At 38.0% G+C, this 72,089-nt stretch overlaps 1 protein-coding gene across 3 annotated transcripts; it reads left to right on the top strand.

Moving 5' to 3' along the window:
- Window positions 1-14,285: 14,285 nt before the first annotated feature.
- IBTK (inhibitor of Bruton tyrosine kinase) lies at window positions 14,286-70,183 on the top strand. 3 transcript variants are annotated; one of them, XM_027743191.2, is made up of 29 exons: window positions 14,286-14,479; window positions 21,842-22,509; window positions 25,688-25,784; window positions 27,025-27,149; window positions 27,684-27,794; window positions 29,019-29,189; window positions 30,342-30,459; window positions 32,252-32,432; window positions 33,675-33,798; window positions 35,532-35,709; window positions 37,395-37,569; window positions 38,384-38,977; window positions 40,329-40,415; window positions 41,323-41,405; window positions 41,508-41,545; window positions 43,299-43,395; window positions 43,761-43,862; window positions 44,778-44,895; window positions 46,496-46,556; window positions 47,282-47,409; window positions 48,873-48,985; window positions 49,614-49,762; window positions 49,955-50,118; window positions 51,507-51,599; window positions 52,735-52,893; window positions 59,231-59,383; window positions 65,807-65,875; window positions 65,962-66,094; window positions 68,442-70,183. In XM_027743191.2, the coding sequence occupies exons 2-29, from the start codon at window positions 22,186-22,188 to the stop codon at window positions 68,565-68,567; spliced, it is 4,071 nt and encodes a 1,356-aa protein (XP_027598992.2). In that variant the 5' UTR covers window positions 14,286-14,479; window positions 21,842-22,185; the 3' UTR covers window positions 68,568-70,183. The 3 variants fall into 3 exon arrangements, with proteins under 3 accessions (XP_027598992.2, XP_027598993.2, XP_027598991.2); XM_027743192.2 differs by having other exon boundaries at window positions 37,392-37,569; window positions 52,738-52,893; XM_027743190.2 differs by having other exon boundaries at window positions 37,392-37,569.
- Window positions 70,184-72,089: the final 1,906 nt, after the last annotated feature.

Raw genomic sequence — 72,089 nt, 5'->3', positions numbered from 1 at the left:
GTCTCCTACATGTCTTTGAAAAAGCCAAATAAACCCTGGCTGTATGGTGCCCACTGATGGAACATTACTTATTTACATACTTGCCCTGGATGGGGTGTGATTATTTTTAAAAAGTGTTGGCTGGTGTAGAAAATAAGCCTGTGTAAAGCAGAGAGGGAAAATATATTTGAAAAACTCTCACAAAAGGCTAGGACTGGCATTTTAACCACGATGTGCACGAGACAGACGATAATGTAAAGTCTTAAAAGCCACAGGTAATGTGACACTCTGCAGATGTTTTTAATGGGAGCAGAAGCTCTATAGAAATGTTTTCATCTGGTTACACAATTACTTATGTTGCAGGCTCAGAATTAAATCGTTTCCCAATTCAGATAGGATGAAATAATTCCCAGGTTTTATAGTTGCCATTTACACTGGTAGAGATTCTGAATGTGAAAGCTAGAACAATAATTTTGCTATCTCAAATCTTTTTCAGCATTCTCAAAAGCATGTTAATTCTTCTCATTATTTCTTCCTTGGTTTAAGGCTTTGTTTATTTTCTTCAGGTTAATGCTAATAGGCTAAGGAATAATCCAACAGCATATGAATTCAGACAACCCCCACACTTTAGCAAAATAGCAAATTTAGCAAATTTAGCACACTTTAACTAACCTTGTTTTGTCTCCAGGAGTTTAATTCATTCATTGTAAGTAACTAAATTCTCAAGTCAGGGCACTTTGTAGGGCTTCTAACTATTTCCTTGTCACAGAGATGTTCTTGTGCCCAATACTCACAGTTGGTGTCTCTAGAAGGTAAATTTATACTGTTTGTACACTGTTGATGAATAGAACAGCACTTCTCAAAAAAAGGAAGGTTCTATGTATAATATCAAAATATGTCCCTTGGGAATAGGGAGAAAATGCAATTAGCATTTCTTGTTATTGACTAAATTTTGCTATTCAGTCTATAAGGCAAAAATGAGATATAAATTAGGCTATGCTTATTAAATCTCATGTCTTACCTTGCCAAATGTAATCTTAAAGAAGGTTTATTAAGTGTTCAGGCAATGTCTTTAGTAGTGAAACATGAATAGGGAAAATGTATCTCATAATTACTTTTTCATGTCACTTCTTCTTGGAAAAAAAAAGTGCTGCAATTGTTTAATCTAAAAATAAAGATAATTTGTAGAAAGCAATACTGAGTGTGTGAAAAGGTCAAATGTCGAGCTTCAGAATAAATGAGAGCTAAATTTGTCTAGGCATGTATTAATTGTGTGTACCAGAGGTCTTTAGTTGGATGGAGAAGAGAAACTACTTTTTCATTCAATTAATTAAAAAAAATAACCTTACATCAAAGCTTGGAGTAGATTTGAACAAATCATCTTTTCTTCATTTCAATTATGTATGCTAAAGGCTGGAACTTTTTTTATGCAGAAATATCAAGTGAATTTTGATAGGAGTATTTTTAGTTTGTTAAGCCTACAATTGACTTTCTGTATCTCAGTGGCTGACTTGTTTACCTGCAGTAATAAAACAATTCTGGTTCTGGAAATCTAACCTGTCTTATATACACTCAGGTTTGCTTCTATTTTTGGATTAGTATAAAACCACTTTCTTACAGATCTACGCCACTCCTCTGCAAATGAGCGTGGGACCATGTATATAACTCCATCCTATGGGGAATAGAGGTGATCCATAGGAGAAAGCCTTTGCATGTGGGTTTCTTAGGCTGTAACCTCAGCCATGACATGGATTCCTTTTTTTTTTTGTACTAACCATTTCCTCACTGGCAGCGACATGTGCCTGTCTGAAACTGGTCATGATGTGTAACATCGAAATGTTATTTCCTATCCATAAGTTATGTTGGACTGTACCATGCCCTGTCAGATAGCACTGGCAATCAATGAGGCATTCACACTCTGTAAATTTTAAGTCAACCAGAACTTTTCATTTTATTAAAAGTTCATCATTTATGTTGGCTCCTTTTGTTTCTTATACTGGTTGTTCCTTATCAACCTGCTGTAGCTATTTTCATTTCTTTTGTGTACCAGATTGCTTTGACTGTGTTAATATGCTATTTTTATAGGAGTGGAATATAATTTTTTCTTTTTTTGATATAAGCATGTTATATATAAAACAGCTGGCAGCCCGAGAATTCCAGAGATGCATTACGTGTAGCCGAAGTAAAAAGCATGCTTTTGTTGCAACGGCTAGAAATTATTTCAGGTGCAATGTTAAATGCAAATTATAGAATATATTATTTTGCTTACAAGATGGTCTTTGTATAAACACAATAATACGAAAATTATTTTGGCAGCTTACATGATTTATTTACTGTTTCTTTTTGAAAAGTTAATATCCTTGAACATTTTCTGGTTTTGATGAGGCATGTTCATTTTTGCTAAAGTGACATTTCTCCAGCCTCAGATATGGCTCCTATTACAGCGACGATAGACTTAATTATAGAAAGGGAATAACTCCGCTGGGTCAGAATGAATGTAAAATTACAGAAGCTGCTTGACTAAATTTCAATGTTAATTCTACAAACAGCTCCATATGTTACATTTCTGTTCCTAGCTGAGTCCCAGGAAGTAAGCTGCACTCCAAACTGGGCACTGTCTATACAGAAACAGAAAGGAAATCAGCCCTGTACTAGCATTGTTATCAACTGAAAGGTTTCTACTTGCCTGTTATTTAGTGTAAGAGTAACAGAAAACTAGATCCTTGGGATAATGCAGTGCTTATTTCTCATTCCATGGGAATATTTTACTTTATAAAAACAGGTAATGAATAAGGAAGGATTACAGGTACTGTTTTTTTAAAGAAACTATCCTGTGCTGTTCCTCTGGAAGGCACTGATTTCCATTCAAGCAGAGTTAGGGCTGAGCTCTTTTAACCCCTTCCTCTCCCTTACTAGTTTCTCACTTCCATTTCTGGACTTTTCTGGGAGCCCGATTAAAGCTATTCACCAGATTGCATCTTAGGGCACAGCATTTTACTACTGATGATGTTCCTTTTTGGTACTTTGGTATCCAAAATGCATCTACAACTTTCATGGCTCTCTGATACTCCCCTTCTGGATAAAGTAGCCTTTCAGCTGTTAAAAAGCTTCTGCGATAATGTGTAGAGCATCCTGGAGATGTCCCATGCTTTTCTTGGACTTACCATAAAGAGCAGCCTCTAGCCAGTATAACAGATGTATTAACTCTTAATGTTTGAAAGGAATCATCCGATTTATGAACTCAGCTGAATCAGTTTTTGTTGTTATCTGCATTTCTCACAGGATAGCTTCAAAACTTACATTTTGAACAAGCTGACTACAACTGGTTATAACCTTGTGCGATTTTTGGTTTCCTTTTTTCATTTTTGTCTAAATCCTTCATAAGGAGTATTAGGATTCACATGTTTATCTTACTTTAGAGAATTAAAATGCTGATACCATTTGGCACGGGGCATATATCTAAAGACAAACAAAAAAAGTATTCTGAGGTAAAATGGCTTGTGAAAGGGGTCATAGTTGTAAAATTACTCAAAAGTAATTTTAGAAGTACTTATTTTAAAGTAAAAGTACTCAGAGTAAGCCCTATTTGCTTAGCTGCATATATAAACTGTATATATGTATGTCTGAGTGATGCACAAACACTATAGATATACTGGTAAAAAAGACCAGTTTGACACATTACAGAGTCACTGACCTGAGCTTTTACCAGCAGCTGCAGTTTTACAAGCAGGCTGTCATGCCCCCCAGGAGGAAAAGGACACCAAAGGAATGCTTTCCTCTCTTCTTGTGCAAGTGGCACAGGCAGCTCATGATCGCCTGGCTTCCTCATTGAGAGGAATTAATCTTTTCAGTATTCCTCTTGCAGCACGAGAGATGCACTGGGAGTATTCTCTCTTGTGTTGAGAGAAGAAATTACCTCCCTACCATTTTTCAGGTGCATGAGCCAGATGCCTAGCATTTCAGCTGTATTGTTATAGGCATTGCTGTGCTTGCTGCCCATAGGTAAATACTGATAAGTGTCATGTAACTGTGCTATAGAATGAATCACTGCTGTTTGTTAGAGTGATCAAGCACTCTGTTGAAGGTAACAGGGTGACGTTGGTTCATAGGTTTTCAGGCAAAATTCCTTAAAACATTTTAATGGACTTTCTTTCATTACATACCTACATTTTAGAATCTGAGAAAAGCAATCCTAGATGAAGTGTATGAGGTCACTCCGGAATTTTTTTTCTGCTTCCTTACCTGATGGGAGAATAATGGTTTTGTTTATCTTCTGCTGTCTTAGCAGCTGGTAATTCCCGTTCTCCTTTTTTCTCTAGATTTTTACCTTCTGCAGGACAGATTGGAACAACAGACATAATCTTCTGTTACATTATATCCGATGCAGCCACTTACAGGGATGTGTGTAGTGTCACCTTACCAAAATGGCAATGTTTTAAAGAGATATAAATTAGAAGGTACAAGCAGTGCAAGCAGTATAAAGAGCATAGCTAGGAGATAATCAAGTGCCAAGGAGAGAGAGAAACCAGGTTTAAGTCTTATACCATCTGGACATGACTTTTTGTGAGTGCTTATGAGTTTAAAATATATGTAGGTGCTGAGGCATCTGAAGGTTCAGTGACATATACCATTTTTATATGATCAGCAGCTGAGTCCCAGATCAGAGATTTACTAGCTCTTAAAGGGAGATACTCCTTAAAAGACCGGAGCAGACAGATTAAGCTTCTTACTTTTCAGAAGCTGCTTTTATAAAAGAAGTTTTCTGTTATCTTCTTCCCCTCCAGCCTGTCTTTTGCATAAAGCTACACTAACTTTGGTGTTTGACTATGTGAGGACATGGAAAATGCTCTTGTGCAACGATATTGCCTGTGCTGGTAATACAGACCTCTTTGTTGGACAGAGTTGAGAAAAAGCTGGCCATAATCTGTTCAGGCTGCAAAAGACTGAATGCAAGGCTTTAAGTCATATAAAAGCAGGCTGCAAAAAGAAAAGGATGCTGAGGAGGGCTTGTAACAGCAATGTCCGACAGAGTAGAGAGTGAATCATTACACTGACTACATGATAGCATTAAACCCCATCTATTTGGACCTGTTTATTACAGAAATTGTGTTTTGTGTCTCATTCCTTTCACCACTATGCAACACCAGTCACTTAAAAATTCCTTACGGGTCTCTTATTTCAATACCACCTCTGAGTATCTGTTCCCCAGCCTTGTTTTTCCATGCTTTGGTGGGAGGATAGCATAATGCCACTTAGTATAAAATGTACCTGCACTGGTTAGAACATCATAAAGGTTTTGTTGTGCTGCCATAGAGCCGAGTCAAGGCATAAGACAATGTTGAGGTGAGACACTGCTGTGAATTCTTTACTAAGGCAACTAAAAGATAGACAAAAATAATTTCTCACAGGTCAGCTCTTTAAGGATGCTACTGAGTTACAGGGGAAAACAGGATTCTGAGTTGTTTTTTCCTTTCCTTTTCTTTTTGCTTGGGAGCTGAACCAAGTTTGCTTAATGAGCTTTGGCATGAAAAATGCTCTCTATTTCTTCCGTTCTATTATTATCTGTAAAAATAGAGCTGAGAGAGCAAGGAAGAGTACCTGGCAAACAAATGGGTATATTCAGAGAGAAATGACCACTTTCCTCAAAATAAAGCAAAGGGCATTGTGGGGCTGGAATATGGAGCGGCAGGGGCTCCCCTGGGGCAGGCAGGGTCTCAAAGCCAGGGATCCCATCACCACAGCAGAGCGGGCTCCTGGGGTTTTCTTAACCATGTCATTAGTTGGTGAACTGATGCCCAGCACTTATAGCTGAGTGTTGCCTCTTGTCCTCCTTCTTTTTAAAAAACATTTTCATCTGTGAATATTTTTTCACATAATCTTTTCTCATACTATTTTGCAAGACAAGGAGTCTGTACTCTTGGCAGTCTCTATTCCATTTACACTGTCATTATGTGAATGGCTGAAACAGAACTAGCATGGTGAGCCAACCTGGAGCTTCCTGGCTGTCACAGTGATTTCGAAGTATTTTACCACTTATCTTGAAAATGATACATGTCTCTGCTAAAACATCCATTTGCAGTCTGGGCAGTCTTATGCTAGTATTCCAGTTTTATTGCTGATAAGAAGGGTGCTGTGAGCTGTGTAACAGACTGTGGTGTATTCCACATTTTCTTTTTCTCGCATAGTTGGCCCATGAAATTCCCGCCTCTCCATCCTATCCTCTGTCCTACACATTCATTCCCATGTCTGTGCTGCAGTTGTTCTGTTGTGCTCAGGCATGTTTGTGAGGCTCTGCTGAAAACAAGATCTAGTCTGATTTGTATTAAAAAGAGGAGTATTTCTGAAATCCACATAACTTAAGGATATATTGTAGATCTAGCAATGTGGGTCTACAGTATCTTCACTGACCTGAGAAAATACTTACTGGCTTAGTAAAAACTTAATCCAATCCTGTATGTAATCTGCCTTGACAGGTTTATTCTGTTCAAAAAAAAAAAAAAAGAACCAAGAACCTTAAAAGCAGCAAGCTGATAAGGCTGTTTTTCAAGAAGTAGCAGCCACATGTTCTGCAATTTACTAGTGACCAAACTCTCAAGCTGCAACAGCTAGGGAAGACGTATGCATGGTAAAAATTACTTTTAAAAATGAAAAATGAATGAATGTCTTTGCATTTTTAACAACATTTTGAATTTCAAATACTACAGGTTTTGATTCACTTTTCAAAATACTAAACATTCACTGAATTGCCACTTATAGATTCTGAGCACAAGTCCTTTTATTTCATTTCCAAATGATGCCAAATTAAAATAGTCTCACATTTGCTCAAAACAGCATCAGAATTACAGCAGTGTGTCACTGTTTCTCAGCTGGAACTTCAGGTCAGTCTCCCTACTGTGCCAGCCTACCCGAGCCTGGAAACGGTCCCACTGCCTGCAGGTACCTTGGCAGGAGCTGAGCAATATTTAGCACAAGGATAGCTGTTCAGGTAACCAATAGACCAAAGAAATGTGGGAGCGTGCGGACACGTTCTGTGACAGAAGGAGAACTTCTCATGATTAAGGGATTATTTCAGTTTCTAGGGTCTAGAAATAGCATTGCAAATTTGCTTTAGTCCCAGTCAAATAGCTGGATGGAGTCCTCCACAATATACCTTCAGGGTAATGGGATACTTCTTATTTTCTTCACTATTGGAAAAAGGAAGTGGAAGAATGGCCCAGCTTACAGGTTCCTTTCTTTTTGTCCTGGCTGTTGGTTATCAGCTGTCTTTCATGTGAGAAAGAATAGACGTTTTGCAGCTAAGCAAGGAAGACATATATTCCCAGATAAGAGGACTTTGGCAAAACTAGGGAAGAACTAGTATTTTTTCCTGGTCTAATTAAATAGAAATCTCACAGGCCACTTTCGCTCCCTAATTTTGATTCTATAATATTTAAGTAGGATTGTGATTAGGTGAAAGAACTTTATTCTGTCTCTAAATGGTACTGTAAGTATTTAGACAACTAAATACAAAATGAACTTCAGAGTAGTCTGAAAAGATATTTCCCTGGTTCTACTTCAGGAAACTATACCATATTCGCTAGAAATTTTAGCTTCTTTGATTGTGTTTTCCTGTCATGTTTTCAGAATAAGACCACCCAAAACGCTACAAATAAACATATCTTGCCATTCTTTTAATGTGATTTTTCCTGAATAGCTTTGGAGAAGCCAGACCAAAGAACAAATGTGTCTCGACAGTGGCATCTAGTGGCGCCATATGTGTGATGTCCTTGAGAGAACCGCAGCCGCTGAGCCGGGTGGGACAACCAGCCAGCCACCTTCTTCTACATCCTGATTAATGTTTGATCCACAGATTTGTACTTCTCTGAGAGGCCTCCCTGCAGGCGATTTGAAGACTTCTTCCATCCAGAACAGACGAGAGAGTATTTCTAGCAGTTTGCACAGGAGATGATATTTTGCGGGAAGAGGTCCACGCTTTTAGTTCAGTTGCTGAGAAAGACTTGCCTTTTGCACACCTGAAAATATTTCCTGTGTAATGAAACCATAAAGGGAGACTGGTATCTTCTGACAAAGTAGTGTTCCTTAAGCTAGTCTGAAACAGCGAGTCAAACAGTGAGCATAAGGACTATGAATTTGAGTTTTGCGGGGAAATGGAGAAGAATATCTCAGTTAGTAGAGCTAATAGGAACTATTATGGATGGAGCCCTTAGCAACCTCGTCTAGTGGAAGATGTCCCTGCCCATGGCAGGGGGTTGAAACAAGATGATGTTTAAGGTCCCTTTCAACCCAAACCTATGACTCACACTCAAATTCTATGACTCTATATATTTGTTTTAAAAATTTCAGCAAATGGAGACCCTACTCACTTCTTTTATCACTTCACTTGCATCTTCATTTGTAATTTCATCACACACTAAACTAAAACTGAATCTCAAATTTTAGCTATTGAAGTATTTACCATTTCTTATTTAGCCTTTTATTCATAGGTTTCAACGCACTTTAGGTAGCCCTATTAGCCACCTCCCTCCATTTCCCTTCAGTACCTGAAGGGAGCCAACAGGAAAGAATGAGACAGATTATTTGCAAGAGCATGTAGTGACAGGACAAGAGAATGGCTTCAGACTGAAAGAGGGCATGTTTAGATTAGACAATAGGAAGAAATTATTTACTGTGAGGATGTGAGGCACTGGAATAGGTTGCCCAGAGAAGCTGTGGATGCCTCATCCCTGGAAGTGTTTAAGGCCAGGTTGGATGAAGCTCTGAGCAAAGCCGTCTAGTGAAAGGTGTCCCTGCCCATGGCAGGAGATTGGAACTAAATTATATTTAAGGTCCTTTCCAACCCAGGCCATTGTATGATTCTATTTTGCTGGGGAGTCAGTGATCAGAAACAGCCTCCTACAAGGGACAATTTAAAGCAAAATAGTTAAGTTCCTGTTTTCTACAGTTCCAGTGGAGGAGCTTATTCTTACTGTGCATGGAGACAGACTATGGTGGAAGCGAGGAAGGATGAATATTCTCCCCACTGCCTAAAGCAATATTCAGTGAGCCACTGGCAATGCTGAGACTAGATAAGAGATCTGCCTTGAGTCCTGAGCCTGCACTCAACAAGCTCGGCTTGCAAAGAAAACTGCAGTACTATAGTTTTTGTTGCAGAATTGCTCTGCTAAGCCTGCAAGCTGCTAACCAAACAATACTGTGGTGTCATCTGAGTGTCAGAAGTTTTTCAACTGTAGATGGCACTGCATGGTAAGTGCAAAGGTGTGCCTAGTAGCTGTGGAGATTTTATTTCCTTGAGGTTTTTTATCTTCCAAACACTGCCATCAAGAGGTTTTTAACACATGAGAAGACCTAGAAAGAAGTAAGGTAAGGCCAGAGGAGAATTATCTGGAGGTGATGTAAAGGGAATGTCATGCTATCTTTGCTAACATACTATTTAATGCAGGGCTATCCCATTTTGGGAACCAATACCTCCCACAACAGCGGTAAGTCACTGCAGATCAATGTGCAGGAGTGGTGACTGCAGGTGCTCCTGGCATTCCTGGTCATGCAGCTGGAGTAAGATAACCCAGTCTCCGGGCATGACTTCAGGTGGGCCGTGAACTCCTGCAGAGCTCACACTGGTACACTCAGAGATAGGGTGCGTCCCGCTGTGCCCAGTGCTGTGCAGTGCATCCTGGCCATGGCACTTTGTGTGGCACACTGTGTGGCAGTAGGTGGGCACCCTCTGCCACCCTGACTGAGCACAGTGGGACCATACTGGCAGCAGCAACCCCAAAGCCACTATATCTAGCGCTCAGGGCCAGAGAGGGTATCAGATGACTTGTTCAGGGATAGCACCAATATGGCCCAAATAGCTGCATCTGGGCACGAAATGGCCAGAAGAATATCAGCTGTACTGTAAACAGGACATTTACCTAGTCTTTAAAAAAGTTTTGAAAAATAACAATCTCTTTTTCCCAATCATTGGAACAGGGCAAGAAAGATAGTTCCTCTCTGTTCCCACCAGTTCAGAAGCTATAAACAGATTCTCCATTTCTCCTAACCACCATGATCTTGCTTCTCCCCTGTCTGTGAGACTGTCTCATGACCAGCAGTGTTATTTGCTGTGGTTAAGGAGTCCGAGATTTGCACTGGAAAGTCCTTATGAAGCCCAAGAGAATGTCTTTGATTCTCGCACATTTCCGTCTATCCTCTTGTCTCCATAGGAGGCTGATGCTCTGAAATAGTCTGCAGCTTTGCTCCTTCTATCTAGGAAGATCAGGGTGAAAGATGTGCAGTAAAGACAGACCAAAAATTGAATTTTCGTGCTGCACTCTTACAATAAACTTCCCACAGAATAAAAGCCCCACTTTGTTTAGATATCATGCTCTTCTGCAAAATATTTCACATCACAACAGAAAACATCCACTTTAAACATACTGAAGTTTCTGATTGTATTGAAGATTATATACCAATCACTGAGAGTGACTGTCCCTTTGCCAGTTTCCACAAAACTTCTTTTACTACTTACAGTATGTAAATGCAATTTTTGTTTCATGTACATTTGGCCCTTTAGCATAATTTTTTACAATTCTTTTAAATTTTTTTTATTTTTTTTTTTAAATATGGGAATTCTGAACAAATGTGGGACAATGCATTCTCATTGCACACACCTCATATCACTGGTATCTGGACTACTACAATAACAGAAAACCTACCTTGAGCATCAGAGATGCTCCCAAGGTCTAATGAGGTAAGTTGGAAATTCTGCAAGTTAAAGAAGAGACATCAGAGTATCTGCCATGACAGAGCTACGTGGAAGTGTTCCCAGTCATGCAAGATGAAGACCCTGCTCTGCTGACCATGGTTTGATGAGTGAAAGCTCCTGGGTGCTCACTGCATCTCGATTTCCTACTTCACCCTCACGGGGGAACTCTCAAGTAGATTGATCAGAATTCCGGGAGTCCTCATCCATCACCATCCTCCTTTCCACGCTGTTCGATCCCCAGACTTCTTCTCCAAACTATTCTTAAACAGTATTGTCATATGGAATTTAATAACCCTGTCTGTTTCAGTAGGAGGATAGGTTTTCTGAAAGCAAGATGCACATACTTTTAATAAATTTGGAGATACTTTTTTGCAAGTCTTCCCCGCTAGGAGGTGTTACATTGAATCTTCCTCTATTAATTCTGTAATACAAATGTTCCAGTATTTTATAATATTTTTTTCCAAGTTCATAAAAGAGAAAGATCATGAGGAACTTATTTAGTATCAGCAGAAGTTAAGCCTGGAGCTGATTATTTTTTTCTTAATCAGAGTATTACTGCTACCAATAAGAATTATTACTCAAGGTTTCAGAGGACACGGGTAATAATTAGGCCACTTATGGACCATAAATAGATATGTGAAGGGGGAAATCTGTCACTTGACATTTAGCATACCTGAAAAGAAAAAAATTAATTATTTTAATTTTTGATATATAGACTGAACTTTTTGATTATTGGCTGATAAAAATGATTACCATTTTTTTCAACATTCAGGGTCAATTTCAGATAGCACAGAGTGCAGAGTTCATTTGTTCCTTATGTCATTTACATCTTCTCCTCTAATTCCTCCAAGTAGCCTAAGTCTGGTCCAGACTACACCGGATGGATTGATAAGATTAATAGGTCACCAGAAAGCTGCCTACTGGGGTACTGTCCTCCCTATAGCCTAGATTTGTCTCCCCTAACCTTAAATGAGTATACACATTTGGAGCACAGGCAACCCATAACCCTTCAACAGTCAATGAACTGAGATGCAAAACTAAGACAAACATACCCTCTGTACGCTGGTTAAGTCACTCAAAACTGATGTTCCTCCTCAAATTCTGAAGATGGCCAAGTATACCCGTTTTCCTTTTTAAGTGCTGCTTTTTCCATTTTACCTTTTTTTGTTACGGATTATTGACTTAAAAGTCTAGAGCTGCTATAAAAAGTAACAATGGTGGTCAGAGGCTTATTATTTTCTTATAATTACATGTTTATTTGTGATAATTCAGACCTTTTCATCACAGACTGAAAAAAGCCAGATGGACAGTTCCTTATTGTCAAGCAAGTAGTACACAAATCTGGCTGTTGAACTTTAAAAAGGACTCTTCAGCGACTTGTTCCTGGCTTTTCATCTCCACAGCCTGTAATTTCTTCAGAAAGTCTTAAAATAGGATATTTTTCTGTAACAATGTTGTAGCTTTCCAGGAGTAGAAAAAGCCAAACCAAAAGACATAGTTTAAACAGAGGCTCAGGTTAACCTGTTTGAGCTACTTTTGTTTTACAATGTTACTTTATCACCTCAGCGTAGCACTAGCAAATCAAATTACAGCACCTGTGTTCTGTGAAAGGTGTTTATTAGCTTGCTGCTGCTTATGCAGAGGCAGCACAAGACAGCAGGAATTTCTGTTACTGACCTATAAGATGGGGTCGATTACAAAAACCTGAACAATAAACAACAGGCAAAAGTTGTTAGTTAATATCTTAATTTTCCATGAAAATATTAAAAGTCCTGTAAACAAGATAAAAATCTTGCATAGAAACGTATTGCTAAAAGCCTTTGGTTATGTCATGGTTTCGGCTGACTTTGACTCCATTAGGTCCTATTCATGACTTATTTTCCAACTTTTCTTTGTTCTTTGCTGTAGTTTTCTATTCCTTACAATAGTATTTTTTTTAAAGACTTGAGGGGCAGTCCAGGTTCTAGAAATTATTTTTCTCATATAGAATCTTGGGCCTTATTCTACTTAAACCCTCTTCATTTTTCCACTGAGCTCTTTACCTCTCCAAAGGATGCCTGCCCCAGCTATTCACTTGAACTTGTTATTGTGCAATAAAGCATTTTTTATGACTGACTTCAGCTGCATTTGGACTTCCTTATCTCCCCAGATGGTCATCACTCTTCTCAGGCCAATTGGCAGCATACTTGGAGCAAGGCCACCTCTGAAGTACATTTGTGACTGGAGCTCAAAGAAGCTATCACTAGGAAAATAATGCATAAATAAATTTCATGTAGTGTGTGGGGTTAGTTATAATGGTGAACGACTGCTGGCAAACTAAACTTTTATACAGAGAAAATCAGAAAGCAGACTGTACTATTCACATTTACTTCATCAGATGGCACAGATAAAAACGCTTGAGATTCACCCATATACAACTTCTACTCAATCTTTCCCAAACTGAACTTCTGTTGAAGCACACACATAACTTCTCTTTCAACTGTTTTGTGGTTAAAAAAATAGCTAAGTTCTTTTAAGGTCTTAATGCTCACACCACATGGCATAATACTGTGGCTTTAAAGAAACATGTAGAAACTTTGGCCACTGGCATTAAGGCATTATTCATGTTTTTCTTGGAAAAAATATATCATTAACGATTTTTTTAGAAAAAAAAAAAAGTGATGTGTGGTTTTTTTTTTTACTCTGTATTTTACAGTAGGTACTGTTTGTCTTGGTTCCAGCTTCCCACCCTAAAATGCGACGCCCTAATCCTGTTCCAGATTAAACCGTAATCTGTAGCACCCATTGCATCATCTGAGACGTTAATCAAGAACTGAACTGAGCCCTCAGGGAGTTTACTTGAAGCACACGTGAAGTGAACCATAGGTAATTACAAGAGCAGTTTTGCAAATCCCGCCCACAAGCCAAGTTTGCTTGTGAGACTGCCCCCAGGTGGTGTCAAAAGCCTCATAAAAAATCAAGCTATGTCTCATAAATTAGACCACTTGCTCTGTCAGAGAGACAAACTGCAGTAGCGTAACGCAGCCTGAATCAGCACAGCCTTCTCAATTATTATTTTGAGGAGACCTGCAGGTTGATTATTTGCTTTTGAGCCCTGCTGGAGGGAGGCGTTGCCTCGCCAGAAACCCATCCCCTCTCTTTGCAGACACGCTGCTTCTCCCGTGAAGTCTGCCAGCGGGAGGCACCTCAGCTCCCTGCCTTTCCTTAATCGCCTTGTTAATTCCAGCGCCCTCCCTCGCCCACCACAAGACACATATTACCCTCATCCCTCCGCAGCCGCCATTTTGATTCAACGCCTGCGCACCTCCGACACCCCGCCCACGGAACCGACCCCGCCCACCACTGTGGCTCCGCCACGCCCAGACCACGCCCACCCACCAGCCTTCTCCCTCTCGCCCCCTCCCGCCCCCGCCTGTCAGTCAATCCGGGCTCGGCCGGGAGGGGCAGGGCCGAGGCGGCAGTCGCAGCCAATCAGCGTGCGAGGTGCGGCGGCACCGCGGCCAATCGGCGGCTCGCTTGTTGGTGGGTGCGGCGGTGGTTGTCGGTGTTCCCCGCTGAGAGTTCTGGCCCCGTCTGGCGCTGCCGCCGCCGGTGTCACCGTCGGTGTCACTGGCACTGTCGCCGGCTGAGGTGTCGCGGTAGCTTCTGCAGACACAGCCACAGCCTGGCCCTGCGCCACAGTCATTGAGGATGAGCCCCCGCGCTGCCCAGCGCGCGTCCCGCCCTGCCCGCCCGAGCCCATTCATCTAGCGACTGGTGAGGGGCGGGGGTGGCCGGCGGGGGGACCGGCCGGAGAGGTCGGGGCGGGGGCGGTGGGGGGCTGTGGAGAGGGGAAGAGGGAGAGCCCTGAACAGGGTAGCCGGGCAGGGTAAAGGGCAGCCGGCCACGTAGGATGGGAGGGGAGCGGCTTCGTGGCTCGGCCGCCGGTGTGGAGGAGTCTCTTGTGTCCCTCGTCGGTCCCCGGCTATGTGAACGTGTGTAGTGGGAGTCAGAACGGCCCTCTGTCCCCCTGCTTTCCTCTGGCCTCTCTCCCGGCTCTGAAACACTTCAGACCTTCCCCCTCTTGACACTGGCTGCAGCCTCTTGCCAGATTTCCTTAGCTGGAGATTCCCGGGAAGCCTGCCGTGATCCTTGTCTGTGGCGTTTGGTAGAAGCTCACAGGGCTGCTGCTCCATTTGAGCAGCACCGTAAGCATTAGAAAGCTGAGGTCTCGTAGTTAGCTTAAAAGGATACTTTCGTCCAGTCTTCTTAGGGAAAATCAACTCTTTTTTTTTTTTTTTTTTGGTGACGTGGTTAGTGTAGTTGTCTGTCTTCGTGGAAACTGATCACAATTTGTGGTTTACAAAAAACCAGCAATCGCCCAACATCTGGTGTGGGTAGTCTATAATAATACTGTACCAAAAGTTCAGAGTTCATTCAAAAAAGTCAGCTTTTCCTAAGATGGAAAAAATCCTTGATGGATTTATCAAATATGGTTTTAAGTGTGATGAAATTCTAGAGCACACTTGTGGTTTGTTGTGCTTGACTTCACTTCAGCATTATCTGTTTCAATAAAAAATCTATAGCAAGGTCCCAGTGTATCGTGGAAATGCCTATAGCTGCACTCACTGTACTTTTGTTCGTATCACTTTCTGTATGTTTTAATTGTTTTGGACAGTATTAAGTTATTAAATGTAAGTAGTCTTGACTATTTCTAGATAAACCAAGCACAATATTTCAGTTTACTGTTTATGTACTATGATTCCTGACTAATAGATGTCCTCTGACGTGTTGTAGCTGAAATTAGCTACCAATGGTACTTTAGTCTTTTTTTGACAGACGTTTCTGCCTTTAATTGGTAGTGCTTGTTAGCTCAGTTAAGAACACCTGAATTAGAGTTGCTGGATTGCTGAACGTTTTAATTCCGATAAGGATTATGCTGCTGTCACTGTGAAGGAGGAAGTTATAGAAACTCTGGAGAGAGCCTCTAAAGGCCACTTGTGCCAGAGTGTACCTGTGCCAAGCGGTGGCACAGAGGCCCCAGCCCAGTAAATGAAGCAGCTGGGATCTGCCATGGCCCGAGGGACACAGCGGGCATGGTGGAACATGGTGTTTTTTAAAGCAACTCGGTCTTCCTCCGTAGCTTTACTTATAGGCAGGTCACATTTATTTATAACCTGAGCAGTTTGCTTGTTGTCTAGCCTGTTTTGAGAGTGTTATTTTCATTCAGTTTGTCATCTGAAAATCCTTCCTGTCTGAATCCTTTCTGGAATTTGAACAAATGACTATTTATCCCACTGTCAGGGGTAAAACAGACTGGAGTTTTGATTTTTCTTCTTTATGTAACAGATGCTGCATTCAGAGGCTCTGGGTGCTCTGCTGAAGCCACAGCTGAAGGAAAAAGAGATCCAATTTGCTCAGCCTGTACTCACGGGTTGTTTCATAAACATTCTGAATCCCAGACTCTTTCCAATGTTTTCCTCTACTGACTTGCTTCTCTTAAAACTTGATAGCTGAGCTATATTTTTACATTGAGAAGAGCAGAACACTTTTTTTAAAGGTCTCTATGTGGGAATTTCAGACTGCCAAACCACTCTGAGCTGCTGCATGGCTTAGATTTACCTGGTTTTCCTTGTATAATCAATCACTTTTCTCTCCATAAAATATACTTTGTATTCATATAATACCGTTCAAGGGGTTGAAAAGCTTAGATTTTTTCCTAGACTTCAATAATTGTACAGAGAATTTTTAAACAGATTAAACTATCTGTGGATATGTAATTTCAGTAGAAATTAATAGTCTAACTGTTCTTTTAAACCTAGGACAATATATTGCCTATACCCTAAAGGTGTGTTCGCTTTGTTTATCTAGGAATTCATCTGTGTTTCCTTAAGGATATGTTGCTTAATGCCAGTGCTAAGTTTATTATATTACTACCCAGCTTCAATTTTCTAGTCACTTTTACCAGCTTCTAAACTATTACTTTAATATGTATTAGTGAAAGTTGCCTTTAGGTAAGAATATAGTCAACAGAAAATCCTGAAAAATTAGTAGCACAATAGCAAATTCCTATGGCTTTAATTCTGTAAGCTTTAGATTTGCTTCTTTGATTAGCTTATTAGTTGAGTAGTTGGTGTGGTGAAGTTTGCTTTGGCAACAAATATTTTCCGGATTTTCATGCCATTATGGTTACAGGTCTTTTGTGATCTTATGAAACAAGTGCAAGTGGACCAACTTGGAGAACATTATGAAATGTCAGCATGTTTGTTTGAAAAACAACTCCCATTCCACAACGGAAATCTTTAGGATCTTTAGGATCCCTTATAAGGATGGACTTAGCCTTCCTGAAGTTTATGACGTTGCCAGTCATCCCTCACTTCATTTAGCAACTTATTATCAAAAGGAAAAGCAAGTGAATTTTGCACCTTCAGAAAAGCCATATTATTTTCACTATTTTTGTAAAGGAAGGGTATTATGATTGACAGGGAAAGCTCTAGGCTTCTTTTATATGGAAAATAGAAACCATTATTTAGTTCTGTTTTAGAAGAGTCAAATGCTAGGTAGGTTTTCACCAAGTGCATTTTAGATGCAACTAGTATTTAGTAAAATTAGTAACATCTTAAAAAACAAATAAAAAGTGAAGTGAACGGAATGAAGTTATGCCAATTTTAAGATCTTGAGAAATATCTTCTTAGTAAAGCAACCTGAGGATGGATTTCAAGGCCATGTCACTCATTTGACAATTGAGTTACTTTAATGCAGTGCACGTGGAAGATGCAAACCCATCAATCTGTTTTCAAGTGGCACTGAATTCTGAGTAGTTGAATCTCTTCTGTATTCTCTTTCATTTCCATGTGAAACCATTGTCTATATTAAGATGAAAAAAGCTACAACAGCTACTAGCCACTGCCTTGGTACTGATATCCACATTCATGTTAGCCAGATTTTGCTGGATCTAATACCTCAGTGTAGGCTTTCGTCAGGAAGAAGTGGAAGGACCACAGATACGAGTTCCAGTATCAAATATGTGCCTCCCAGACTGGTTGCCAGAAACATACGCTGAAGCTGCCAAGCATGAGGTGAGGGTTGGTTGTTCCCTTGTACCTTTGAGCCAAGAGCAGACAACCTCTGTGGAAATGCTTTCTAGGAAAAGAGAAAATTGGGGATGTGTTGATAGATAATGTGATACACAGATTTCTGGAACTTCACAGTAGAAAGCTTCTGCAACTCTGTTCATTTTGCTCAAATGTTGAGATTTCACGTCCGCTGTCTGCTGTTTTCAGGAAGTGAAATCTGCCACCATCATCCTTAGTCATGAAGTTATTTGTTAGCTTGGTCTTACAAATGTGTAGAATCTTTGTTCATGTCATACTCAAGAGAGGTGTGACAGCTGTGATTTTTGTAGTGACTTTTTCAAAGAAACAGCCACAATAGGTAGAGAGCTACTTTTTCAACTGCAAGTGTTCTGAATCTGTAAGGTCAGATGACACATCTGACACACACCTCCTTGGAGGGTGTCTGACATCTGTGGTGCTTTGCCTTATCTGAAGGGGAGAGCCGAGTGAGACAGCTCTACTTAATTCCAGGAGGCAACATACTACAAACACTTTCTTAGTTCTAAGGAATTTCTTCCAAGTTGGTTGTAATCTTTTAAATTTTCCTTGACTGTGAACATGTGTAATAAGTAGCTCATGTCTCTAGGGCAAAAATTTAGAAACCCACTTGCTGCAGAAATAAAACATCTTTGTTATCCTCTGAATACTGCTCCAATTCCTCCATTTTTTGATGACTTTTTTCTCTAATAAAATGTAATTAGGAATTTGTTTTTAAAAATACTTTGAATTCCAAATGATACTTATTTTATCATAAAAATGTTGAAAATGTTATAATCTTATTTATTTATGTCTTCTAATAATTACAGCGTTAGGAAGACACTGGTATTACAGCATGAATATGACTAGTGCTGAGAAGCCTACAGAAATATCTGCAAATAAAAGTAGAGACACGTAATCAAAAGGGCACTGTGTTCTAGACATTTCAATTCAGAGTTTGAAAAATGCTGTTGCTTTTCCTATTTTGTGCTTATTTTAGATGCTCATCATTCATTTGGGACTCCCTGTACTAGAAGTAAGCATTTGAACAGCAGAAAGGCTTTTACACAGACCTGAGCTTCAACTCACAATTTGAAAGTTTTAAGGTTTCACTTAAGGACTTCCTTTGTGTAACAGTCAGATCTGATTATTAACTTTTTTCAGATGCAGTATTAACGTGATAATGTCTTTTACTGGTGTGCCAGTCTATTGTGGAGGGGTGAAAACTTGATCTACATCCTTCTGTCTTGAAACTCAAGGTGTATGTATGAATATACTATTATAGTATCTAGTTTTGTAATGTTTGGAGTAAAGGAGGGATGGGTTGGAATGACTTATAAAGAAATGATTCAGCAGAGTCAGGTTTCACATAGCTGCGGTAAATGTCACCATGATGGAGTTAGTGTGACCTAGGAGAAGACTTTTTATTCTTTTAGTGTTTGATTTGTTGTTCACATTTTGGTGTTTGGTGAGGCTAGACCTCAGGTGCCTTAAATAGGTTTTTCTTTGGCCTCTCTCTTCCTTTCTTGCAATGGCACATATTTCTTTGAAACTAGGATTTGATTTCTTCTGAATCATTTTCTCATGCAATTCAGTGTCTTAAATAGGTGTGTATCTATCTGCACAAGGGGAGGTATGGCACATGGCACAGCAGAACTGCTTCCTTGCGTGGTGGTGTCATTTCATACCGGTTTACCTAAGAGATTAGTCTACTTTGTTTTATGACTCTGAGTAATTTTTCTTGATGTTGTTTTTAGTTTTATTCTTTGTAGCACTAATAATAATGTCTAAACAATGAGCTATATTTAAGATGTGCTTTAAAAGGCATATGTAAAATTCATCCTTCTTCCACAGCATAATTTTTTTGCCTAGTGGCATATTGATGAAATCTGAAAAATTGACTTGAGGATAATGGCACTTCTGATGTTCTTTCTGTAGATCTCCAGATATTTTTTTTCAATTATTAGTGTTTAGAAAGGTGTTTGCACTGACAATCTGAGTCTGCCAATAGTCACCTATCACACTTTGATTCCTTGGAGCAGCAAGTCAGGCTGCATTCTTGAAATTAGAGCTTTTTTTTTCAAGCCTGTGACAGTGATTCACTTCTCTTTATAGTCTCAGGCTTGAGAAGGTCAGAGGAGAAAAGTCGATGCACACATATGTTTAATTTTTTGTGTTACTGCAGAAGTTTGGAAGTTGGTTGGAAAATGACCTGTAGGGTGACCTGAAGCTTGCTTTGACAAATACAAATTTTGGTCAATTCTGGTCTGGTAAAGCTTTCTGGTTGTTACTCCTGGTCAGGGATGAGGGACTAAATTGTAGTAAATAAAGACTACTTTTTTTTTTTTCTTCTTCATTTACCTCTCTGTGAAATTGTTTTGAAGGTACACACTGAAACAACTTCTGATCTGTATATTTGCATTCCGAGTATTTAATCCCTTGTGAATGAGGTGGAAAAATAATTGTTGAAGGCTTTGTTGTGAAATGTTTAAAGGAATACTCTTGGATTAGACCTTTGTTTTCTTGGAAGTTTACATTCCATTACTAGTGTTTGCTCTAAACTAATTGCTTGCAGCTTTATGGAAATCTTGATGATAATTCTTGAAACAGGAGGAGGACTGGGATTTCTGTTTTCCGAACAAAATAAGTTTTTTTGTGACGTGTCTTTGCAGAGAGAGATGTTAACAAAATATGGTTATGCACTCAGTGCCTGAAAAGCAATGAAAGCTAAGCTCAACAGGCTTTTTGGACAGGGTGGGGGTCAAGGAGTAGGACCTGAACTTGCTAATGACTGCTGAGCTGGAAGTAGTAGTGTGTGTGTGGGGGGGTGTTTACTGTGTTGTGTCTTGTCCTATTTCACTCAGTTTGAAACTAAACTTATGCTTGGAAGATTGAAGCATATTGTTTTTTGGGGGCTTATTAGCAGTTCACAATTAATTCAGCAGTGTATCAGTGATGTCTGTAGTTTCTCTGTTTTCTGGGTTTGTCTGTGATTTTTATGCTGCTGTGTGCACTTGGTGAATTGCGACGCTTTTGACTTTAACTGTACATGTTTCATATGCAACGTGAGTGCTTCTGTCAGGCCTTTACTTTTGAGAAAGAGGATGCCAGAGAAAGATGGATGTGCTAAAGATAAGTATGCCAAGCTAAGCAGAAATGCTGTATGCCCCAGATTGTGAATATATTTTCATGAAGAAAAATTTGTGTCTTTGGTTCCTTTTCCTTCTTTTTACTCCCTTACCTCATCCAACCTAGACCTTCACTTTTTCCTGCCTGTTTCAGGAGCTTTAGACCGTAGCCCTGCCTGAATTCATGTCTCTTGTACAAGCTGCTTTTATTTGCTCTGATGCCATCCTTTCTCCCACCTGTGTTAGGAGCTATGGGAGTGGTGGAGAGGAACCTTCCTGTTGGTTCTGTGGAATAGAATTAGTAGGGACATGAGTATGCATTCAGGGCAGGGAAGAGAAAGTGGGGCATAATCCTATTTTTTGCAGTGGCTATGGAAACTGTGGTGGTCCCTCTCTCCCCCTGGGTGTTACTGACAAGTCTTCTGTTAACCAAAGTGTGCTCAACAGCTGGGGGGGTTTTTTGGTGCATTTGTTTTTGGTTTTGTTTGTATTTTGGTTTTTTTCTTTCTTTCTCTCCCCCCCACCTCCAGTCAACCTTCTAGTTAAGTTCTTGCTTTCTGATAACGAAGTAATGATACAGTTAGACAGTAAACAGTCACAGGATACTGAGGACCCTAAGGTTGGGAAAGCATACTTTTTTTTCTTCAGATGACTTTTTTGGATCCAGTTCACGTTGTAGGCTGCAAGATTTATGTCAAAGAAAGGTAGGAGGTGGTTGGGGTGGGGAAGGGAGTAATGTTTTTTTTAAACTGAGTGAATACCTGAATATAAGCTCGGATGGCATGGGGCAGGTCAGTTAACCCTTGCACATTGTCTTGTCCTGTACTTGAAAGTGCTAGTTTGGTGTGCGGTTAAATCAGTACAGTTGCTGGGGAAAAGAGTTTTTGATTGCTAATCTGTTCTGGTTTGTTCTCTTTCAGGTCTCCCTTGCAATTATGGAGTTTTAGAAGAATAAGGTTGTGTGGAGGGGGAATCCCCCTCTGCACACTAGAGGTAGTTCACTTTTGGAATTTTCTATGGACAAGAATATTTGTTATATAAGATGGTGAAATAAGACTTCTAAAAATATATATTTATAAATATTTATTTGAATCAAGTGCCAAACGTAATAGAACAAAGTTTTCTAATGGCAGCTCAATAAAACTGGATTTACATCCTTGGAATTACAATTTTTTTAGGGCACTGTGTTGTGTACTGAATTAGAGTGCCTTGATACACTTAAGGGTTGTTCCCCTTAAGGAGAGGAGCAGCTTTAGAAGTGAAGATGAGTTCTCACATGCCAGAGTGCACTTCAAAGTGTCGATCTCTACAGCATGCTTTGGATGTTATTTCTGTAGTAACCAGAGGAAGTGAAGGCCAGATCAAGGCCTTTCTCTCTTCTTACTGCTACAATGCTGCAACTATAAAGGACGCCTTTGGCAGAAATGTTATACATCTCGCTTCGTCTTGTGGCAAAAAAGGTGTGCTAGACTGGTTGGCTGAGACCAAAGGAGTAGATCTCTTGGCGAAAGACAAAGAGTCTGGATGGACGGCTTTGCACAGAAGTATATTTTATGGATACATTGATTGTGTTTTGTCATTACTGAAGGTGAGTAATTTGCAACTGTAGTTTTCCTCAGCATCTACAATTTTAGAGTTGTATTGGTTATGTAAAAGTGTGTTTTTAAATTTGACTGAAAGCCTCTTGAGGGTTTTCTCAATATATGTCTTAATAATGTTGTATTTAGATCGCAGAGCATTGATTTACTTGAACGTTGTCTCTATATTCATGAAAAATGACTGTCTGCCCATGCAGAAATCAACACTTTTTGTTTGTGTGGGTGATATCAGGGTCAGGATCTTAAAAGTGGAGAGTGATCAGACTAAAGATACTCTAAAAAAGGACTCTTCAGTAATTGTACCAATTGGTGTAAGAGAACATAAAATAATGAAAGATTAAATGGCATTATAATTAGAAATGAATCTTATATTTGAGAGAGAGAGGCACTTCAAGATATGGCATGTTTTATTAAGTGGCTTTTGCTCAGTCCCCCTTATTCCTTTCTTACAATTGCTGTTTCTTCCCATCCACTTAGCGAGTTGTATGTATTTTTAATTAATCTTCCTTGTGTTCCTCCTGTCCCAAGTACAGCAAAGGGAAGAGCTCCATTTGTTTGAGGTGTTCCGATATCCCTTTAACCACGTGAGAAAAGGAAATATTTGTGGTTCAGGGTTGGTTAAAAACCTCTTAAGGTAGAGAATTTTCCATTTTGAGTTCAGCCTTTTTAGATTAGAGTGGCTAGCCATTTGTAGACATAGAACTCTCTGCTTTTAACAAGACTTGAAGCAAAAAGATCCAGTGTTTTATATTTCTTGAAGGTCTGATAATTGTTAAATATGTGCTGTACCCTTACACAGTGAGGAGATTTCCGTTAAACTTCACAAAAGTAGGTGTTTTTATAAGAATTGTACATGATTCTGTTCTCTAGAAAATTAGTAACTCTGTGCTTGATATATGAAAAAGTTTTCAATCCTCTAGTGTATGTGCATATATCTGTATCTTTGATATTTGCTTACGGGAGGCCTCTACAGGTTTTCCCAGATGTATTTTACTTTTCTGTCAGTTGCATAAACAAATGAGATTTTTGTGATAGCCAGCTCTGCTGATACTCTTCTAAGAAGCAGAAAAAACCAGCTCATGGAGAGTGTTCTGTCTCCCAGTTCCTTAACTGAATCCTCTGCTGTACTGTGTTATTTAAAGGATATGTTCTTAAGGTATTATAGCAACAACAGGAACAGATTATAGAACAGAATTATGAAATAGCTGAGCTAGAAGGATATCTCTGAAGGTTGTCTAGTCCAACCCCCATATTCAGGCAAGGTCAACTAGACCAGATTGCCCAGGGCTGTGTCCAGCTGGATTTTGAACAGAGCATCAGACATCTCTGTTCCGATATTTTAATACCGGTGCGGTAAAAGTGGGGTTTAGATTTAAACAGAATTTCTTATATTTCAGTTTGTGCCTGTTGCCACTTTTTCTGTCACTGAGTATCGCTACGATCCCACCTCTAACCTCCAAGCAGTTGTTTATTATGCATATTGATAAAGCATGCTGTCTTTCTCCCCTGCCCCAAACCTTCTCTAGGCTAAGCATCCCAGCTCTCTCAGCTTCTCTTTGTATGTCAGATGCCTCAGTCATTGTTTTCATGGTCTTTTGCTGGACTTGGTCCTGTATATCCATGTCTGGGAGTCCAGACCTGAAGCCAGCACTCCAGCTGTGGCTTGCCAGTGCTGAGTAATGCTTGCTGGCAACGGTCCCACAGGCAGCCCTGGGTGCTTTCACCATTCCTAGCTGTGAGGACACACTGCTGGCTTACAGTCAACTGGTTGTCTACAAGAAGCCCCAAGTCCTTTTCTACTGAGGTGCTTTCCAGCCATTTGGCCTCCAGCTGTATCGGTACGCTGGGTTGTTCCTCTCCAGGGCCAGGATTTGCATTTCCATTTGTTGAACTTCATGAGGTTCCTCTCGGACCATTGCTCCAGCCTGTCAAGGTCCTTCCTTCTGAATGTCAGCACAATCCTCTGAATTATCAGCTGCTCCTCCTGGATCATCACCTTTGCTGAGGGAGCACTCTGGCCCATTGTCTGCTTACTACTATTAAGCAGTACCGTTTGCTTATATCTATATCTTATAAACCTATAAATCTATATCTTATATAAACCTTATATCTATAAGGTTTTCCTCTATGTTAGCAAGGTACAGCTGTTTTATCCATTAGGTTCTATTGGGAACATCTGCAGTTCTTCCCTTTAGGGAAGTGGCTGATGACACTTGACTTCCTTAAAACCAAGGCTGGTGTAGCAACACTCTTTTGTATTGAGCAAATGGTATTTACAGAGATTAATCATAGAATCATAGAATAGATTGGGTTGGAAAAGACCTCCAAGATCATCAAGTCCAACCCTTGATCCAACTCCAATTACTATATCATGGCACTAAGGGCCACGTCCAATCTCTTTTTAAAAACCTCCAGGGATGGTGAATCCACCACCTCTCTGGGTAGGCCGTTCCAATGCCTGATAACCCTCTCTGTAAAGAATTTCTTCCTAACATCTAACCTAAACCTCCCCTGGCAGAGCTTGAGCCCACGTCCCCTTGTCCTATTGTTGGTTGCCTGGGAGAAGAGACCAACCCCCACCTGTCTATGTCTCTCTGAGTTCTAAAGGAATGAACTGTTCATGTTTTCTGCCTCTGAACCTTCCCCACTGTCTCTTGTCTGGCTGTTTGTGTCCTCTTGCCCTTTCTCAGTAGCTGTGAACCACTGTTCCTTGCTTGTTTTCAAAGTCATATTAGTTTTTTTTTATTTTTTACTTCTCTAGATTGTCAAAACTGATTCTATAAACATGCCAATTTAAGAAAATATGTTCTTCGAAGCTGGTAAATGCATTTTTGATGAATACTTGTCATTCTTAGATGTCAGTGCTTTATCTTCAAATCTGTTTACTTTGTATTTCACTGATTACATCCTATTACACAGTCAGCATTCAGACAATAAAATCCCAGTTAATAAGTCAACACGATGTATATGTGGCTGAACAGAATTGCACTGTTTTTTTTTTTTTAGATTTGCTCACAGTTTATTTGAATCTGAAGAGTTTCTTTTTTTCAGTATTAAACTTCAGTTAAAGATTTGTATAGATTCTTAAATGTTTACCTGGTTTACTTCAAGCTGTGCAGTTAAAATGAACTTCACTTCTTCTCTTCCCCTTCTCTCCTTCACTTTCAGCATGGCGTTAGTCTGTATGTTCAGGATAAAGAAGGCTTATCAGCCCTGGATCTCGTGATGAAAGATAGGCCTATCCATGTGGTGTTCAAGAAAACCGGTAGGAGATTAAATAGCTTAATTCCTGTTTTCCAAGAAGATATGTGTCACCAATATATTAATGTATGTACCAATGTAGACAGTATTTTGTGTTTTTAGTTAGGACTTTGTAAATTATGAGATACCTGAAGGTATGGGGTTGCTAATATCAGAAGAAAGCAAGAACAGAATCTTGGTGGTAGGCACAAGATGCACATATGTGCACAGGAATAATGACTGGCTCAGAGGTTAAAAAAAATAAGAAAAAAGGCAAGTGATGTAATAGGTAACACAGAGAGGTTGTGCAGACTCCATCCTTGGAAATACTCAAAACATGAGAGAAAATAGTCTTGGGCAACTTGCTCTAGATGACCCAGCTTCAGCACAGGCGTTGGACTAGATGATCTCCAGAGGTGTTTTTTGACCTCAGTTATTCTACTGATTTTCTCAGTTAAAATCATCAGAGATGGTTTGGATTGGAAAGGATCTTAAAAGTCATCTAGTTCCAACCCCGCTGCTGTGCGCAGGGACACCTTCCACTACACCAAGTTGCTCAAAGTGCCATCCAACCTGGCCTTGAACACATCCAGGGATAATGCATCCGCAACTTCTCTGGGCAATCTGTTCCAGTGCCTCACCACCCTCACTGTAAATATTTTCTTCCTATTGTCTATCCTAAACGTACCCTCTTTCCATCTGAAACCATTCCCACTTGTCTTATCAATACATGCCCTTATAAAAAAATCCCTCTCCAACCTTCTTGATAGGTCCCCTTCAGGTACTGGAAGGCTGCCGTAAGGTCTCCCTGGACAGTGGTGCAGCTTGGCAAAATACACATTGATTTCAGTTTTTTACTCATCAGAAAATGGTGTTCAGATGTCACTGAAAGGTTATTTAAAAAATATAAATCTCATTTTTGGCCACCTCTGATTTGAATTTGGGAAAGGCTTTTTACTAAATTGAAGCAAAGCACATATAACTTAAGGTGGTTAATAGTTGTCTTCTGAAAACGATGTGTAAATCTGCTGCTGCAGAATGTTTGCATTTTCTGCAAATATAACTAATGTTGATCATCTGCACAATATTGTTAAAATATTTTGTTGTAGCACCTTACTTCTCATAAGATTAAATGTTTGTAAAGTTTAGTTTTAGGTAAGAAACAACTTTTCAAATTTTAGATAGAAACAGGAGTTGTTTTTTGGAGTCAGTATGCCCAAGACTGGTAAATTTACAAGCTGCAGAGAGAATGTTTTTCATTACAGATCCCACAGAAGTCTACACCTGGGGAAACAATATAAATTTCACTTTGGGTCATGGTGGTCAACAGGGTAAACATCATCCTGAGCTGGTGGATCTTTTTCCTCGGAATGGCGTGTATATCAAACAGGTATTCTTAATGTGTTACATAGGCACCTTTCTTGATGAACTTGGATGGGTGCGTGAGGGGGAAGAAGTATCAAAGAAGTTATCAATTATTGAGAACTCTAATAACTTCTTGGGACTTCAGTCTGAGAATGTTTGGAAGTTTAAAGTAGAACATGAGCAAACATTCAGGGCATACAATCTGCTGCAGTCTTAGCATGTTTTCTTCAGCTATTCTGAGACAGTATTGTGGCCCTTAAAACTCAGTCTTTGAGCTTCTGTTAGCCTGGGGACTATTAAACTGAAACTGTCAATCTCTTCAGGTACGTTAAAGCAGTACATAATATACTTAAAGCAAACATTTTGTGTTCCTTGTACCTTGATTTGGCAGTCCTATGCTTTAATACTAATATCTTACTTGTATTTTCATGAACATATCTTTATTAAAGAGGAACTTCTTCACAAAGTACTTTTGACAGATGTTCTCAGATTATCCAGGAAAATTAATTTGCCCTGTGTTGCCTCCTCTCCTCCCCTTTTTTGCCTTTGTTTTTTTCAGGTGGTACTCTGCAAATTCCACTCTGTATTCCTTTCCCACAAAGGTCAAGTTTATACATGTGGACATGGACAAGGAGGGCGCTTGGGTCATGGTGATGAACAAACGTGCCTGGTATGCTGCTTTATGTTAATGTAGTCTAGCATAATGTTTCTTTTATTTCAAACAGCAAGTTTAAAAAGTGAATTGGAGTTTCTGTCAGTGTACTTTCAAAATGAGTTTGCTGTTGATTTCAAACCAGCCCCCTTGCTCCCCACCAAATAACAAAAACCTCTCCAGTGCTAGTAGTGAGGCGGCAGAGAGTAAAGGAATGTGCATTTAAATATAGTTTAATTTAAGATAGCTAGACAGAGCAGTCAGACTTTTGTGTTATGGCTGAGTTGTTTTAAAGGTTAGCTGATGCCAGATAAGTGGAAGCAAATGTCTTTTGTGTGGGCTGGCTTCTTAAGTAGGTTTGTGATGCCTTCTGATGTTTGCAAGGCTGTCACAAAGGAAACAGCAGTACTGTGGAGCTGTAGTGGCATGAAGAGTGATGGTAGGGTTGCTTCTTACTGGACTTACACAACTATTAAGTGCAAACTCACTGATCACTTCCATTTGAATAGTACATTGTTGCAATATGAAAACTAAGATTCGACAAGACTAAGATATGGTGACAATGCAATTTTTTAGACTTATCCTAACATCTTATCCTGTGCACATTACCTCGTAGTGTGCGTCTAGCTTGCAGCACAGTCATTTTTAAAAATTTCTAATATCCAGTATCTGGTAGAACTGGATATTCTGTTGGTGAATGCTATAGTGAAGACTGGAGCTCTTTGAAGAAGAGAGCTTTTTAAAGCAATTCTATGAAATTAGAATTTTTTTTCCAAATTGCTCTTTCAAAATTAGGATGTTACCTAGTTGAATAAAGGAGAACTCATGTTAGAGGGCATGAATAGTCAAGGATACAGAACTACTTCCTTATTCTGTGGAATTTTCTTAGAATTATCCCGTATTGGAGGGAGAAATCTTTACTGTTCATGGTAATTTAAAAAGAAAAACAAAAGAGGTGATAGCTAATATCTCTTCAGCTGTTCTAAAGATATAGTTTCCAATCTAATTTTGGAACAGGTGGCTTAAAAGTCATCTCACTTCATAGCAGAGGATGCATTTCAAATGAAAGTAGTTCATCTTACTGCATTGGATGTGCTAATTATGTTAATGAGCGTATTGTGTGTCAAATGCATTTTTATCTGTATTTCAGTATTTGGTCATGACTTACTTTGGTGTCATAGATGGCCACCAGTTAATATCAAACCAGTATATTTTTATATCAGTATTTCTTTTCTTGTTCAGGTTCCAAGACTTGTGGAAGGCTTAGCTGGTCATCAGTGCTCCCAGATAGCTGCAGCTAAGGATCATACTGTTGTTTTAACAGAAGATGGATATGTTTACACATTTGGTTTGAATACTTTCCATCAATTGGGTATTCTTCCTCCTCCTCCTAACTGTAGTGTTCCTAGACAGGTAAAAATAACATCAGTCAAAGTTTAATTGTTTAGTTTTTGTTGGTTTTGGTTTTTTTAACAGAAAGTAAAATGTGAAGGTTATGGAAATAACTTTTAAACCTTTTCAGGACAACCAAGTTTAATGTGAGTTCAGATAAATTTTGTTTCTGTCTTATCATACATCTGAGATCTTAAATGCTTAACTCTGTCCTGATGAATGTCTTAGTTTGTAACCTGAACACTACTAAAGTTTGTAGTGTGAAGTATGATACAGGGTACAATTGCCAAAACCCTTTTCTTCCTCAAATTGTTATGTAGCTGAAGTGATGTAACATTAATAGGTGTGTATTATTTGACATTCTTACTCCTTTTGAATCACTGAATGATGGCTCTCAGGGTTTGATTGTTATATCCTTTGCTGGAAGCACTGTTGATTCTGGAGTCAGTGCTTTGGGAAGAACAATTACAGGGGAGAGAGGGTATAGGCATCAACAATTTAACTATATTTCTATACTTAATCTCTTAAATTTTATTTTTTTGTAAGTAAAGAAGTGTTACATTACCTTTCATTGAAAGGAAGGTTCATCTGAAGTAGAGCAACGCTGCACTACCAGTGTTATAAAAGTAGAAAAGAATTATTGGCCAAAATGCAACAGAATAGTGTTTTGGGTTACCATGGGATGCTCTTCATTAGTGTAATGACAGCTCTGTATCCACAAGATTTGTTTTGAGTTTTTCATCTTAATCTGGAAAATCAAGTTAAATTTGAAGTGTGGAATTAGTAGTGTAGTGTTCTGCAGTATGTTTAGGGCATTAGGACTTACAAGTTGAAACTTTTAGCTGACATTTTGCAGCACCTGAGTCTTCTTTGGCTGTCTTATAACATGTTCTGTGCAGTCTTGTTCAAAATCTTACATATGAAGACAGCATAAAGAGACTTGATTCCAGTTCTGATTAGATAATGAAAAAAGTTTATTTCTTTTTGTCACTAGTGCAATAGTGCCCCACCTGACGAACTTCTGAAATAATCCTGATTTATTAGACTGTATGTGGATTGATGTCAGTGCTTCATGCTTAACGACTTTAGGAGTTAAATGTTGTCAGAAGTTTGTACGTGTGAAATTCACCTGTTGCTACTTGATATTAAGATGTACTTTGGATTTGTGCTTAGGTTCAGGCAAAAAACCTGAAAGGTAGAATGGTGATTGGAGTGGCTGCAGGCAGATTCCATACAGTGCTATGGACTAAGGAAGCAGTGTATACCATGGGGCTGAATGGCGGCCAACTAGGTAAGGTAGAAGTGTTCTGAAAGTAAAACCTAAAATCCAGCCATTTAAAGATGTCGTTCATGCTTAACCTGTCATCTGCTTCTTAGAACAGAAGCCTGGTTGAAGCTTTCTTTTCCCTCTTTTTTTTTTTTTTTTTTAAACCAATCTGGCGACATCATCCCTTCACACTTCTTTTGAAGAATATTTTTCATTACTACCAGTTTCGCATTTTGAGATGATAGGAGCTAGTCAGACTTAACTGACTTATTTGAACTCTTTATAATTCTTCTGCCTTACGTGTTTCAAGTATGGTCCTGCTGCTGAATACTTTGAGGAAACAGAATGTTGCTGTTTGTGTTGGAAATTACCCCAAGGCATGCTTTTCTCCTTCCAACAGTCTGGCTTGTACTGCCCTTAATAAATTATAAACCAGCCTTCAACTCTCCTACCTATGTCCTTCTTTCATCATGCACTGTAAACATGATACTGATAACTTTTTCCATACTAACTTTTTAAAGTTAGATACTTGCCTATATCTAGATTTTTTCCAACAATGCCATTACCAGAAGCTTCACTTAACTCTTATTATTCTGAAGTCAAGAAAGAACCTACTAAAAATGTATTACCAATTGGTGAACTTCTCGATTTGTTGTATGAATGGTATATTTTAATTGCTTTTATCTTTTTTGATAAACAGGTATTGCAGTGTTGGTTTGGATTTGCATTTTTGCAGTTCTGTGTCTGTGTGCAAACAAAACTGTTTAGCTAGCTCTGGTGCTTATAGTTAATCTGCATCAGCTCTGGCCTCAGGTTCCAACACTTTTTGTGTTTCTATTTAAGGTTGAAGAGGTATGTGCAAAATCTTGTCTTTGTCAGAGAAGTATTTTACAGTGAATATCTCTTTGTTTTTGCCATTTTTTTTCATATGCACCCATCATATAAGTTGTTTTTGTGGTTGCTTGTGTTGTTGGGATTATTCTGGTTAGCACACGTCCCAGTGCAGTACCATAGAGACACGAAGTGAATTGTAAACGGTACAGTTGAGTCAGCTGGGCACCATGATAGACCTGTGGTGGTAAACCTTGCCTGTTTAAAATGTTTGAGCATGGCCCTACACTGTCATAAGGCAGCGTTGCTTCCAGCTGTAGAGGTAGCTCTGCTGCTTGTTCCTGGATATCTGTACCCTGCTCTGTTCGGTGGTGCAGACCTAAGTGCCCTGCAATTATGCCCTGCACACAAAGGAGGGTTATATTATATATGAGATTCTTGTTGTTAGGTTTCTTGTCCCAGCAGAGCAGCAATGGCCTTGTTTTATTTTTTTTTTTAATGTTTTCAGAGATCTTGCATTACAGCTGCAACCTTCTCTATTTCATTTAACTGCTCCCTTCATGCTTATGTGCACTTATGGTAGTTTTTCTGACAAACTTTTTTGGTGTCTTCCAGTGACTGAAATAAGCTGTAGTTTATGCCAGTGTTACAGTATTTTACTGTATTGAACTGTAATATGATCAAATAAATATTCTTTTTTTTTGAATCAAAGAAGTACAACCACATTAAATAGCTTCCGAGTGGAATATGCCTTACTTCATTTTTATGTATCAAATCTTGAGTGTTTTCTGGTGTTTGTGGTGAACTAACAAGTATGTGTGGTGTGTTTCTTACCTGCCTTAATTATTTTGAAGATGAATTATCCAGCTACCTAAAAAATCTTTTAGAGTTTAAGGATTGTTCAAAGTAGTGTAGCAAAGTATCCTTTAAATGTACGATGTGTAGAATAGCAAATAATGTTTTTGGGGTGTGTTGTATTTTTTAGGTTATCTGCTGGATCCTAATGGAGAAAAATGTGTAACTGCACCTCGCCAAGTTTCTGCTCTACACCATAAAGACATCTCTGTGTCCTTGGTCTCTGCAAGTGATGGTGCTACAGTATGTGTTACTGAAAGAGGAGATATTTATTTACTTGCAGACTATCAGTGCAAAAAGATAGCTTCAAAGTATGTGTTACTTTTCTAATTTGTTGTGAAAAACAATAGGTGAAGATTACACTGTAGTTGTATACTTGAAGGTCTTTAAAGATTTTCGTGCAGATAATACAATGGTCCTCCATGTTTTCTTCATTTGCAGTTCTTTTATATGAACTAGGGCTATAGTTTTTGTTTGTTTCTTTATTTGTGTTTGTTGGGACATGAGGCTAAGGTGCCACTTGCTGTTTACCAAAGATATTTAAAGAAAACACATTAAGAGGAAATATTTTGTGCTGATTTAAAAACATTGAAACTGGTGTTTTTTCTTCCTCTGTTAGCCTGGTTTTGTATAAGTGCATCTTGGTAGAGGCGTTGAAGATCTGCTATTCTATTTATTTACGTTGTTATGATTTTGAATCAGTAATTTAGGGTCTGATGTTCATAACTAATGTGTGGATAAAGTATGTTATGAAGAGTAATTTAAGTTGCAAGAGGGCCCTTGTAACATCATCTGGTCCATATGCTAAAACCTGCATGTAAAACCTGTTGAAGAAGTTGGATCCTTGACTCATAAATTTAGGAAATGATTTGATCCTGTTCTCTGTTACTTAGTTTGCAATAAGAGATTAGAATTGATTAGATTTGTTTAGATTAGATTTTGCCTAGTTGACTCCCAACTAGGTTTTCAGCTTCATTTCAAATTCTGACAGTATTTATTGACGTATTAAAGATTATTTTATACTTCATTTCTACGTGGCTGTAAGTGAAGGTGCTGGCACTTGTAGAAGCTTAATACAGCATGCTGTGCTCTTATACTAAGAAACTGAGAAGGGATAAGGAATATGGTTTTGATCAGCTAAAAGCCAAAATGTACCAAATCCCTGAGAAATAACCTACTGGATAAGATAGGTCTTTTAATACAAACAGCTAAGTGAATTTTTGTAATTCTGAAATCAAAGATGTATCATCTACTGGTTTTCACTAATGGAATTTTGTGAAGAACCTGTAGATACAATGTGCTTACTTAAAAACAAAACAAAAATTATAGTCTGCTAATAGTAGTAGTAGAATACTATTATAGTAGCAATAGAATACTACTAGCAGTTGTGCTAATAGCACCAGAGGGGCAAAATTAAACATAAGTAATTTTTCAGTGTCACTGCCTCAACTATATTTTTTTTACTGCTTCTATAAACAAAAAAATTAACTGTCATAAAAGTAACATAAATACACAATGAAGAAATACGAATTTAACCTTTTGTGTTCTTTTAGGCAGCTGAACCTTAAAAAAGTTCTTGTCAGTGGGGGATATTTGGAATATAAGGTAGATACCCAGCATCTTAAAGAAAATGGGGGTCAGAAGATTTGCATTCTGGCACTGGATGAAGCTGGAAGAGTAAGTTATTTATAGTTAAATGTATACACTGTGTTGTCTTAAAACTGGAATACTGTGGTGGATTTATTGTTTTCTTCCCATAATAAAGTCCCATTTTACAGGACCTTTCAGAATCTTGGCGTTTTCCAAGATCTGCTCATTGGGAGAGTTAAGCCTTCAGTGCCATCTAGTGGTGTTTACAAAAAATTGTTCTTACTGAAATACCTTCTTTTAAAGAATGTTAAAAACTGATCTTGTATATCAAAATAAGGGAGCTATGTGGGTATTTCCTTTTCTTTCCTTGCCCTTGACTGAATTATGTTTGTTTTGAGATGACCTTATCTGTTCATTAGGTTGGTGTAGTATTTGTGCATGTGAGTTTTAGCCTCTAGCATCTGTAGTATTGGTAGTGCCCTTTTAACATCTTTGGGACACTGCTTTAGCAGTAAGAAACTACTTTATCTTCCTGCATCAGTGGAACTATGTCGATGTACATTTCATACTGACAAGTGCTGGGATCTTTAGTGCTTCTAGGCATTATAAATTATTGAGTAAGGAAAGGGATGTGATCTTAATACTTCTCTTTCCTAAATCAGTGCTTCCTGGTCTGGCTTGGTTGTACTTCCTTTGAGGAAGTACTGTTTAACCTAGAAAAGAGAAGGCTCAAGGGGGATCTTACCAATGTGTACCTGAAGGGAGATGTAAAGAAGATAGAGACAGGCTCTTTTCAATGGTGCCCAGTGACAGAACGAGAGGCAGTGGGCACAAACTGAAATAAAGGAGGCTCTGTCTGAATATCGGGAAGCACTTTTCTCATTATGAGGGTGGTCCAGCACTATCATAGGTTGTCCATGAATGTTATGAAATCACCATCCTTGGAAATACTCAAAAGCTGTCTAGATGTGTTCCTTGACAGCTAGCTCTGGGTAGTTCTGTTTGAACTAGATAACCTCCAGAGATCTCTTTCAACCTCAGCCATTCTGTGATTCTGTAGGGCTCGAGGGATGGGAAAGGAAGTAGGTTGCTCGGGTTCTTTTGTCCTCTCCTTATGTAGATGTTAACAGACCTGTGCAAGCCCTTCAATGGGAGAAGATGAAAGTCTGACTTTTAGTGCTGTTAATGCCATGTCTGGGCTTTACCTTGCTTGCGACTATTTCTTTATGTTCGCTTCCTTGACATGTACAGTTTACCTTGTTGGGGACTTGCTGTGCATGCAGTGTTTCACATTCCTGTTGAATATTTTAAATGTGTTTGGTCATGGTCTCCATTTCAAAACCTTGACTAGGATAGAGAAATCTAAGATTTTTGTCAAACAATTAACAGGAAATGGTTTAAATTTTTGGTGTGCTAGCTTTGAATTTTGTCTGATTTATAAGCAAACCAGTTGGGCAAATCTGTAAATTAAGAACTAGATGAAACATGTTTCTTGACTTGATGACACCTTTTGCTGTCCTTGTTGACGTGTCAGTAAAACCTGTACTGTATATTACTGCCTTGAAGATATTTGAATATTCGGAGAAACTTTTCAAATGCCCTTCAAATGGATCTTGATATCATAGTAGATTTTCCCTGTTTTACTTGTAGGTTCTTTGATGCTCATAACACTTTATTCTAAAATTTTCAAGAATATCTTTCTCCTTTTCTATGCAACTTAGAGGTGATATATTCTTGTGTTTAGAAAAGTAGTGTGTGATATGTGACAGCTTTTATAGGATATGAAGATTTCCCCTTTCTCTAAAATATTTATATTGTAGGTGTTCTGCTGGAAGTCATCTAACAACTCCATGAAGCAGTGCCGTTGGGTATATGGCCGGCAAGTCTTCATGTCTGATGTTGCTTTAAATGGGAACGAAATAATGTTTGTCACACAGGATGGTGAAGCCTTTACAGGGAAGTGGCTGGAAGAAGGGAAAAAAATCTCAGAAAAGAAAGGTTAGCCATGATTTCTTAATGGCTTTTAAGTGCTTTAAATCAATATAAAAGTTTAATCGAATCTTTACAGTCTAACCATATTATGTAGTGAGTTTGTTCTTCCCTCTGTGACTGATGGTTGTTAGTATTGACTCCTACTCTACACTTTCCTCAGTAATACTAAGACTTACTTATTTTGCAGCCCTCAGTTAAACTTTAAGTGGACATTTCTGGGAGGAAAAGTACTTCTGAAGAGTAATAGGAGCACGAGGGTCTAGTGCAATGATCTTGTCACATATTAGATAATGAGTCCTAAGAGAATTGGCATTAACCCAAAGAAGGAGTATATTCTTGCTTGTGCTGCTAAGTGTGTGAAACCTTATTGTGTTTCCTAGACCCTTACCTGGGCAGAATACAGGGTCCAGAGCAATTTCCGCCTTACTAACTTGGCTCATATTGCTGAGAGTAGGTCCTGTTGGTTTGTTTTGATGCAAGGAAAATACCTGTCTACTACAGGACAAGATTTTAATTGAAACTGTCAGCTCTTTTTCAGGAATGTATTTGAACTTTATAACTGTATGTTGCAGTTCGACTTCCTTTGATACTGAGATCCGTCTTTACTTTTCAGTCCATTTTTGTATTCTTTCACAGTAAAAATCTTTCCTCTGTTTTTAATTCAGAGTTGCACACTCAATTGCTACTTTCTTTTGTTCTACACAGCACATAGTACAGAAGCACCAAATGCATCTCCTTTTTGCTGTTTGTCCTGGTGCTGATATGTGTCTGTAGGCACTCTTTTTTATGCTTATTGCTATTCTTTTTTGTAGTTTTTAATGTCTTCAGAGAAACTTCAGAATCCACACCTGCTGACTAGGTGAATGCCTAGTTGATCACACACAGTGACACATACACAGAATCCTCAAGGTTGAAAGAGACCTTCAAGATCATCTAGTGCAACTGTCAGCCTGGCACCACCATAATCATCTCTAAACCATATCCTCAGGTGCCTTTTGAATATTTCCAGAGAGGATGAGTCCATCAACTCCCTGGGCAACTTTTTCCGATGCCTAACCACGCTTTCAGTGAATTTTTTGTTCTAATGTCTAATCTGAACCTGCCCTGGTGCAACTTCAGGCCATTTCCTCTCATATAGATGAACATCTATGATATTCATCAGTGATTTGTAATGAATAAGGTCTTCTGTTTTTTTGCAAGGTTTTAATGAATGTTGTGAATGGTGTGCATGTATTCAATTACCAGGTAATGGAAAATTCTAGAGATGCATTCAGAGATGTATTCATGTTATTTCAATAGTATTTGGTTAGTTTGGGTATAATTTAAACAGATATGAAATCCAAAGGCAATTGTGTTATTTCTGTTATAATGATTTGACAGGAAAAGAGAACAGTCTTGCACGGCTGTATGCTGATGCACAGCTTGTTTCATTCTGCAAGAGGTTGCACTGAATGTTAGGTGGAGTGTTTTCCCTTACATAAGAAGTGGCAAAACACTTCCGCAGGAAGTTCTGGGTAAGTTCTCCTCCTACATATACTGTATATAAGCTAGCTGAAATCTTCAGCATGATTTAGTCTTATTCAATGACTCCATCAGTGGACATAGAAAAGTCAGTCTTGCCTTTTTGTTTTATTTGTTGCATTTTAATTATCAGGATCTTTCTATGATTTGTATTCACTTTTTTTTAGCAGAACTTGTATCGAGCCTTCAGAATTCTTCATACGATGTGTCTTGTGAACATGATGCAAACAGTGTGTATGAAAGAATTCGACTTCAGAAGCTAACTTTTGTCCACCGAGCTGTTAGTATTGCCACTGACCCTAGTGGCTGCAATTTTGCTGTATTACAGTCAGATCCTAAAACCAGGTATATTTAAAACACCAATGGTAATGTTTTGCGTTTTTGTGTGTGATTGCAATTAAATCATTCTTTTCCAAACTATTTTTTGGCTCATACAGAAGTCACAGTAAATATGGTTACCCATCCTGCTAGAGGATAGCACTTGTTAGTAACTATGTTGAAGTTACCCAAAAGCCTCAGCTAGCATATTTGCATAATTTGTATAGACAGTGTTGTTTTATCTAAGGTGTTTAAGGCAAGCGTTTGCCCTGCATTTCCTAACACACTCTGAGTTCTAAATACTGTAGACATTCACCTCTTCGTTAATCACCAATAATCAGCTTTTAAATAGAAGTGAAAAGTGAACTTTTACTTGTTTGAAAAAAAATGTCTAAAGTAAAATAAACAAGTAGAATACTGAACCATGTTTCTTATTCTCTCACAATAGTTTCCAGTATATCTGATAAATAGCTAAGCGTTATTGGTTTGGTTTGTAATATGAAATACAGCAAACATTTTTGTGTTTTCTTGTTGGAAAAATGAGATGAAGATAAGATAGTTCTGATAATACATATTTATTGGGTACATTATAAAGAAAAAATACCATATTTGATATTCTAAAGCTAGGGAGGTCTTACATGTGTGGTGTAATTGCCTAAATACCATATTATTAGTTATTTTTGTAAAGAATAGGACAAGAAATGTTGAGTAGTGCAGCAATGTAAGAAAAAACCCAAACAAACCAGATGGAAGCAACCTCATCCTCCTCACCAAACATACTATGTAAAGTTTTATGAAGCTTGTAGATTTTGGTTTCTTAATGTATTTCATTTTATTCTAGTCTCTATGAAATTCCAAGTGTGTCATTATCAAGTTTTGGAATGGATTTTGGCAAACTGTTAGACGAAACAGATGAAATGGACAGCATCCACGATGTGACTTTTCAGATTGGCACAAGAACGTACCCCGTGCACAAATACATCCTGGCTGTACGCTCTGACTTCTTCAGGAAGCTGTTTGTTTCCAGTGACAACCAGCTAGACACTCCAGACATCTACCGTAAAGATGAAGATGCTGTTGGATGTGATCTTTATGTAATAGAGAAAGTTCATCCAGATCTGTTTGCATACCTCCTGCAGTTCATATACACTGATACTTGTGATCTTTTGACTCATGGTTATAAACCAAAAATCCCATATAAAGAAAAATCAGAAGAATATCAAAATACTTTAATTTCTAATCTGAGCAAAATGAGTTTTGAAGAAAATGTTAATGGAAAGTCTGCATTTGAGATTTATAGAAATAACCAAGTACAAGTTATGAATGAAAAACAGAAGAGCAAATCTAAAAAAGGCAAAGCTGGTGAAGAAGCTAACCTCATTAAAATGTTGCAAAGTGCAGCAAAGAAATTTGGACTCAGCAATTTAAGTGGAAGGTAGGTGAAAGGAAATTATATATTTATATTATATATATATTAAATTTATATTATAACAAACTCTTCATGGAGTGTTTTTATGTCAGCTGATATAACTTTAGTTTTTATGACAATAATGTAAATAAAGACACTTATGTTAGAATAAAAATTGGGAGGAAATGGTGGGGGGATACTGCTTAGGAAGTGCGCATCGGTTGGCAGATGGTGAGCTATTGCATCGTGTGTCAGCTGGTTTGTATGTGCGAAGTCCTTGACCATTATAATTAATATTTTCCATTGCTTTTATGCTTTATTAAACTGTGTATCGACCCACGAATTTTACTATTTTTTCCCTGGTTCTCTCTCCCCCATCCCACTGGTGGGTGGGTGGGGGAGAGTGAGTGAGAAGCTGTGTGGTGCTTACCTGCCAGCCAGGTTAAACTGTGGCAGTATCTTTTAAGGCATGGGCTCTATGGGATTTGATATCTGATACAAATCATGTGACTTTCCAGAATGGCTGTTTTAAAACATCAGTACTTGTTTTGTTAGAGACAGCTGATCTAATTGAGTTTTAGATTGATTAATTTCTATACTGTGGTCCATAGTCTAGCAGTTTTTCCATAGACAACAAACATATTTTGTGTAAAACAACACAAAGCCAAATTGAATTCTTGTTAATTTTATGTTACGTGGTGAAACGAATGGAATTGAGAACAAATATCTCTGTAGACCAGTATTACACAGTTGTCTAGGGTTTCTTTTCTGCATTTGTCCTTTCAAAAGAGGGAATGAGTTTTTTCAGGACAGTTTTCTTTGCTGTAGTTTTTGCACACACAGCAAAGATGTGAAACTGCTGCTAAAACTGTGTTCCTGAGTAAAATTTCCATGGTAAAGCACTTTGCCTTTGGAAGTGTGTTACTTTGTAATCTGCCAGCAGTACTCCTGTGTCTTTACCATCCCATTCATAAGCCTCTCTGATGAATTAGGATGCTAAAAAAGCCTGTGCTGAAACATGCATCTCTTCTAAACTGCTGTCTCTGCTCAGATAACTGACTGGTAGCAGTATATATTATTTGTACATTTTTGACCCTGTGGTGTGGGACTTTGGCCTTAACTGTATAATATAGCTTTCAGGTAAGATAATACATAAGACAGCTAAGATGTGGAAAGAATGTCAGTTATATTTTACATCTGCAGTGAAGACTTTGAAATAAGAACTGGCCCTTTCTAGTTTTCTTTGATGAATCATTTTGATTTTTTTTCATATTCACAATATGAGGCCACCGAAGTACTGTTACTTGGTGGAACTGTTCTTAATGGTTTGAACTGTATACTAATTGTATTGCTTATTACTAATGTTAATGACTTGCAGGTTGGATGGAGTCAGGTTAGAAAATGGAAAAATTATTGTTGTCAACAAGAAGAATGGGAACAAACCAAAATTAAATCAGAAGAAATGGTAATTTTTTTTAAATCAAGCTTCTTCTACCCCCATTATCTTCCTTTAATGTCATCTCTTTCTCTATTAAATGCAAGCTAAGGTTGATCAGCAGCATTTTAACTTCTGGTGTACACTTGTCTCTTTCACAGTAATTCATGTTTGGATGTTCTTTGTAGATGCTTATAGACTGATCTCTAAATTAGTAATCTGGGATAGATTTCGTGTGGTGTATTTTTGTTTCTTTTTACTGTACCTCAATGTGTTCTGTGGGTTAACTGTGTCATAGAATGCTAATGTCAGGAGAAGTGTTGTGGGTAATTCAGTCAAAAGCAATTTGACTTCTGTAAATGTGCTTGCTGTGACAATAAGACTACACAGATTGGAAATAAACAAGTGGATAATATTTTTTCTAATTTGCTTTTAGCAAAGTGATATTGGTTTTTTAATTCCATTGATGTGATTGAGTTATTTATACCCAAAGTCTTGAATAGTCTTATTTACATAGTAAAAACAACATTGCATAAAAGTAACTTTTTAACAGAATTTGGATTATTGCACTCCTAAAATGCATCATGAAAGCCTATAGTAGCTACTGATATAAAAGAAATCTGTAACTTAACATAGACCATTTAAGATTGACTAAAATTAACCATAATTAATTTATTTGATCATAGCAGTAATTGATCTTGTTTTGAAGGAAATACTTCAGATAGAATTTTGAGAGCTCAAGTTTGGAAAAAAAAAATTCTCTCTGAAAACTATTGTGCTTGTACTTTTGGGTTCATTTTCTGTGATATTAAAGTTCAGGTGTGTTTTATTTCAAAGAATAAATCGTAACTTGCTAAAGTTAGCATTCATTTGTTGAGTTTACAACTTGTAGATCTTCTGAATAGTCACAGTTTTGATCCTATTAAATATCTTCTAGTTCATACCTCTGCGATGTGACCCTGAAATCTTTAGATGGAAAGGAATTCCCGTGTCATAAGTGTGTACTTTGTGCAAGACTTGGTATGTGTGTGTATTTTTATATATATTTATATAATATAAGTCATATTGTCTCTTTTAACTGTCATTTTCTTGCATCTTGAACTGAAATGCCTTTCTTTACAGATTATTTTCACAGCATGTTAAGCAGCTCATGGATTGAGGTAAGCTTGCCAAACACGTGTGGTGGTATGTTTTTTTCGCATCAAATAAGTGAGAGATTTTCAGCTTTTTCCTATAGTAACATAACCTAAATAATGGGGAAAAGGAAAGGCTGGATTCTTGGGTCTTGTTTGCAAGAAAAAAACCCACAAACCACAGTTTTGGTTACTCTACATTTGTGCTATTTACATTGTGTATTAAATGAGAGTAATAAATGTAATACTGTATATCAGGGGAAATTACAGTATTGCTTTTGTTTTAGAGGTTTAGTTTGAGCTAGTTCATGGATTTATAAAAAGTACTGGACTTACGGGATACTGCTTTGAATGAATTTTCATTTTCTTTCTGTAAAAGATCTTACTATTTAAATAATATGCAGTTTGGAATAGCTTGTCCTGTAGTGAGTACAAGATACAACAGGATCAAGAGTCAATGTATAGAACCTCCAGTTAACTTCTGCTGTTAAATGAAATAGAGGATATCAAGGACTATTCTACTTTGTCATGAACTGGTGCTTCAAAAGGTGTAGATCTTTAATTTGTCATGGTTCCTATTTCCTAGCTGTGTGTCAATGCCCTGGTTGTTCCTGGACATTGTAATTTCACTAATACCTCTGTTTAAGTATCTGAATACTGTTGAAAATCTTTATGGAAAGAGAGGAGAGGTGTAAGTGGAGAAGCATTTTTCTGAGACTGAAAGCTAAAGCAGTGGCCGGAGTTTTTTCAGTTTCATAACTTTCTGGCAATGTGTAAATCTAAGAACCTGGTAGAGTACTGACAGTTCTCTTCTGCTGTGAAACAGAACTTCACCTCTAAGTTACTGTGCTGCCTTTTCCTCAGTCAGCCCTGAGGAAACAAATTGAAACACTGTGAGACAAATGATGCATTTAAGGCCTTTTTATTTAAGCATTTAATGTCCATTTGTATCATTGATTTCTATATCAATTGTATGTAGTTCATAAATTATCTATTATTTCATAAGTAAATCTAAATCAACCTAAATTAATAAGTAAATATTTTGTGAATCGAGTGCTCTAGATGTCGTATAAAAATCTTAATGTCTGTAAGAGGTTTAAACTTTAGATGGAAAATATGTCATTACCAGTAGCATGTTCTAAAGCAAAAGAAATCTTTTAGTATGAAGCTTTACTTCAGTACCACTTGAAATAAACCAAAGTTGTTAAGCAGTGATGCTACATAAAAAGTGAATGGGGACACATGATTTACTGGCTAATGTTTGCTCATACAAAAACTTTACTGGTTAGGATGGTCCTTCAAATGGAGGGTTTGATGAGGACTTTGTTTTGAGAGAGATTAACAGTATTGACTACTTTAATTTTGTTTTTCCTTGGGAACTTGTGATTTCACTAGATCTTTTGACCTTGAAAGGAAAACAGTTCAGTAGTTGCATAGGGGATTCCTGTAGTTCTACTTTTAGACAGTTGTGGGTAAAGTAATATAATCAAAGAGGATTGTTAGAGAAGATGATCAAAGTGATGAAACACTGAATTGTTTCATGTATATTTATTCAGAAGTTTGGGCAGATTTTAATTGCTCTACTACAGTCAATTCTTAATTGAAGAACTTGAACAGATTTTGTACAAATGCTTAAATAATTGTTTAACTTTGAAAATATGACCCTCAGTTTGAGTCATTTGCTAAATATAATTGGTGTCTTAATGTTGTATTTCATTCCAAGCACTCAGCTTCTCTTACTCTTTTTTTCTTTTCTTTTTCTTTTTTTAAATACTTTTAGGCTACCTGTTGTTCGGCTCTGGAAATGCCAATCCATTCTGACATACTACAGATAATTGTGGATTACCTGTATACAGATGAAGCTCTTGCCATAAAAGGTGCAATTAACATTTTCAACTGTAGCTGTTGCAATTTTTGTATTTTTAAAATAGAAATTTAGTACTTAACATGCTTGTGCTGAAGTTATATGTAAAAAAAATCCCAATTTTTATGCCTTCTGCTTAAGAGCGTGAGGTGATAGCTGTACCCTAGACCTCTTTTCTTTTGCAATTTTCCTTTTCCCTCCTATTGCTTAAAAAAGTTGACTGTCAGTGCTCTTCTAAGCTATTCCTTGGGCTGTGAAAATCCCATGGAAATTTGCAAAACCATTATATTTGTCCCTTGGTAAAATCTCATTGAAGCTGTATGTGTGATAATTGCTTTTGATTTACCCACAACATTTACATGATGCTTTGTTTTCCAGATTCTCAAAATGTGGAATTCATGTGTAACGTTCTGGTGGTAGCAGACCAACTTCTTATATCCAGACTCAAAGAAATCTGTGAAGTAGCCATTGCAGAAAAACGTGAGTTCTTTCGCTTGTATTATAAAGGGTTAGAGAATAAAAAATAGGGTTTTTAGAGGTTCTTGCCTTTTTCAGCACAGAATTATTTGCTTATATTCCTTTGCACTGAATATGTTTTGCTGTTCCTTGCACAGCTAACTGTTGTATCTCTGGTCTGAGCAATGTTCTAGGTTAGCATAATCTTTCATTCCTTATGCATCGTCTTCATCTCATGCTCTTTAATAAAAGAAAAAAAAAAGCAAAAAAAAAAATGCAAAAAGCTATCCACCCCCCCAAACCCCCTTATTTCATTGAATTCAAATTTCTTCTCTTTAAAATACGACAAAATTAGTTACATGTTTTTGTTTCTATCCTTGTATTTAGTTCTACTAATTCTTCTGTTGTTTGTTTGATACAGTGCTGTTTTTATATGTCTATGAAGACCTGTCTCTTCTAGAAAACACTGTGTTGTTGCTTAACTTGATATTTTTGCTCGGCTTTCCTACTGACTTTCATTTCACTCCTCCCTCCTGGCCCCGATCCCTACCTCTCTCTCTCCCCCTCACCCCCCCCCCTTATTTTTTCTTTGTCCCTACTAAATTAGAACATTTGGAACTTTAAGAACTATTTATGCTACATATGAAACTTGCTATTTTTAGCTTCCTTTTCCCCCTTTATTTTGGACTGCTGTTGAAACTGATCTGTTTGCAGGTAGGACTTTCTGTTTCTGTGAATAAGCCATTGCATTCAAACTGCTGCAAAGTTACATGGGGCTTGCTATAGTTTATGGCCATTTTGAGCATTAGCATTTTTTCTAGGAATGGAGAAGTATATAATATGTTTCAGTTACTAGATCATGCTGTACAATAAGTCTTGAAAACTACTGCTTGATAGTGCAGCAGATTATCTAATTTAGTTTGTTTTTCTTCTCTGCAGTTACTTTAAAGAATGCTGCTGAGCTGTTGGAGTTCTCAGCCATGTATAATGCTGAACAGCTAAAATTGTCCTGCTTGCAGTTCATAGGACTCAATATGGCAGCTTTGCTTGAAGCAAGGTTAGTAGGAATGCCTTTGTGTTCACATATTAGCTGTTGAATTTAAACATCTCAAAAAGGCAAAAGGATTGGAAGAACTAATACAGGCAGTTGAATGTTAAAATGCAACTGAATGCTGCTAGTTTAAAGGTAGGCTCATTTTTGCCAGAGAGGGAGAGAAAAACTAGTTAAATATCTGTACATACTGTACCAGTTCTGTAGTACAAAACCATATGTTACTGCCTGCCACGAAGAGGCTGAATTAAGTGGAAAAACCTCTCTTGAATTCAGTGGGCTTTGACATTATGCATAGTCATTCTTGGGTTTTTAGAAGTGTTTTTGAAGATGCATAAAACTACTGTGGGTTTTTTTTTTTGTTCTCTGTTTGGGGGTTGTTTTTTGGGGGGGAATGGAGTTGTGTGGTTTGTTTGGTTGTTTGCTTTGTTTTAGGATTATTTGGAGTTTTTTTAAACATGATTGTTACTATACCTATTTAATTTATTTTAAATAGATTTATTATATAGCTGCTACATTTTCCAAGGAGGATGGGCCTGCCATTTGGTAGTCTTTTCGCTTTAACTGTCTGCAGTGAGAGCTGAACAAATTAATTTATTATCCTTGCTTTCCACAGTGATTCTTCTAAAGTTCTAAGAAGTTGAAGGTGTGCTCTGGCCTTCCTTCTCTTGGACAGGTCTTCAGGTTGCTTCCTAAGTACATACCACCTTTTCAGAGCAAATCTTATCAGCACTGATTGAACTTCTGTTCTAGCAAAAACTGGAAAAAAAAACCAAAAAAACCCAGCCAAAGAAAAAAATCTGCCTTTATTGTTAGTCCTCGCTGTCCTTTTTGTTAGACTTCTTTTCACTTAAAGAAATTTTTAGAGATCTGAAACAGTTCAGAATGCCAGCACTTCCTTGCCATGTCACATAGCTGCTCCACTTGCATCACAGGAGTTTATTCATATTAGCCATTTTCCTTGTCACATCTGTGTAAAGTATAAACATTTTAACCTTTGATTTTGGAGAGAAAAATCTAATAAAATTGCTTTAAATATTACTCTGAATTCAGATTTGTTTCACCTTAGACCTGAAGGACATGCAGCATTCTGACTATGATTAAGACTGCATCTGTATTTTAGTGAAAATCTGAAAATGTTAGTATTGGGTAGAAAAACTTTTAATTTGATACTTAAGACAGGTAGAACTCAGTCCTGACAGCTTCATGTGAGGAGAACTGTTCACATGGACAAGACAGTTCTCTTGAGTCCAGTTGGTTGCTATAGAATTATTTTTTGGCATAAATGTGATGTTGAGTTGAGTTTTATAGGAGAATTTACATAGACTTGGGGTGTTTAGATACATGTCAGGAAAACTTGAAAATATGCAGAAATAGAGAGAGTAATGACCAGTTCATGGTTACTTAACTATGTAGGTCTGTATTGGCTCTGACCTTAAATAAAAGTAAGTGGAAAGGTTGTGTGTTTAATCCTGCCTTACAGCAAAGGCATTGATTAGTTTATATTCTGTGTAGGTGAGATTCATGCAAAATGTTAATTTGAATTTTTCATTACTGGGATTTTTTTTTTTTAATAAGCTGCTAAGATAATTTTTTTTTTCTTTAGGACTCTGGATGTCTTAAGTGATGATGTTGTGAAGGATCTTTCTGTTTATTACAGGAAAATGGTAAGTTGTACAACTTGAGTGTAAGCTGATTAGGTTTAAAATGAGAATAGATGAGTAATAAATACATACCTGCAGGGTCTGTAGATGACAGGCTAAATGTGAAACATCTGACTCAACAGATGAGGTTGGCTGCTACAATTATCACTCTTAAGGAGCTCATATTTCATTATTCACTAGCTGCTGCTGCGACAGTGTTGTGTCTTTAGAATTAATGAATTATACACATTAAATGTATTAATATTCTGTAATTAACAATTGTTGCATGAAAAAGTGTAAGCAAAACCTGTGGAAAAGAGCATCTGCTACTTGGAAGAAAGGAGAAGAAAGAAAATGATATATCTCCAGTGAAAAGTTCAGGGTGATTCTATAGGTCTTAAAATCAGTAAGAAGAATAATGTGAAAGTTGAGCTTTAATGCAAAGGTGAAAACCAAGACACATTATAATCCAGTATTTTTTAATTGTAAAAGATAAATGTTTGCAAAATCTTGAAGCATATTTTGTCAGGAGTTATAGACAGATGAAACAGACATTTTGAGTCTGTCAAAATAGTTCTCTTGTTTTGCTTAAAGACGTAGCTTAACTTTGTAAGCTTGTTAAATAATTAATTACTTGATCTGTGAAAGTGTTTTAAATTACAGTCAGTTTTGGTCCTTTTACAAGAGACCATATATTTGCTAGCATACAGCTTAAGAGAAATTTAATGTAATGGCTTTTACAACTATAGATTCCAGCTATGGTCAGGAGAGTAATTACCCCATATCCGGATGGGCCTGACATAAGTTCTTTTGAGCCTGAAGATGGAGAGAATTATGTCTTTTTAAGGGAAGAAATGAACACAGAACAAAATTCTCAGTAAGTATCTGTTTTTTATCAATATTTTTAACTAGATGAACTGTGTGTATTAAATCCTCATTTTCATGGTGCCTGACTCCCTTTAGATTCAGAATTGAAATATTAAGAAATGGAGATTACAAAGAAAATCCCTTCAGTATTTGAAAATATAACAAACCTGCAGCAGGGCACTTCTTTCAATTTATAAGTAGCATGTGAGTAAAGGTTGTAAAACAAGCATTCACAGTAATGTTTGGGAGTTGTGCATGTGAGGAGAGTATCTGTGTATGTGAGACCAAATGTGGAGTTCATTGAACTTCACTGAATTAGGAGAAATCAAAAGAGAAAAAACCAGACTTTAACATACTATATAGATCTCTTTGGAAAATTGTGATAATCTACATTTCTTAATATTTACAGAATTGTCAAGTGAAATATGAAGTTTTGTAGCTGATAGGATGGCTTGGTAGCAGGCTTCCAAATAGCAAAATACAATATCACTGTGCAGATGAAACGTCACCTACATTATTGTGTACGGTTCTGAACATTTGTGTCTGGAAAAGTTGTGCTAAATGAACTAGGTAAGAACTAGTAGATCAAGGGAACTGAGAGGCTATTTTGTATTAGACTTCAAGCCATTCAGGGTTCTTAAGGGCTAGGTGATAGATAACCTTTAGGGTATTGGGCACTCCAAGGGTTAAAAAATAACACAAACCCAGACATTGTAAGTTAGTGATGCGGAATTGAATAAGTCGCTGTACAGTTGTTCCACAAAAAGCTTCTCAAAGAAACTTTTTGAAATAGGGTACTGTAGCTGTGATTCATATAACTCTGAATTTCTAGTAGTTTTTGTAAAATGAAAGATGCCTTTTGTTTATTCCACTCTTCCTAATAGCATATACAGGAACACATGACATTTAGGTAGCATGGCCCTAGACCTGCTTTATTGTAAAGTTAGTATTATTAGGATGGGAATGTTTGTGTTGGGGAAAAATGAGACCAACTGTGGAGTTTATTGAACTTCACTAATTTAGGAGAAATCAAGAAAGAAAAAAGTGGAGACTTGTATGTCATTTGCTTTATGTCCATTGCTGTGCTGTGTAGCAGGTTTAATCTGACCTAGGTGGCAGTGCCAGTCTGTGCAGCAGCTGTATCTTCCACTGTCTCATCAGAAGTCTTTGTGCAGTGTAATAGTCCGGAGACTAGGTCTAGATTGAAAAGAATTTTTTCTTTTCCTCCTGGATTCTTTTAGTCTCCTCAAATCATTTATGAAATAGTTGTGCCAGTGCATAAACAGAGCAGGAACAAGCAGCTCTTGCCAGCGGGTGGGACCAGGTACTACTGCTTGAAGTATAATGGCTGTTGCTGACTGAAAAACTTGACATTGACACCGGTAGTTCTGAGCCTCAATTTCTGTGGCTTAACGCAGTTGGGGTTTTTTTTGTTTGTTTTTGTTTGTTTGTTTGTTTGTTTGTTTTTAATAGGGAAGCCCTTTTCAAAAGAGCAAAAAATAAGGCAAAAAAGAAGCCACGAAAACGGTCTGACAGCTCTGGAGGATATAATCTCTCAGATATTATTCAGAGTCCAGCCTCTACAGGTCAGTGGAAAAGAGATTCCTTTCAGGTATAGAACCAGAACATAAAGTGTAATATGCAATGCAATTTCTGTACTTCAGGAAGGAAATCTTAGAAAGATTATTTCTTTTGTAGTGAACACCATAGTTGAATGTGAATAGTGAATTCTTAAGATTAAGGTTTTTTTGAGAGGACTTTTGTCATTTTAAGCTTGTGCCCAAAGTTCAGATAAAAGCACATATTTTATCAAATAAAGATAATGGACACTTTCTCATGTGGTTTTAATAAGTGGAACATTTCTACTAATGTGTTGTGGGTTGTTTGTTTTTTTCTGGAATATAAAAGATAAATTAGTCACTTTTTTTTGAAAAGATGGTAGAAAACTTCATTTTCAAAGAAAAAGTGTCAGTGTTACTTCATAAAACTTTATATTGTGAGACAGCGGAAGAGAACTGGGACCAATATTCTGAAAAAAAATATTTAAGGTAGTCTAAAATTTGCTTATGCTTATTACAGCCTAGTATTCTGGTCTAGGTAAACTTCTGGTTATTTTTTATTCATCATACGGAGTGAATAATTTTGGGTTTTTTTAAGCATTGTTTAGTCTGGCTCTTATGACTTAATAGTTCTACTATCTTTTCTTATTTCTAGGCTCAGTAAAACTGGATAAAACTAACTCTGTAGAATCACTTCCAGAACTCTTAACATCTGACTCTGAAGGTAGTTATGCAGGAGTGGGTAGTCCCAGAGACTTGCAGTCACCTGACTTCACAAAAGGATTTCATCCAGAGAGGACTGAGGTTGGATTAACAATATATTTGTTTGTTTTTATCTCGTTCATCAAAGGCAGAGTTTGTATTTTGGAGTCTTTCTGCAAAGTTGTTGTACTTAAAATGGAATAGACAACTTTAAGTAGTTATTGTTTGTTTGATTAAGCAAATAAAAATTAGTGTTTGTAGCATTTATTCAACAATTTTCTGCCTGGTTTTTAGATGAAAGACAAAGCATGTGCTCAGGGAATGAAAGCCTCTCAAGCTAATAAGGAGATGAAGTCATACAAGGGAGCATCAGCATTGAAACAGTCTGTTCCACAGTCCATTCCCAGTGCCAGACACAACTCTGCAAGCTCTCCCAATTGGGTAGCAACCACTTTCAGGTGGAGTAATACTTACAGTCACTATTCTACCCTTGGTAGTGAATGCTAATAATATTCTCTTCAGATTGAAAAGCTGTCTGCTCTTCAAAACGATCATATATTACTTGAAATGTGAACTCAAGATTTTGGTAGTTTAATAAAAGTGGTACATTTTTTAATTATTCTTTGAAAAAAGCAGTGCTACTTTTCTAAAATGCTAATTTCTGACACTTTTCCCAGGCTTTGTGGGTTTGTGGCTGATGGGCTTTGTTAATACAGGTGATAAAGCTGTAGAAAGTAAAGTTGCAACTCTGAAGTGTATCATGAGCAGGGTGAATCTATGTTTGTCTTACTATGTCTACTTGATGCAGAGAGGGAAACACACCCCTCAACCAACTCTTTGGTCTTCAGACTAGTTGGAAGAAGCTTGACCCTCATCTTCTATCTTAGGGTTCTTTGTGATCATTTTCTAGAGGGTTGTATGGAATGGGAGCAAATAAAACCATAAGACTTTGTTGTAATGTCACTGTGCCTTTATGTGTTTCTCTTGTGCTATTTCTTAACTTTTTCTAATATCGCTGACATGATGTCAAGAGAAAAGCAGGCAGCACTGCTGTGTAGATTGTTTAAAGGGTTCATACTGTAGTGTATTTTGTTGAAATACTTTGGAGGAGCAGTGACCTTCCAGTGGTTAATACATTAGTTAGACTGTGGCAGTTGGGTTTACGTAGGGAGAGATGGAGAAAGTGCTGCTTATATTTCATTTCAAAGCCTGTCCTCAGATCTGGTTGTAACACATCTTGATTTATGGATGCTTTTAAGTACACGGGTCTCAATTTATAGTTTTATGTAAAACTTGAAATGTCTAGGTTTAATTCATGCTCATTTCTTTGGAAGTTGAAAATTAGGTCATTTATGAAAAAAAGACTGATTCCTAAAGATTGAGAATGTTACTGATGTTTGTACAGACCTCTGACTGCGAAGACTGTTCTGTTTATCATGTGAAATAGTTTTAATCCTGTTCTTCAAAGAAAGATCAAATTCAGCCTTCATGAAAGAGCTGTGACCAGTGCCTCTCTATTACTTAGCATGAGCATTTGACTACTAAATAAGTATCTTGGATTTAGGTATCTAATTTTTTTAGAGTAATCATAGTTCACATCTTTTTGTTTCATAGTATAATGAGTCTTGAAAGTATTTTTATAGTGTGTTCTTAAATATGTATATATTTATAAAAGTTTTGTCAGAAACATTTTATTTGAGGTTTGCCATAATTGAGGAAACAGACATAAATTATACAACTGGTCACCAATCTCATGTATGATTTAGAGGATTTCAGTGAAGGTTGGAACTGTGGAATGTAAGTAAAAATCAGTGCCTTGTAAGGTAACTTTTTATTTTTCATTCAGCCCTGCCAGCCCTCCTGCTATGGATCTGAGAACCATCATGGAAATTGAAGAAAGTATGCAGAAATGTGGAACCATGCCAAAGGCAAATTCAGGGTTGGTAAAAAACCAAAATCTATAAAAAAAGTGTGATAGACTGGGTTATTATGAATTTACTTAGTGGTTTAGGCAGTTCAAAGTTTAAAATAAGCGGGAGAAAAGCTGTCCTATTTGGTTTTGAACAGCTTTGTTTACTTCAGTTCATTATGTTGTTTTTCTGTAGGCATGCAAAATTTATCCCTTTATTTTACTCTAGTCTTGTTTTGTCAGCTACTGCGAAAGCACTAATAAACTAGTATCTTAAATAAGTGGCCTGCTCTGCTGAGCCTTTTTATTTCCAACCAAAAAGAATTAATTCTTCTCCCTAGGACTTTGGAAATTACTTGTGGATGAGTACTATATTTGATAAGTTTGTTTCTTGTCTTTCATCCTCTGACCTCCTCCAGCACTCATATCTTGATATTGACAGTTCTTCCTCAGACAGAAGCAATGGTAGTTCTTGCTTGGAGAAGCATCCAAAAAGATACAGGGAGATAAATGTACTTTTTTTTACAAGGCAGTGTATTAAACCTAGTGGTTTTTAACTAGAAACATATGGAAGAGAACTGGAGATGACTCTTAGGACCTTTTGAGGTGTGGCATTCTTGTAAAAGAGAGTTAGGACAGTAGTAATGGAGCCTGGTAAAGGGTTGTTTGCTAAGTAGATTTGGAAACTGCAAACAAAACAGCCAAGACTGAAGAATCCAAATAACTTAGAAAAGAAAATTATTACAAATAGAAAAAATGGCTATATGCTGTTATATACTTTTTTTTATCTCTGAATATTTTTGGTTTAAGGGAGCTAAGCTTAACAGTCTCTAAAAAAATCATAAAATTAGAAAATAGTAGTTTTCATCTAGTGGTAGTCCATCTCTTTTGGACACTTGATTCCTACTCTGCATGCTTTCGTTTACAGACATCTATGTGAAGAATAGTTTTATGATGCTTTTCTTTCTGTCACTCTTGATATTAATTGATCCTCCTTTTGCTTCCCAGCCTTCTGAGCCCCCCCTTCCTTGCCTCTTGGCACTCTAAACAAAGTATTTTGGTCCAGGAAAGAAGTATTTCTCAGTTTAATTTTGCAGGGTTAAAGGTGAGTCATCTCAAAGGACCTTGATCTTACGTCTTCTCTCCTTGCAATATCCATTCACAGCAGAATGGTGTCTCATGGAACCAAACTTTCTCAGAAGCAAAGGAAGATGATTGCCCTGGCAGCAAAAGATAATGGATCAATCAGTAGCAGCACGGAGCCTACCACTATAGTAACTACACCACCCCCCCCTACAAAAGTTGCAAAACTAGGGAATGCATGGTATGTTATAAATCTATCAATTCTTTCTCTTTGGAGGGTTTTGACGTTGAAATAACCTCTTAAAAGCAGACTGAACTGTTTGTGTCTACATTTGGTAGTAATCTAGAAATTCAAAGTGGGTAGAGAAATGCAGTGGTTGCAGTTTAACAGTTCTTTGAAATACTTCTATATGAGTCAGAAGACTGCATCCCATCTGGTGCTTTCCTGTGTATGATGTGGTATTTGCAGATGGTATCCAAGTAAAGCATAGATGAAGGCTGAGCACAAGCTCTGAAACTTAGGAAGGAAGGAGTTACTGAAAGAATGGTGGGTTTTTTCTGTCAAAAACATAATGAAAAATGCTAGCCCTTCCTGGGGGAAAGGTCTGCAGTGACTTTGAAGTAGAGCAAAATCGACTGAAATTAGAGATAACAAAGTTATGCGGAGTCTTGGAGCTGGGGAGGGGTGTTGGATGCTTCTAAAAATTTTTATGGTGGAAGGATGCATAATGGGTTTAAAATGACTTTTAATGCTAATTGCACACAATTTAGGTGTTCAAGTTAATATCACAGAATATGAAGAATAGAAAAATAGTATATCATCTGTTCAATGACCGAGGTTTATAACTGTTGAGGTGCTAGCCCAACTCATGCTTTGTTCTTTGTATTTACTGTTGGTATTGGATAAAAGCACAAATGCAAAATGTAAAAGTTGCAAACTATGTAAATTTAATGTGTTTAATTCTTACAGGATAAATACCTATTTGCACGCTCTTAGCTTGAAGTAAATGTTGGGCGGTTCTCCAGTTTTCCCTGTTCAAGAAGGTCTAGACTTTTATTGCAAGTTACTTCTGTTACCCTAGAAGAACTGTTCTTCTCCTCTCTCTATAGCTTACTTTTTTGTAACTCAGTGGGAACAAAGGTAGCTGCATACCCCCCACAGTCACTATTTTAAATGAAGTCTTTTTTTATACAATTTAGCTGTTTTAAATGCTATTATAGTAGTTTGGTTTTTTGTATTGGATGGATTTCAAAGTAAAATAGCATTCTGTCTTTTAAAGGGTATGTTTAGTTTCCACAGTCATCTCCCTCTTGTGTCTTTTGGCTCTCTTTCCTTTGATCTTTTATATGAATTGGGTGCTCCTTTCAGAAATAACAGTAGCAAGCATCTGCTGGAATCTTTGCCTTTCTGCTATGCTCCTGCAAGTTCAAAACAGTCAAGTAACTTGTTAGCTATTTAATGATTGTATGAAGAGGAAAAAAAAAGTCACATGGCTAGATGGCTGAGGAAAAGGTAGGCTGCTTCTTGGTGATAGTCCCTCCTTGAAAGGCGATCTGTGTCAAAAGGTTTAGGGCAATATCTAGAACTGCTTGCTTTTCTGCTTCATTTCATGTTTCTGTTACCTCATTTCTCTATTTTGGGTGGATGCTAATACAATCAGCACCTTGAGTTTTAAGTGCCTTTAGATTTATTTGAGATTCCACAGAGGTCTGTTGGTATGCTATTATCTTAAGACCATAGTAATAACAGTAATATCCTGGAAAACAACAACGGCAACGTAGAACTGGTGTTCAATATATTAGTCAGTAATGTATGGGAAAAATGTGATTCTAAAATGATATTCTGGTTATGACACCAGAACAAGCTTTGCTTGTCTGCTGGACAGTATGCAGTACATTCAGCCTTATGGTTAAAAGGCTTTAGTATCTTAAAGGATCTGTCAAGGATCATGTCAGTCTGATCTGAAATGGACAACTGTTTGGTAAATTCAAGGTAGTGTGGCATGATGTTTCCTTCAAGTAGTGATTCTGGTTGTGATGACAAAGATTCCTCCAAGAGCCAGTGAAAACAGGGACAAGGAGTCTTCTCTGGCCGTCTGTATGTCATGGATTGATTATAACTAAAAAAAAATAGTTATATCTATGTTTTTCTAGTGTCCAGCTTACAAGCTATAGAGGTATGTTACTACAGTAGCTACTTACAAAAATAAATTGCCTAAGATGACCTGGTTTTAAAAATACCTTGCACTCAGTATTTCAAGTGATTCTAAGAAAAGTTGAATTTGGGTGTTTTGATTTCTCCCAGGCAGCCAGCAGTAGGACAAGAGGGCACGATCTTAAGCTCTGCCAGGGGAAGTTTAGGTTGGATATTAGGAAGAAATTTTTTATGGAGAGAGTAATCAGGCATTGGAATGGACTGCCCAGGAAGGTGGTGGATTCACCATGCCTGGAGGTTTTTAAGGTGAGACTGGATGTGGCACTTAGTGCCATGGTCTGGTAACCACGGCGGTGTTGAATCAAGGGTTGGACTTGATGATCTCAGAGGTCTTTTCCAACCCAGTTGATTCTATGATTCTATGATTTATACAAGCAAGACTTAGATATCTGTCTTCTCAATTTATTTTCATCCATGAATGCTTAATACTAAAATTTAGGGTTTCATTTACTCCCTCGGTCCCCAAAAGTTATTCTGAAATAATATTGGTAAAATCCACAATTTTGTCTTAAGAGGAAAGAGAATGAGTTGCTTTGCACCTAACGATTCGGACTCTTCCTGACCTCTGAACAGTAATTGAAGACCTTCACAGTAGAAGAAACAAGGTTTGCAAGATTCATCTTCTGAAGTCTATTGAGCCAGATGAATTTTAGTCCTTAAAACTGGTCCTCTCAAATGCCCCAAAGAACAGGCTACCTGCTCTACACAGGTGATTCTGCAGATCAAGCAGCACCCTGGTTATTTGCCTTAGCTAATGGAGGTGTCACAGGGCAGTTACAGCTCTGAGGTTTAAAATGTACTTGGAGAAACTGACAATTGAATCACATGTTGATGAACACAGGGAATACTGAGTTATTCAATCCTGTATTATATTAAAATAATAATACTCCATCTGCATTTTCAATCTTATTACTAATGTAGTTATGCCTAAAGGCAATGAAATATAAAAGTTCTAAAAAATAAATACAATAAAATTGTTTCTAGAAATAAAAGGAGGGGAAAGGAGAATCTCTATCCTTTATCAGATGTGGATGGGAACACAGTGACAAAGGACGAAGAAAAGTCTGAGATACTTAATGCTTTCTTTACCTCACTCTTTAATAGTAAGGTAAATTCTCCAGGTGCCCAGCCCCCTGAGCTGGAAGATGGGCACGGGGGGAGCAGAATGAAGCTCCTCATAATCCAAGGGTAAGTGGTCAGTGACATGCTACACCGCTTAGACACACTCAAGTCCATGGGGCTGGATGGGGTCCAGCTGAGTGAGCTGATGGAGGTGATCACTGAGCCACTTCCCATCATTTACCAGCAGCCCTGACTAACCAGGGAGGTCCCAGACAACTGGAGTTTAGCCAATGTGACGCCCATCTACAAGAACGCTCGGAAGGAGAATGTGGGAAACTACAGGCCTGTCAGCCTGACTTTAGCTCCAGGGAAGGTCATGGAGCAGATCATCCTGGTTAATGAAGGGCAGTCCTGCCTGAATAGTTTGTTTTATTCATGCTGCCCATCTACTCTCTGACAGATAATTCTTTACATATTCAGTGTTATTTAATTTTAAACTACCAACTGCCTCTAAACTGTTCCTTGCATTTAAAAAGCAAATATGGACTGATTTTGGAATACCCATAGATAACTGTGTCCAAAAAATATATTGTGCTCTTAAGGTTCTGATTAAAGAGTTTTTGAAAAGAACTGGGCTCTACTGTGTTACACAAACATCTTAAGTGGAAAGGCTAGGGTATATTTCAGGAGGATGGAATCCAATCTAATGCTCATGTGGTCTCCATGCATGATTCCGTACGTTCCTCTCCTGTGTTGCTCTGGCTGCTGTTCTGGAAAATGCCAATAGCTCAAGAATTCAAGCAAAGAACAGTGAGAGCTAGATGAATATTTAAAATTAGCTCTAGCTGCTGGAATAAACTTTAAGCTGCTTTAGGCAAGCAGTAAATTATTGGATTGCCCTTGCTAGTTTCTTAAAGTATTTTGTATGTATGAATAAGTGTTACTCATCTGCTCTAGTATTATATTTGCAAAGTTATAGTCTGTAAATTCACAGTGGATTATGAGAGTGCATTTGTCAATAGATTGAGCTTTCCACACATGCAATATAGTAAGAACCATAGAACTTGTGTTCCAGTGAAATCAGATAATCTTGAATGTGCAGTGAGTGCACTTGCCAGAAGGGTGTGGGACCTTCTGGCTCTTTTTTGGTTGACTGAAAGTCAGAGTCTGTCATACACAATACCTTTTCCACCAAAAGAAACCTCCAGTTTCATAGTTTTTGTGGAAACTGAACCTATGTTTCCTCCCTTGAAGAAAGGTGAAAATTAGAAGGAAAAAAAAATAAAAATAAATCAAATACTTTGAAAGAATCTCCAAAGTTAACTAGATGTTGACTTTATTAGTTCTCGAAACCTACTTTGATCGAGGGAGGGGCGGTGTTGCTTATTTGTTTTGGGGCTTTTTTAAGATCAAGAGAGCCTGTGGCTTTTCAAGACTGGAGGCATAAAGAAATTTGAAGTCTCTCTTGAGAATTAACAATTGTATATTTAATGTCTAGGTTGTCAGTTTGACAGTATTCCAGCTTATACTGAAACATCAACAGCTGTTTTGGAACTTCATCCTTTGATGTTTTGCAGTTACAGCTTAGAGAAACTTAGTCATATTCCACTTATTAAAAAAAATGTATAAATTAGTTTTTCTAATTTTACAAATTAGATTGAAATGACAATATATCAGACAGGACAGCCTGAAATTTAGAGTTGTGACTGTTAGAAAAGTTTTATACCAGTTTAAGACAAACCATTTTAAGTCAAGATTAATTGTTTTGGGTAGGTTCACAAACTGGAAATGACACAGTTGATTTTTGGGGGGGAAGATTGTTTTGATGTTTGGTTTGGTTTTTTTTGTTTGTTCTCTGTTGCAATACATTTCTGATTGCAGTACAGAATTTTTGTGAAAACGGGTAGACTACTTAAAATGTTAGTAGCAAAAGAAACTTCTATGGAAGCAGATCATGTGGACCATCTGCCAACTTGGTATAATAGGTTTGGGGAAGTTCAAACACTTGCCTTGGCCTCTGTGTGCCAACTGGTGGTAGGAATAGAGGATGTGCAAAATGACTCTGAGCCCCTGCATCTGGAGGTTCCCATTCTGATTTCTATGTCTTCTGAGCTGCTCATCCAATATTTAACTTAAAGAAAAACCAAGAAAAAAGAAAAAGACCCAAACTTAAACCGGGGTGGTCTAACATCAGACATCATATATAGCTTTCAGGTGCTTTTGTTGTAAGATTTCAGATACAATGTTGCAATGTTTTAATTCCTTTGTATTTCTTATCTTAAATTGTATACCACCTAGATATAGTTTGAAAGTCTTTGACTTCAGATGCTTCCCTTCTTATGGCAGCTGCACAAACAACTGGCACTGTATAAAGAGCTTGTTTTACTTCAGTAGTGTTTATAATTAGTCCTTTGTTTCTTTGAGTAGATAATGAGCAGAGCTGTTCTTCCAGAATGTACTTGGTGTATTTAACAATGAATGGGACTGCTATGCTTAAAAAAGTTAAGTCTTAAGCAAATGTATGAAGAATTAATCCCAAAGCCTTGATGGGTAAGGGAAGGACTAATGGTAATTGCCTTGAATTCTGTAAACAAAAAGGCTTTGGGATCAGGAAGAGTTCGTAATACCCAAGGTGCTAAATTGCTATATTTTCATAATGGTTTATTTTTAAAAGATAATATGCAGGCTCTAGTTCAGTAACTTATGCTTGGTCAAGTTAAAGAAAATCAAGGATATCAGTTGAGCTTCACTGTGGATTAAGTGATTTATAGAGCATCTAAAAGGTACAAGTAACTCATTCAATATCTCAGGGAAAAAAGATCAGCTATACTTGACTTTCATGGTAGTAAACTGCCAGTATTAGATCAACAGTACTAGGGCATCGTGTGGTTTGTGAAAATATTTTTCATGGACTAGTACTGTTAGACAGCTTGTCTAAGACAAGCTGTCTGCGGAAAAAAAAATGATTTTTAAGAGGATGTGTTAGGGGGAATAGAAGGAGGGATGGGTTTTTGGTTTGATTTCTTTATTTTTAATTCTAATGAAATTTCAAAACTACTGGCTTGTTCTGTTCTCATAGATATTTATTTCCTGTTCTTTACCTATTTGACCCAAAATGACTTATTTTAGCAAATGGGGTCTATCAGGATAATGATGAAATAGAAAAACTGAGTAATATTATATTTTTATTTTTAGCAAGTGAAAGGGTTCTCTTTAATATCTGAATCATGGAACAATATGGAGTTTTGGAAAGTGCAAATATAAAGTGAATTGGTTTTGTTTGGTTTTTGTTTTTAAAAAGGTCGTCTTCGTTACATTCTGCCTTGCCCAAGTCATTCCGTGATCTTGTAATGGAAGAAGAAAAAAGTATGAGTGTGAATAGTTCATCTGGTACTGGTATCAGAAGATGTGGATATAAAGGATCTGAGGATTCATTAGTCCAAAACACCTTAAGGTAAGAATGTAGTCTTTTCTAATTGATCAATCATTATACAGGAATCACAGTGACCTTGTTTAGATTCTGTTGAAAAAAGAAATAATAAAATTGTAATTTGAAAAAAGAATCCCATCTAATGATTCTATTAATAGGATTTATGAATAGAATACTCTTTTGAATAGGAAACACAAATACTAAAGCAGTTTAATGCCACTGCTAATACTTTGTTTCAAGGTCAAAGCGTTTGTGTCCGTATAGATGGAGATATATATATATATATGTATATATACAAACACTTCAGCCTCCAAACAAAATATGTGTGTGTGTTTGTTTGTATATGTATGTATAAAATGATAATCCTATATTTTCTAACTTCTGTAGAAATTATGTATTCATTAGCATTCAGGGGTATTTCTGTGTAACCACTGACTGGATAAAATCAGTTTATTCAAACACAGTTCTGGCATTTCCTAATACGAGTTTTCTTATAAACTGACTTAATTGTTTAAGAGGAATTTTTCATGGATTAGGAGGGTTTACAGAAATATTGATACATTGGTTATGTCTGTGTATTATAACTACTGCAAGACTACAGTTCTAAGGTACTGCTAAGGTGCTTCTAAGCTGCCCACTCACCTGCATCTCTTCCCCCTGTCATCAGTAACTTTCAATGCTAGGCATTTCAGATATATTCACAAGACAGAGAGCCTGAAAATCTTAGATTTTCCCACCTCCTATCTGGAAGTAATGCAGGCCAGCTGACCCACAGTGGTGCAGAAGCCGAGATGACAGCAGGACTGGCTGGGCGGTGGCCTTCGTGGCAAGCGCAGAGCCGCAGTGTGCCAGAGTGAGGTGAGCAGGGCAGACTGCATGACAGAAACCAGGACGAACCACAGAGAATTCCATTGTGATGAGGCAGGGTTGAGGTCAAACCTGCAAGTCATGTTGTGCTCAGGAACAGCAAGGCTGGGCTTGGGCATAGCTGCAGCATGGCTCAAGAACGACTGAGGGACTGAGCTTAAATGCAGCTCCTGAGTAAAAAGCAGTAGCCTCTGTAATCCTTCAACTTTTCCTTACAGCCCAGCTCTGTTCACAGCAGCTTGACTCAAGTTTACACAGCTGCATTGAGGGAGAAGAGTTTGCAGAGCCCATTGATGCATAGAGAGCCCTGACACTCATTATCTACTAGTTTTTCTTATGAACTCCTGTTCTGTTCTCCTCCAGTAACTGACTCCTCTTTAAGGAAAAGTGTATTCTACTGGGCCTCACTTTTGGTTGCTCAGCTTGTATAAAAACTGGTGTTTCCTTAGGACAGAAGTAGTACATGTCTTATTGGTAGATAAAGAACAAAATGAGGGTAGAAATATAGGAACACTGTGTGTGGGATGGTGTCTGAGCAGAGATGTAGGAGAGATTTGGAGAGTGTGTGTGATGAGTACACATTCTTCAGGAACAGAGGGATAAAGCTGAAGTTGCTGTAGTGAGTGGACATGTAGGGACATGAAACACAAATCCACACAAAACCAGGTATTCATTTTGTTGCTTGCACGATAATAAAACTTTTCATCATAGAGGAGATGGCAAGAGCTGGTGCACTGGATGCTATTATTAGCTTTGTCACAACAGCTTTGTAATCTTCATGAAGTCATTTCTTTTCCTTTCACATTGCTCTGTCTAGTCTGTGCACTCTGGGCAGTCTGCATGCTCTTAAAGTGGATTATTTGAGCTGAATCCAGGTCTAACATGTTAACTGTCTGAAAATGTTACATTAAGCCAGTGGAAACCTAGTAGATGGCTAAATTGACTATCATCAGTTTGAAAAGAAGGTACTTCTAGAGCTATTTCAGGATGGTTTTGAATTGTGTCTGAAGACACTTATTTCTCTCTATTAGGTATAAAGAGCCTCAGTGACTCGTTCCTCCATCTGAAACTTATGAGTTGAGTTTCTAGTTTAAGGTAATTTTCTTCTTTGACTGTACAGTTCCTGTCACAGTAGGCTCTGATTTTTCCCTGTGGCATTCAAGGACTATTTCTGTGAAGATTAATTATCCATACCCTTACCTCTTCCTTTTTAAGGAAAAGAAATTACACACGTGTAGAGCATAAGTAATCCTCACCTGTTGATGTCAGATTTGTTGATGGAACACTGAAGATACTTGCATGACTAATGTTCCTGCTTTTACTTTTTCTTTGGATAAAATGTGTGGTAATTAAACTGACAATTTTTTTATGTCTGTGGATTTTGGATGGTTGCATAAACACTCTTCTATGCCACCTTCAAATTTATGCAACCCAGAAATTTTCTGTATGTAAGCCATGTCATTTATTGTGGTGATGTGGACTGGATTTTGTCCAGATGCAGATCATCCCAAAAGCTGGGGTGTGTGGATGTGGCTGCATTGTTTCCAGGGGCACCTCACCTTGGGAGTTATGCTGTGCAGCTGTGCATGTGTAGCTCATAGTCCAAGCTAAAAACACAGGCCTGGCGTGACTTAACTTTGTTGTGGCAGCCTGAGTTGTCTTCACTGTTTTACTCCGGGGAGCAGTGAAGAGTCTTAGTGGAAACAAGTATTTGTGGCTTTGTGTGGGAACGACCTAGTTCTGTCACGGCTAATAATGAGCTAATAAGTAGTACATGACTCAAATGGTACAGCAAAACCCAAGAGGTTCTGCAGGAGACCAGGCTTTGTGTTCTTTTTCTAAGAGCAGTTATTAGATCAGGGAGGCACTGGACCTGACCTGGCTTCAAATGAACAAATCCTAAAGAAACACTGGGGAGCTGAGTGCTGGGACATTTTGGTGGCTGTGCAGGAATCATGGCAAGTTCAGCCAACTGAGTTAATCAGGTTGGTTCAGTACTGATGATATTTGGCTAGTTTGTTACCATGCAGAACCACTTATATGTCTGCATCAGTCTTTAATTTCCAGGACTTCCAGGTTTCCAAGTTCTGTATTTTTGAGCCTTTTTTTTTCCATTTTCCTGTATATACTAGCTTCACGTTTCCTGTCTATTCCATTTCTCCTAGTTATTTTGATGCCAGCTGAGGAATTAATCTAGTATGTTGAAATATCTGCAGTTGATTTAATATCTGGACTGAATATCTTGCTAACAAGAAGCACAGATGTATATATGGACAAACAGCTTCAAAATACCTCGACTGCTTCCTACATTTTAAAGCCACATTTAAATTGAGGGAGATGACACAAGTATTTACTTGTCTTTTAACTGATTGCTAGAGTATGCTGTGATGCTGGAACTAGTAATTCCAGTTTTTGGAAATTCCTGTTGAGGTGGTTTTTTTGGCTGTTTAGGTTTTTTGGTTTGTTTGTTTGTATAGTACTCTAGAAAGATCTTTTAGTCTGTACTGAGACAACTTTGTCAAGTACAACATTCTACTTGGGGTCATTTATAGTAGTGCTGTGAGTTCTTTGGGTTGGGAGTGGGAAGAAGAGTGTAGCTGTCAAATTGGTTACTGTCAAACGTGCAGGAAGGTGAGTATTACTAAAGCAGGTGGAAAAAGAGATAAAGCTGAGAGATAATACGAGTATAAAAGTGCAAAAAGCTGCCTTCATCTCCTCTTCTTCTTCCCTCCTCTGGTTCTTTCGTGCTTTTAATATGTTGTTATCTTAAAGTGCAGTAAAACCTGGATGCTAATTTATCATGGAATCATAGAATGGTTTGGGTTGGAAGAGATGTTAAGGATCATCTGGTTTCATCCCCCCTGCCATGTGCAGGGACATGTTTTCCTAGATGAGGTTGCTTCGAGCTCCATCCAGCCTGGCCTTGAACACATCCAGGGATGGGGCATCCACAACTTCTCTGGACAACCTGTTCCAGTGCCTCACCAACCTCACAGCAAAGTTCCTCATAATATCTAATCTAAACCTACTGTCTTTCAGCTTGAAGCCATTCCCCCTTGTCCTTTCACTACACACTCTTGTAAAATGTCCCTATCTGTCTTTCCTGTATGCTCCCTTCAGGTACTGGAAGGCTACAATTTGGTCACCTTGAAGCCTTCTCTTTTCCAGGCTGAACAAACCGAATTCTCTCAGCCTTTCCTTGTACAAGAGTTGGTGCTCCATCCCTCTGATCATCTTGGTATCCCTCCTCTGGACTCACTCCAAGGTCCATGTTTTTTTGTGCTGAGGATCCCAAAGCTGGATGCAGATAAAAAGTAGTGCCCTACTGTTGAAATCATAGAATAATTTAGATTCTGTAGTTCAGACTCCCACTCTAAGTAAGTCAAACTAGATCATTGTGCTCAGAACCTGGTCTAGTTGAGTTGTGACTGCTTCCAAGTGTGAAGATACCCCAAACTTTTTGGGCAACATGTTTCAGTGTATAATCATCTCCATATGGGATTTTTATTTTTTCTATATCTGTCTGGGATTTCCTATTTTGCCTCTTGCGTATGTTGCTTCTTATTGTGCCCCTCTAAGAAGATTCTTGCTGCATCTTTTCTCTACCCTCCAGTGAGGTTGTTGAAGACAACAGCAGTGAGATCTGCCCTTTGCTGACTCCCTTTGGGATTAACACCTAATCTTGGTGGCCCTCTGCTGGGCTTGTTCCAACCTGACAGCATCCTTCTTGAATGGAGGAGCACAAAAGTGAGAATGATACTCTGTTTATAGACTAATAGATACAGGGTATCTATTCTTCATTTATATGAAGAATCAATTCCTCTGACTGCCTTGCTATACTTTTTGTATTATAGCCCAGGATGCAGTTGGCTGCCTTTGCTGCCAAGGCACAGGCTGATGACATCTTCGACTTCTTGCCAGCCAGGACTCTGCAGGTTCTGCTTTCTCTCTGCAGAGCTGCTTTCTTGCGAGCCAGCCCCTGGCTTGTACTGCTTTGTGGGGCTGTTCTCTTCCAAATACAGGACTTTGCACTTGCTGTTGAAATTCATTGGTTCTCAGCTGCACATTTCTCTGGCCTCTTGAGGGCTTCTGAGTGGCAGCGTGGCATCCAGAATGTGCACTGTCCACATCCTTTCCCCATCCATCTGTGGCCTGCTGAGGGTGTGTTTTCTTGTACCAGAGACGCTTGAAAGGATTGGTTCCAGTATCAGTCCTTGAGAACCACCACAAGTACTTGGTTTCCATTTGGACTTTGTACAGCTAATCCATTTCCAGCCTATTTTATGCCCATCTTGTAGTCCATTTACTCAGTCCATATTTTTCAGACTGAGTACAAGGATACATGTCCTGGCAAAGTGCACTGTTTGTTTGGTGGGCAAATTATATTTTTTGAGAAAGAGGTCAACACAGTTCATTTAAATGTCATTTTTGATGATGGATGTTGGATTCCAGATTTTTTGAGATCTTGCCCTCATTGCTTAGCGGTAGGAATCATGGTTTTTGTTGTCTTTGGAATTGTGTTCTGGGGAAAATATTCCATACAGAGAACTTAGTAGTTACTGGAATTCTCTTAGCGTTCTATAGGGGTTTTTTTGTGTCATTTTCAAGAGTTTGTGGTCACTTACAAAGGATTACCAAAACCTTAAAGAAAGTTGAGACTGATTTATTGTAATAGCAACACCCTTAGAGTTATTTGCAATGCCACAGAATAATTCAAAAAAGTCTGCCAGCATTTCATAGTATGCTGTAACACTTTTTTTAGAGTTCTGGAAGTTGCAGAAGTTGTCAAAGAGAGGTATTAAATCATGAGAATAGTGTCCTCTCTTCGTACTGGTGTAGGATTTTTCTTACAAAAATCCTCATCTCTTAAGGAATACAATATACAAAATGTGACTTGTTTTACTAAGAGGTTAACATTTTGCAACTGCATAAAATGTCAGCCTGTGGGAACTCTATAAATATTTCAAGATATTTTTTTTTTTCTATTCTGTTAATTCTGATTTTATGCTATTCTTATGAATGTGTGGGGGGGTGGTTACAGGATGAGTACTGAAAGTCCATAATTTTTGGGCTTACACTTGAGGAAGTAATTTCCTCTAGTGCTATTGTAGCACTGGTTCTTTTATATGAAATGCTTAATTTGAATGCAAGACAGTTGGATTTTTATCTTGAAGCCATATTCTTTTCATATTAATTGCAAAGTTTTATAGTCAGTGCTGTTAGTGCATAACTCAGTTGGCTAATTCACATGTAAAAAAGGAAAAAAGCCTTTTTTTCCCTAATAAACAACCAAAACCAAAAATGATGCACTTTTGTTTAAATGCTCAAATGTTAGGAAATGCCAGAATTAATGTCCAAACTGAAGTTCCATTAAGATCTAGTAGTTAGAAATGAGCATCAGTGTCTCCTTTAGTCACAGTATCTCACTTAAAAACAAATTCACCATTGCATTGTAATGCCTTTCTTCTGGAAAAACCATACACATTTGTTCAAATTGCCTACTGGAAGTTTGTACTTCACAATGTGATGTAGGAGAATGCTCTGTCTGTGACTTTCAGTCTCCTTTCCTCCCTTTTCCAGGTGCACCAGTAGAAGTAGCCCAGGTCTGGAAGACCATGTTATGGATTCTCCTCAGCTGGAGAATCATAAGTAAGTTTGACAGTGGCTTAGATTCTGTGTGTTGTGCTGACTTTGCTCTTGATGTTGCCTCATAATGTTGTTTGTGTTTTTTGCAGTCCTTGGTCAGCAGCGTCACCAGCCAGCTCTCCTGTGATGGCACCTGTCATGTTTTCAGCTATTGTAGAGGAAGAGCTCCAGCAAGAGGCTGCTCTTATTAGGAGCAGAGAAAAACCTTTGGCTTTGATCCAGGTAAAGTGCCAAGTTACTGCTGCTGTAAAGTAACACAGTGTGTTTCCAATGGCTGTTTCAGAGATCAGTTATTAGTATTAATTATGTATTAGTACATGCCATTTATATGATAATGTTAAATATAATTTAATAATAACTTTACTTTGCTCCTTGATAAGGTAGACCTGTATTAAAGTCAGGTTGACTACTTAGTCCATGATAAATATATTCACAGCATCAGAGAATGGTTGAAGTTGAAAGGAACCTCTGGAAATGTCTAATCCAAATCCCTGCTCAGAGCAGGGCCAGTCAGATCAGGTTTCTCAAAGTTGCCTTGCAAGGATGGAGACTAATAGCCTCTCTGGGAAACCTATTCCAGGGACCACTCTCACAATAAAAGACTTTTAAATGCAATTTTCTGTTTTTCAATCTGTGCCCTTTGCCTCTTCTCCTGTCTTTGGGCACCACTGAGAAGAGCATGGCTCAGTATTTATTGTCACCTGTCAGATATTTATACACTTTGATAAGATCTCCCAAAGCCTTCTTTTCTCCATGCTAAACAACTGCAGTGTGCTCAGCATCTCTTCAGTGTCAGATGCATCAAGCTCTTAATCATTTTTTGCCTCTTCAATGGACTATCTCCAGTATATCCGTGTGTCTCTTGTGCTGAGGAATCCAGCAGTGGACCCAGCGCTCCAAATGTGTCTCACCACCGCTGAGTAGAGGGAAAGGGTCATCTATCTCATTTTGATGGCAATGCTGTCCCTCACAGAGCACAGAAGGCTGTCCTACTTCTTTGCTATATGCACACGTTGCTGGCTAAAAGTCAGCTTTGTCCACCAGAACTCCAGCTGCTTTTATGGTGGGCTGCTTACCAGCTTGTCGACTCCCAGTGTGTACTGGTGCCTGGGATTATTCTTCCCAGGAGCTGGACTTTGTGTTTTCCTTTCTTGAACTTCATGAGGTTCCTTGTAACTCATTTCTCCCGTGTGTCTGGGTCTCTCTGAGTGGCAGCACAGCTGTCTGGTATATCAGCCACCCCTGCAGCCTTGATGAGGGTGCACTGTGTTCTATCATGTGGGTTATTGATGAAGATGTTAAACAGTACTGGCCCTAGTCTCAGTATTGGTGCTAATACCTGACATCTAACTGGACTTTTTGCCACTGGACACAACCCTTTGAGATCACAAGTTCAACCAGTTTTCAGTCTCTCACATGCCATTTATATGGTCCATTCTTAGGCTTGTCCACTTAAGCTCTTAGTCCATACTTAAGCTGTAACGCTTTGCTAGGGATCAAGATGAGGGTTGCTGATAAGTAGTCACCCTATTGCAGTTTTTGAATGTAGCACTGACATTTGATTCCTTCAAGTTCTCAGGAACCAATCTTTCAAAGATTTTTTTTTTTGGGAGTGAGGCTTGCAGATATATTAGCCATCTCTTATCTCAGGGGCTTGAGATTGCTGAAGACTGATCTTGCCACTAAAGACCAAGATGAAGACGACTGTTGGGTCCCCAACCTTTTCCGTGCCTTTGTCATTCAGCAGTTGTCTTTTTTTGCTGCTGTAGAAGCTTTTTTTGTTGCCCTTCAAGTTCCTTGACAGATTCCGCTACAAATGGGCACTGACTTTCTTAATTCTGTTCTTGTGTGCTTACAGTGTCTGTGTTTTCCTTCTGTGTCACCTTTCTCTGCTTCCACCTCTTATATGCTTCCTTTTTGTTTGAGTTTTGTCAGGAGCTCTTTTTATGTCCATGCAGTCCTCTTGCCACTCTTGCTGGCATGAACCATTTCTGAGGTTGGAGGAGATGATCCTTAAAATCAACCAGCTGACCTGGACCCCTCTGCTTTCTGAGACCATAACTCTTGAATTTTTTCCAAGCAGACCCCTTCAGATCATAGTCTTCTCTTCTGACGTCCCAGGTTGTTATTTGCTATTTGTCTTGTTCCCAACTCTCAAGATCTTGAGCTCCAGCATCTCATTGTCATTGCAGCCAAGGCTACCCTCAACCTTCTTATCCCTGACCAGTCCTTTTTTTGCAAGTATGAGATCCAGCAGAGTGTCTCCCTTGATCAACTCCTTGATCATTTGTGTTAAGAAGTTTTCATCAATGCAAACCTCCTGGACTACTTGTTCCCTGCTGTGTTGCCTTTACAGCAGATACTATGGTGGTTCAGTTTCCCATGAGTAGCAGGGCCTGAAAACATGAGGTTTCTTCAAGTTGCCTGAAGAAAATCTCACCTACTACTCCTTCCTGATTGGAGGTCTGTAACAGGCATTCATTCAGGACCAGTAAAGCCAGTTCATAACTATGCCAGTGTTGTAAATGTAGATCTGACACTGACATACATGTTCTTTTTTTTCTTCCAGATCGAGGAGTGTGCAATTCAAGATTTATTAATCCACTATGAAGCTTTTGACAACCCTGATGAATTTGTGACTGTTGAAAGGGCTTCACAGGGACCTATAGCTGCACCTATGTGGAACAAGCACTAATGTGTACTCTTCAAAGTCCTCCCTTACACAGTCTTCACAGTTGTATGTGCACTTTTGAAGTTTTAATTCTTGCTACAAGTAAAACAGGACTGGAAGAATAAAAATCATGAAACTTTTAACATCAGCATTAAAACACTGCCCATAATCACTAGGTATTTGTTAGAGAGAATGAAATAATATGTTCACTGTGTCCTTTTCCCACAGTATCTATTGTATGTATGTTTTGAGAGAATTTCTTTAACAAGACATACTATTAGTAATGTTACATGAAGCTGTAGATTGGGAATGCATTTGCTAATCTTAAATTGTAAGGGTCTTTTGTTAAATTTTCAGGTGGCTGGAAAGTGAGTGCTTATTTTGTGATTTAATGTGGAATTGAATGTGCAGAATTACACACTTGAAAAGTTTGGGGGATAGTATGTCCTTTAGAGCTTTCTGACCAATTGGGAATATTGGAAAAAAGTTTGTGCTTGAACTTTGTGTAAAGGTACAGTTTGATGATGCAGTTTTCCTTAAGTTCCGTGTGCCAGTACTGGTTCTCTGGTTGCTGTGGCCAGTACATTTCACTGTCGTGCCCCAGGCTGTTCCCAAGTGCCCGGCCTTTGCCTTCTCCTGGCTCAATTGTATATGTTTTCCACTGTTGTGAGATCAGCCTTTGAGCAGTGAGCTCTGTCATGAAGTAAAGCACACAGTTGGATAGAACGTGGCGGCACTTAATTAGCCCATCTATAGTCTTATTCTGGTAAATATGGTACAGTTTTAGAACCACTGTGTTTGAGGAACAATTCACTTGAAATGCTGAAGGAAATAAATCTGAGCATGCATTATTAAAGCTATAGAGATGAGTGCTTGACTGGGAATTTGCAAACATCTAACCTTCAAAGATTATCATAGATGGCTTTCAATAGTGTGTTCCAAAGTTCTCTGTGCCTGGTTGAAACAAATTTGTATATAAAAAAAAAGAAAAAAAAAAGGTAGCCTTATCTGCAGTATTCTGTCTAGTTTGTCTTGTTTGTGTAGGTGTGTTTGAACTTGTACTTTCTCAGTAGTGTTAGTTCTTGCAAACTCTGGAAAACTGGAATTGAGAGAGCTATAGAAAATGAATGTAGAGAATTGATCACTGTGTGATAAAAGAATCTTGAAAAAACCTACGTAGATATGTCTTAATGATTTCAGGTCAAGCTACACCAAAAAAATTCCCCACAAAAATTGTAAACAAACGCAATAAACCATAAAATCTTGATTTACACAAAGTTAATATACTTCTATGTGCTGTCTATATATAATCAATGATTTAGGTAACTGCAGAGTGATCTGAAAGTATTTCTTTTCTGTATGAAACAAGAACTGTAGGCATTTTGAAGCTGCACAGACGAAAAAAGATGTAACTTTTAATTCTGTTTTAAATTCTACTGGTGATTCATTCACTATACTGATGATACTGCTTGCAGTAAGGGCTTTACTTGATGCACTGCAGGGCTTTAGGGCCTGCTGAAACTATACTTCTGATTTAAAAGGAAGCTTATGTACTGTGAGAAACAGCTATAAAGGAAGTGGACCTTTCCAGGTGTGAACCCAATTTGTTATCAAATGTAAAATTATTGTAAAGTTCCTAATTTGTGTTTTTTTTTTTTCTTTTCAAAATATGCTGTTTAAAATCTCATTCTCCTGATATTGTAAGAGGATTGATGCTTCCACTGTGCCAGGGAGCTTGACTGCTTTAAGTTCTGGGTTTATTGTCACAGTTTGTTTAGGCATCATCACTTATATGTAATACTCCTAAACAAAAATAAGGAATGATCAGTGTGCCACTCTTCTTGAGCTGAGAATGTTTTTAAACTGTTGTGGTAGAATAGCTTAAAGTTAAGGCTAAACTGTGACACAGAAGGCTGGCATTTTCTAAGTCAGATGCCCAAGTCTGTGACCTTTCTCATAATGCTAAAAATGAATTCCGTCTTTGTTCACTCAGCTCTAATAATGGCTTGTCATTTCCGGGCTTATTAATTCCTTTAACTTGCACCAAAAGAGGGTGGAATTCCCAGGTTCCTACAAACATAAAGCAACACCTCAGAGTTTGCAGTAAAAAACAGTATTTAGCATACAGATATATAGTTTCAAGGAAATGTATTATGGCTAATTAGTGTAAGAAATGCAAAGTTATCCAAAGGATTCTAGTGAAATATTTGTTATATCTCAAACCAACCAACCCCCAAAACAGGTTTCTTGAACAACAGTAAGCATTTTGTCTTTTCTTCATCGTTCATTATCCCCAACCTCAGTCACTTCTTAAAAAATGGAAGGATAAGTAAAACTTGCAAATGTTTTCACATTAAAATGGAGAAAAAAATACATCTAAAATTCTAATAGTACTGCACTGCCTTCAGCACGTGCTATTATAGTCGTGTCAAGGCATTTGAGGAATGTATAACTTTTCTGCACTGTATATTGAAATGAAAATGTAAGTAAAGTAGGAGACTTCAGTCAATTAGAGAACCTTAACTGCTTTTGTTCCTCAAGAGGAGAGGTTGTTTTCTAGTGAATAATCTGACAGTAGAGTATCATTGAATGGAATCTCCATATAAGGACTGATTATACAATCTTTCACAGAAGAGCATTGACAAAAAAATTACTAAATTTCCTAATTTGACTTGTATAAATCTTGATGATACCTTCCTACCATATGTTTTTAACTGAATTCCCCATTCCCTGCCCCTTGTGATTGGTGTCATTTATAGGTGGCAACAGGACCTTTTAAAAAGCTACATATTCTAAAATGAAAGCATTCACGAAGGCTCTACTGCAATAGTCAAGTTGTGGAACTGAACTTCTTTAAAAACCTTTGGACTTTGAATGATTTTGGTGTCCATTTGTGTCCCCATGTCCTCCCATCCCCCTCTTTTCTTTTTTTGTAAATAATACAGCTAGAGACTCTTTGAGCTCTTTTGAAAGTGCTCAACTTGAGAAGTTCATTGATTGTTCTGCTATTGTAATCACATTTTGCAGCCCCTTTGCAATCTGAACTCTTTCTTACCCAAAGAATTGCTTGCTCTAATGTGAAGACAACACAAGTCAGAGTAGAACACTGGATTCTTAGATCTCACTCTAAGTATAAAGGTCAAAGATTTACACTGGAATTAAGTAACTTAAACTCTTAAGCCTTGACTTGCATGATGTCATCAGAGAATGTTCCTTTCCAGTAACGGGAACTGGTCAATTAAAGTATTAAAAGATTTCAGAATGGATTCCATCCATTTTACTCCAAAGAAAGTTTGTAAAGCTCCACCAAAGAGCCTGTTAGTTAAACCAAAGGGAAAGTTTTTCTCTCTTTAACATGTAATGTTCTGTAGCCTGGTCAAGTGAGATGTTAAGGCATCCAAAAGGCAAATCCCTCCTGTCAAGACTCTAGCTGTGGCAGACCTCATAAGTGCCAAGAGGGCAGAGACTGTATTTGTAGTATTTTAGGTGTCTATCCTTGAAAAAGAACTTATTAATTGTAGAAGGCCAACAAATTCAAATTCACAC

The sequence above is a fragment of the Pipra filicauda genome, unplaced genomic scaffold, assembly GCF_003945595.2.
Source record: "Pipra filicauda isolate LSUMZ 115617 unplaced genomic scaffold, ASM394559v2 scaffold403_size635245_pilon, whole genome shotgun sequence".
NCBI classification, from domain to species: Eukaryota; Metazoa; Chordata; class Aves; order Passeriformes; family Pipridae; genus Pipra; species Pipra filicauda.
Note: the sequence above shows the minus strand (reverse complement) of the source record. Positions and strands in the feature narration are given on the sequence as shown.

Excerpts from the sequence above, each read along its gene's own strand:
- IBTK (XM_027743190.2), top strand. The coding sequence starts at position 22,186 with ATGAGTTCTCACATGCCAGAGTGCACTTCAAAGTGTCGATCTCTACAG. Across the intron at positions 38,978-40,328 it reads CTCAGCAATTTAAGTGGAAG|GTTGGATGGAGTCAGGTTAG; the intron begins GTAGGTGAAAGG and ends AATGACTTGCAG. Across the intron at positions 43,863-44,777 it reads AGTAGCCATTGCAGAAAAAC|TTACTTTAAAGAATGCTGCT; the intron begins GTGAGTTCTTTC and ends TCTTCTCTGCAG.